At 37.3% G+C, this 72,089-nt stretch overlaps 3 protein-coding genes and 5 non-coding genes across 10 annotated transcripts; all 8 read right to left on the reverse strand.

Moving 5' to 3' along the window:
• Window positions 1-984: 984 nt before the first annotated feature.
• Trnal-uag (transfer RNA leucine (anticodon UAG)) lies at window positions 985-1,066 on the reverse strand. Its single transcript has one exon. It is a non-coding gene; the product is annotated as a tRNA-Leu (tRNA).
• A 4,011-nt stretch (window positions 1,067-5,077) lies between these two features.
• Window positions 5,078-8,465, reverse strand: LOC145480451 (uncharacterized). Its single transcript, XM_081458709.1, has 3 exons — window positions 8,384-8,465; window positions 7,847-7,987; window positions 5,078-6,767 (listed from the first exon to the last, which is right to left on the reverse strand). The coding sequence occupies exons 1-3, from the start codon at window positions 8,463-8,465 to the stop codon at window positions 5,149-5,151; spliced, it is 1,842 nt and encodes a 613-aa protein (XP_081314835.1). The 3' UTR covers window positions 5,078-5,148.
• Window positions 8,466-12,631: 4,166 nt separating this feature from the next.
• Window positions 12,632-12,713, reverse strand: Trnal-aag (transfer RNA leucine (anticodon AAG)). Its single transcript has one exon. It is a non-coding gene; the product is annotated as a tRNA-Leu (tRNA).
• Window positions 12,714-23,803: 11,090 nt separating this feature from the next.
• Window positions 23,804-23,885, reverse strand: Trnal-uag (transfer RNA leucine (anticodon UAG)). Its single transcript has one exon. It is a non-coding gene; the product is annotated as a tRNA-Leu (tRNA).
• A 2,111-nt stretch (window positions 23,886-25,996) lies between these two features.
• LOC145480452 (uncharacterized) lies at window positions 25,997-29,425 on the reverse strand. The gene is made up of 3 exons (XM_081458710.1): window positions 29,344-29,425; window positions 29,015-29,155; window positions 25,997-27,952 (listed from the first exon to the last, which is right to left on the reverse strand). Exons 1-3 carry the CDS (start codon window positions 29,423-29,425, stop codon window positions 26,493-26,495), a joined length of 1,683 nt encoding a protein of 560 aa, XP_081314836.1. The 3' UTR covers window positions 25,997-26,492.
• A 15,408-nt stretch (window positions 29,426-44,833) lies between these two features.
• LOC145482897 (uncharacterized) lies at window positions 44,834-47,612 on the reverse strand. Of its 3 annotated transcripts, XM_081461543.1 has the most exons (4): window positions 46,714-47,612; window positions 46,562-46,683; window positions 45,268-45,393; window positions 44,834-44,944 (listed from the first exon to the last, which is right to left on the reverse strand). In XM_081461543.1, exons 2-4 carry the CDS (start codon window positions 46,633-46,635, stop codon window positions 44,839-44,841), a joined length of 306 nt encoding a protein of 101 aa, XP_081317669.1. In that variant the 5' UTR covers window positions 46,636-46,683; window positions 46,714-47,612; the 3' UTR covers window positions 44,834-44,838. The 3 variants fall into 3 exon arrangements, with proteins under 3 accessions (XP_081317669.1, XP_081317667.1, XP_081317668.1); XM_081461541.1 differs by having other exon boundaries at window positions 46,562-47,607; XM_081461542.1 differs by lacking the exons at window positions 46,562-46,683; window positions 46,714-47,612 and adding an exon at window positions 45,976-46,082.
• Window positions 47,613-55,974: 8,362 nt separating this feature from the next.
• Window positions 55,975-56,056, reverse strand: Trnal-uag (transfer RNA leucine (anticodon UAG)). Its single transcript has one exon. It is a non-coding gene; the product is annotated as a tRNA-Leu (tRNA).
• A 7,264-nt stretch (window positions 56,057-63,320) lies between these two features.
• On the reverse strand, window positions 63,321-63,402 carry Trnal-aag (transfer RNA leucine (anticodon AAG)). Its single transcript has one exon. It is a non-coding gene; the product is annotated as a tRNA-Leu (tRNA).
• Window positions 63,403-72,089: the final 8,687 nt, after the last annotated feature.

A 72,089-nucleotide genomic window follows, 5' to 3' on the forward strand; every position in this document is an offset into this window, starting at 1 on the left:
AAATCTTAAAGTTCTCTCTGCCTCTGGTACTACCCTACTCTGTCGTTCCATCTTTAGGTTGTAAATTTGGGAGGTAAGTCTTTATGAGTTACACGTGTTTTGTATTATTTCAAAATGACTTGAAAGTCTCGGAATGGTTGTAAAAAAGGGTGTCATTTTATTCACTTCATGTACTGGACCTAACGTACATGTAGCCTAAATAACTAATTTATTTTTAAGGCTCCTATTATCATGTAATATTTAGTTTTTCAATTTCTTTTTTAAGTAGTTTGGGAATATACTTCACCAGCAAAGCGTAGAAGCTGTTTATATCGTTGTGGTGTTTATCTCAAATGTTTTCTCTTGTTACGTTTTCGTAAAGAAATTGCATGTAAAACAAAGTTAAACTAAGAGGTGTAACCTTAAAAGAGTATGATAACATTTGTGGGTGTTGAAGAATATGAAAGGATGTTTAAGGGAATTCTTTAATTACTGAAATCAAACTTGATTTCAAGGCAAGTATTGAGAGCTTATGCCCACGACCTTTTTCGCAAGTTTTACGTCATGTTTTTAGACGGTCGCGAGCTAATGCATCGCATCCTGATTTATATATTTAACATACCATACATCTCATCTAGGGGTGGCCATCTTCTGATCCTTAGGTGAGAGTACTTAGAAAATTGAACTGATTTATCTGGGAAACAAACTTGTCAATAAGAATCACATATAAACCCATATCATGATTTAGACATAATGCAACTACCACGACGCACAAAACAGGGAAATATAAATATCGATCCAGAGCATTAGTGGGTACGAAAGCTCAAGAGCAAAGGGTCACCGAGCTTGTTTTATTCTTTTTAAATCTGCTTGCCAATTTTTGTAAGCTGAATCGTACCGGAAAAATTTAATGAAAATTAACAAATGAAATTCGCTAGTGGATATGGTGTCTGTTTCTTCATCAAACGACATAACGAATCACATATATAAGGTAAAATAACAAAGTGGCAGCGGTGGGATTCGAACCCACGCCTCCGAAGAGACTGGTGCCTAAAACCAGCGCCTTAGACCACTCGGCCACGCTACCAAGCACCTGACGGTGGAGGTATTTTCTTTGTGAACTTTAATTGTAGATCTGGAATCCGAACGTACACTGATATGGTTTTACTTGAGAAATGCAAACCGAGCCAAGAATTGATTAAAAATTGCCAGAGCTATAACTGAGGAATTTGTATGACTGAGAACATTGCTTCACTGTGATTGGCTGAGAGCAGGCCAATGTACCGTTAATTTTTAAATTGTACTGCAGTGCAAATAGACCAATTTCGATATATTAAAATTCAGACTAAAATAAGAGACCTCAGCGTGAGGCTCTGGGGAACAACTACAGAGTTTGTGGGGTTTATTCCCCCAAAGCCTCGTGCTGAGGTCTACTGTGTTAGGCTGAATTTTAATATATCGAAATTGGTCTGTTAATGCGCGCGCTTTCGTGATTTTCTCAGTCATATAATAAATGAGTAATCTTATAAAGGCTCGGGCAGTTAAGGATTTACACTACTCGTTATATTTGAAAAAACCTTTCAAATTGCACTCGCCTAAAGGCTCTTTCAATTTTGAGAGAATTTTCAAATATCACTCTTAGTATAAATATGTATTTTCCGCTGGTATGTAAGCAATTCTTTGCAGGAGTATCTAAGGCACCTTTTGATTGGCTATAGAATACCATATATTCATTAGCACGAGGTGCTTCTTTCTCTCTCTCGCGTTCTAGTTTCCGAACGGTTTGCCGTTCGTTTCAGTCGCTGTGATGTCCGACTCGGAATCTATTGTTGAGACAACGAAAGAGAAAGAAAGTCCAGAGAACCCTAAACCTCAGAGTTTAAAGTTGGTGGACGAAGTTTTTTTTTCCTCATTTAAGGGATATCTTAATACTCAACTGGAAACCAAGGGAAAGCGGATAGAAGATCAGTTGAAAATAGAGAGGTCCGCCTCGGAATTCAAATTCAAGGGTAACAGAAAGCAGTTTGAGGTGAACATCGAACTAAAAACCCTCCTTTCCCGAATGAAAACCATGCGGTACTGACGACTCCGGTCAAGTATATAGTTTGGCGCAGGAAGCACAACAAATCATTCGCAAGAGGTAGAAGTTAATAAAAATTGCTGACTGCAGCTAAGAAGGCTGGCTAGTGGTTCAGGAATATGAGTCGGATAGATGACCTCGTCTGAAACTCCGAAGACGAAACATGCCTCAGGAAGGCGAAGAATGCTGCGGACAAAAACTGTGGAAGGATTCCGACAAGTCGAAGCCGGGCTGTTCTAAGCGCTTTAAGTCTGACGGTGATAATCAGCTTTTTCGCGGTAATACTTTTTTCCTTTCTGTTTCACTTTTTTATTTCGCATAAGGTTGGAATGCCTGAGCATCCAACCATCAAACAGTGTTGTCTGTTTTGAATGTATTACATTTAAGAGGAAAATAATTTCCGTTAGTTTGAGCAGAGTGAATTGGAACGTAACTTTATTTGCACTCGCTTGCATTCGTATGAAATTAATTTTTTACAAAAACTGCAGAAATTCTTACTCCCTCACTGGCTAATTTTCATTGTAAGTAAGCGGACAGAGACATGAATTTATAATTTATGAGATAATTTATTGTAAAAAAACAAATTGACGTTAGTCTTTCATGTGTCTGTCCTGCTATTGACAATGAATTTCGTCATTGTCAGAGTAGTCTTCGGCACCGTTATGATGAAATTTATGATCCATAACAGGGCAGACCATGGAAAACTGACATCAATTTTTCGATAAGAACTACGCCTTACAAATGCCCCGCTCATACAATCACCTCGTTGTTAACTCCATGGTAAAGGTCATTTTTGGTCCTTAGTTATAACAGCAAATAATTACTTCGGGAGGAGTTCACCATCGATAATATCGGACCTCGCTTCCGAACATAGACTGTCTTGCCTTCGCTGATCTCGCCTGTTTTAAATTGGGTCAAACGACTTTTCTTCAATCTCTGATGTTTCTTTTAGTTAAATCCGCCCTCATCGGCAAGGCGCGAAATGTTTACCAGGCCTTTTAAAATTGAGAGAATTCCTTGTTTTTGGAAACGAATGTATCTTAGGCCAAATCAAGCAAATAAATATCATTTTCAATGTTTTTAATCGACATTCACTGGCATGACAAGTTAAAAAACTAGTAAAACAATTATTTATCACGATAATTAATGTCCTTTATAATAAAAATAATAACGCTGTATTTATTCTCAGTTAAGATTAAACTGAAGCTAGGAGCTTGGGGGACCGTCAGTACAATTAAACAAATCAATGTTTAAAATAAAAAAAATTCTTTCTAATCAACGTCTCGTGTATAATTTTTCTGAAATAATGGCGTATTCTGCTCACTAACCAATTTAAGCTATTGAAAATGTTCAAAGTTGTTTATTGAACACGACAAACGACTTATTTGCTACATGTTAAGTCTGTGTAATTTAAGTCACTTTGTTTGACTTCATTCAACATGTGCTCACAAGAAAACGTCATCCTAATAAAGATCATTCCAATCAGCATGTGACTCGAAGGCGTAAATATGGGGCCTAAGCTAAGATTTCACAAACCCACCCTCTATTCCTCTAAAAGAAGGACTAAGCAAATACCAAAAAGCCTACTTTCTTAAGTCTCTTTAAATATTAAATATATATCAAATACGTCTTCTTGCTCAAAAAAGCTAAATCCAAGGCTCAAATGGACACAAGTAAGCCATCTAAAGTAATACAATAACGTCACTGACCTAATGGAAAACGACTAGTAAGAGAGTTATTATAACGTTAAGCCATACACTAGCAAACGTTGCAATATATGTATAACCTCGATATATAAGGAAATCGACTCTTTGGGCACTTTGTATTTTACCGTGTTTATAGCTCTGTTAGTCTTCTTTCCTGTCTCGGTTCTCGCCTTCGTTTTCGTCAAGTAGGTAATGAATGTCGCTTTCATCATTTCCATCGTTGTCATCATCGTCATCATCGTTGTCATCATCACTGTCATCATCGTCATTATTGTCATCATCAACATCGTCGTCATCATCATCATCATCATCGCCCTCGTCATCATCATCGTCATCATTATCATCGCCGTCATCATCATCATCGTTGTCATCATCGTCGTTATCATCATCGTCGACGTCATTGCTGTGATCATCTTCGTAATCATCGTCGTCATCGTCCTCGTCATCATCTTCGTCAACATCATCATCGTCTTTGCCGCCACCTTTAACATTATCTTTGTCGTCATTTTTGCCGTCATCTTCGTCGTCATCTTTGTCATCATCTTCGTCTTCATCCTTGTTATCATCTTTGTCAAAATCTTGATCATCGTCTTTATCATCGTATTTGTCATCGTCTTCATCGTCATCATTGTTGTCATCTTTGCCGTCATCCTTGTCGTCATCTTTGTCTTCAACTTTGCCATCATTCTTGTCATCGTCTTTGTCGTCACCTTTGTCGTCATCTTTGTCATCATCTTTGTCGTCAGCCTTATGATCATCTTTGTCATTGTCTTTGTCGTTATCTTTGTCATCATCTTTGTCATCAACTTTGTTCTCGTCTTTTTCGTCACGCTTGTCATCATCTTTGTCATCATCTCTGTCATCATCTCTGTCATCATCTTTCTGATCATATTTTTCATCATCTTTGTCATCATCTTTGTTGCCATGTTTGTCATCATCTTTGTGATCATCTTTTCCATTATCTTTGTCATCATCTTTGTCGTCATCTTTGTCATCATGTTTGTTGTCATCTTTGTCATTGTCTTTGTTGTCATTTCTGTCGTCATCTTTGTCGTCATATTTGTCATCATCGTTGTCATCATCTTTGTCGTCATCTTTGTCGTTATCTTTGCCATCATTTTTGTCATCATCTTTGTCATTATCTTTGTTATCATCTATGTCATCATCTTTCTCGTCATGTTTGTCCTCATCTTTGTCGTAATGTTTGTCGTCATCTTTGTCATCGTCTTTGTCATCATCCGTGTGATCGTCTTTGCCGTCATCTATGTCGTCATCTTTGTCGTCGTTTTTGTCGTCATCTTTGTCGTCATCTTTGTAATCGTCTTAGTCGTCATCTTTGTCGTCATCATTGTCATCATCTTGGTCATCATATTTGTCATTATCTCAGTGTTCATCTTTGTCATCGTCTTTGTCATTATCTTTGTCATCATCTTTTGCCTCATCTTTGTCTTCATCTTTGTCATCATCTTTGTGGTCGTCTTTGTTATGATCTTTGTCATCATATTTGTCATCATCTTTGTCGTGATGTTTGTCGTCCTCTTTGTCATCATTTTTGCCATCATCTTTGTCATCATCCTTGTAATCGTCTTTGTCGTCAACTATGTCGTCGTCTTTGTCGCCGTTTTTGTCATCATCTTTGTCATCATCTTTGTAATTGTCTTTGTCATCGTCGTCATCATCGTTGTCATCATCATCGTCAGGATCATCATCGTCAGCATCATCATCGTCACCACCATCATCGTCATTATCATCATCATCGTCGTCATCATCATCGCCATCATCATCGTCATTATCATTGTCATCGTCGTCGTCATCATCGTCGTCATCATCATCGTCAGCATTATCATCGTTATCATTGTCATCATCGTCGTCATCGTCATCGTCAACATCATCATCGTCATCATCATTGTCATCATCGTCGTCATCATCGTTGTCATCATCATCGTCAGCATCATCATCGTCATTATCATCATCATCGTCGTCATCATCGCCATCATCATCGTCATTATCATCATCATCGTCGTCATCATCATCGCCATCATCATCGTCATTATCATTGTCATCGTCGTCGTCATCATCGTCGTCATCATCATCGTCAGCATTATCATCGTTATCATTGTCATCATCGTCGTCATCATCGTCGTCATCGTCATCGTCAACATCATCATCGTCATCATCATCGTCATCATCGTCGTCATCATCGTTGTCATCATCATCGTCAGCATCATCATCGTCATTATCATCATCATCGTCGTCATCATCGCCATCATCATCGTCATTATCATTGTCATCGTCGTCGTCATCATCGTCAGCATTATCATCGTTATCATTGTCATCATCGTCGTCATCATCATCGTCAACATCATCATCGTCATCATCATTGTCATCATCGTCGTCATCACTGTTGTCATCATCGTCAGCATCAGGATCATCATCGTCATCATCATTATCATCATCGTCGTCATCATCGTTGTCATCATCATCGTCAGTATCATCATCTTCATCATCGTTGTCATCATCGTCGTCATCATCGTTCTCATCATCGTCGTCGTCATCATCATCGGCAGCATCATCATCGTCATCATCATTGTCATCATCGTCGTCATCATCGTCGTTATCATCGTCGTCATCATCATCGTCAGCATCATCATCTTTATTATCATTGTCATCATCGTCGTCATGATCGTTGCTATCATCATCGTCAGCATCATCATCGTCATCATCATTGTCATCATCGTCGTCATCATCGTCAGCATCATCATCGTCATTGGCATCGTCATCATCATCGTCATTATTATCGAAATCATTATCGCCATCATTATTGCCGTCATCATCGCCATGATCATTGTCATGATCATTATTTCCACCATCTTTATCATCGTCTTTGGCATCATTGTTATCGTAATCGATCTGGTCGTTCTTGTCTTTATCATCAGGTTGGTCACCGTCTTTGTCATCGTCCTTGTCCTTACCGTCATGTTTGTCAGCCTCTTTACCATTATCTTTAAGACATGAATTAAAGTAAAAAAATGATATTAACTACTTGTTTAAAATTATATCCATTGAATAGTTTTAAAATTGCAGATTCTGTTAATTGTATTAGCTTAAAATTACCTTACCTTATTATTACCTTATTACCTTATTACATGAAATTTTCGCGACAAGTTAATTTCGCGAATTTCGCGACTTAAAAGAATCGCAAAATGAAAGTGACGCGGACAATAAGTGTCGCGAACATAAACTGACGCGAAAATTAAGTGATTTGCACTATGTTACTGTTGAAATATTGTCGCGCTGTTGTGCTTTGTTAACTTTTACGTTATAGTACCTTCGATAAAGTCGGTTTACTTAATTCAAGGACATGTTAAAGTAACATTTCCAAGGAAATAAATTGTGTGTTACTCAGAAACGCGAAGTGGAATTTAAGTGTCGCGAAATAAGCGCACCTCAAAATCGCGAAATAAACGTGTCCCAAAAATTTCATGTAATAAGATAATTACATTAATATTTTGTAAGCTGCTGAATTGAGCACGCAAGATCAACATTTGAAAGACTCGATAACACAGTACCACATACTGTGTAACGAATTGGACGAGAAAGTCTGCAAAAGGGATCTTCATTTCAATTTTTGTATCTTTAATTTAGCTATATGTATATCTCTACTCATTTCAATCTCAATAAATTGTAGCGAGTACTTTAGTCTGGGATTCTAACGATCACTTACAGGGAAAGTGAGTATAGGCAATGCATAGCCTCTGATGGGATAAGAATGCCATACTACTAAGCATTTTATGGCTTAGACTAGCTACACTCAAATTTGTGAGGTGCAAGAAACCGCTAAGCTCGAAAGGCTTTTCTTAAGAGTTACAGCCTAAGCTCAAGGGTTTCTTCAAAAGGAGTATTAATGGCATGATAAACAGAATAAGGCATTAACAAAATTGACTGACAAATAAATACACTTGCAAGGCCAAACTGTACATTTTCTGTACCAAAAAGAATTGACTAGAGTTCAAAAAAGTTCAGCTTTGTCACCACATAACTATCAAGCAACGGAAATACGTCAGTGCAAATCATCTCTTACCATTTTTCTCCTCGTCATCTTTTTGTCCCGGATCGTTCAAGTCACCCTCTTTAATAAAGTCGCCACTAGTCTTTTTGTTGTCTTTGAGTCCAATTTTAATTGACATGCCATCGGAGGGACTTTCAACGCCCTTGTGTATCCCTGTGAAAGACAATATTTTAATATACTATATAAATTCTGTACGAGTTTGGTCTGTCCTTTATCAGTCAGGCAAAGCTGAAGCTTAATTTTTTTTTTATTTAACGAATCAGCAACATTTGTTTGAACCAGCTATTTTTCTGTTTGGCAAATAGTATTTTTTTCAATTTGAGGTATATATCATAAAAATAACACCATAAAGAATATTATTGTAATAATTAAAAAGTTGAAAGAATGAAATTGCAAAGGAATTAGGCTTTTCGACGATAAATTCACTTCGCAGCCGCTAAGAGACTACTCGCGTTGACCATTTATGAGTCTCAATCAAACACAACGTCGGTAGGGTATGTACATGAACGAAAACATCAGGAAATCATTTCAGTTATAATGTAGCCTTACCTCCTGGTTTCGTTAAGGGAAAACTCCAAAGCGGTATCAACATCACCACAAGACAGAGTAGAAGCAAAGCGTTTGCCTGCATTTTTTGAACTTGGCAATCTTTGTATAATTCTTAAAATGCTGGACTAGGATTATGAAGTTTTGAATCTTTACCTGGCAATTTATATGGTTTTCTGGGGTAGGCGTCATTAATTATAGAAACACAGTAATTAAAGATATTGCCGAGTTTGTTCTGAGTGCCCGGGCAAATCTAATCTTTAAGTGTTCCGTTTTAAAATCAGACGAGAAGTTGCTATATCATGAAAGTAAATCACTAATGCATTATAATTTTAGAAACATGCATGGCCACCATTAGCTGAATACTTCATATCATCATATGACAATTTTAAAATTTCCACTCTTTTCAACAAGCAAATGGAGAATGTCTGACTGATAAGACTGACCGACTGATTAATAAGTTTTTTTTTTGAATATTTTAAACCATCTGTTTTCCTGTTTCTAACACGTTTCCAGGGAAACTACATAAACATCTCAGTAGGGGAGAAAACAAATTACTCTGTAACCAGGAAAACAATAGACCTTTCCTGCATTCCACTTTAGTGCGCTCGAGCAATAGTACCAGAGCGAGGTTGGGGTGGACATTTTCTTATATTTGCTATATTTTTGTGCACCCTGACCTCGACTCGTCGCTATTGTTTGTTGGAATGCGGGAAAGGTCTATTTGCTGAACCTTTAGCTTCTTTCGTTACCTCGTTGTAAAACAATAAGGAGTGGGGATGTTACAGTAAGCATGTTTCTGTAACTAACAACTAAAAGTGATGGCATTTTGGATATTCATCAGCATTTTCTGTTGAGTTTTTGAACTTGAAATTGCGAAATTAACCATGGGCTATAAGATAAACAGCCTTCAGGAAGCTGCAACTGTCAAAATAAAAAAAAGGAAATCGTCCAAAAAGATGTCAATTACGCAATTAAAATCTGAAGTATGTTTGGTTTTAATCAGTGAATAACGTAACTTACAAATATTCGACCACTTAAATTCTCAAAATGAGTTCATATGTGTCTATTTCAAAAGTTGTGGTTAGGAAGCTCGGGAGAAACAGAAACAGAAATAAGTTAAATATTCGAGTGTTTTTCAGGGAAAATGTAAATATACGATCATCGCACAGAATGATTAAATTTTGCAATATCGTGGAAGTGATCATCGCTTGAACCCAGCTATGATACTAAGGGAAATGATTGGGAAAGACGGTCTCGCTATGGCTTTGTTAGGTTTCAGTTTCTTTTAAACATTCTACAGTATAACTGAGTCTTAACTGACACAAATTGGCTGTTTTCATGTCAAAGCGACGAAGACTCTTAAATTTTAGTTAAATAGAAGCCAGGATCTTTTTTTATCTTATATTTCCTGTTGTAAAAGTACGGAGCGAATAAGGATTCCAAAAACAGAGCTCGACTCGAAAGAAAGGAAAATACACTATATAGCCATTAATTAAAGAAGCGGCGTCATGATAATTTAAATCATTTGTCTGAAGTACGAAACCTAAGTTTGGAAGGTAAAAATATATAATACTAATTTAAAAAAAAGTAAAGACCGAAAATAGACAAGGAAGGTACAACTAAGGAAGTGCAGATCAAAATTACAGACGAAAAATTTTAAAAAACGTCAGTCATTTATTCAAAATGGGCCGTCTTTGACATGACCTCTATTAAGATGACCGTGTCATTCTAAAATCATTTCTGACAGTTTCTTGTTCCTGAGCGACAGGCAGTTTATGTTTTGAAACACTAGCTCATTCCTACTCGTTTCTAAATATCAATTTTAATACAAAACCTTGTCGGAAGCTCGCATATGTATAAAAAACATAAATATATAATCTATAATATATAATCTATGTTATTTTAATCTGTGTTGCAGTATATATGAAAATACATGGAGCAAGGATATTAGCAATATCATCACCCTGAACGTTGACCATCAGGAAGAGCTAAACTACCGTAATGTGAAATGTAATTATTATTATGTGGACAGATTGGGTGAAAATAACTGAGCCCTAGAAAGAAAAAAACAGAATCGAAACATCTCTATGTTCTGCTTCAGCCCTTAAACATTTTACATTTTGTGGAAACTGAGGTGGAAATACTACTACTTTAAGTTGGGTTGGAAATGTTAATAGTATAGTATCTTCACGTGCAATATTTGCTTACCGGGTAAGAGCAAATGTAACATCATTTTAATTTTGATTTCTCATATTTGTGTTCTTCGGTATTTACCAAAAATCTATATTATCTGAGCATTCAGAGAAACCAAAATTTGCGCTAAAGACTTGAGATGAAGCTGAAGTACTTCAAAGGGAAAACTTCTTAGTTCGGTGTTTTGCCTCAGGATAGTCATGATACAGAGTTTGTTACCAACAGTTAGTTCGGATCCGTTCAGTTTATATTTGAATATTTGACTCTTAAAGAAAGCAACTTGATATTATTTTTCTCAAACTAAATACAAGGCAATCCTGATTTAAAGAACTTTGCTCTTCGCTAAAAATCTTGCACGTGATATTCCATGTTCTTTGTGAGTTGTTCTTTGTGAAACCAAAATTTGCGCTTAAGATTCAAGTAAATAGTTAGGTTTTTTAAATATATTTTATATGTTTTGTATTTTTTCAAATTTAGAAGCCAAGTACTTTAAAGGGAAAACTTCTTAGTTCGTAGTTTTGCCCTAGGGTAGTAATGATACACAGTTTGTTACCAAGAGTTAGTTCGGATCCGTTCATCTTTTATTTGAATATTTGCCTCTTGAAGAAAGCAACTGGGATATTATTTTTCTCAAACTAAATACAAGGCAATCCTGATTTAAAGAACTTTGCTCTGCGCTAGAAATCTTGCACGTGATATTCGATGTTTTTGTGAGTTGTCAAACTTCTGCCAACTGATGTGTTTTCCTTCACATACGTTTACTAATGTAGATTAACAGTCGCTTGCTGTTTCCCAAAGGGTAATATGTACTAAAAAACACCGTAGTTGAGAATTGCATAAATCCTGTTGGTCTGATTGAACAGTTACTGAAGACCCCAATAGAGCAGATAGTCAACGAAATAAGAAATGAGTTTTATTGATAACAAAATCTTAGACATTTTTGCAGTGGAAATGTAAATCACTTTATTTACGAGTCTTCTTTTGAAATCAGACAAAGAACTTCGACATACGACTGAAATTTTAGAAACACTGTTTTTTTAAAGTAAAAACATGTTTTTTTTAACGTAATCATTAGAAAACAGGAAAACTATACTTCTAAAATAAATCTTCCGTCAAAATCAATCAAATTATCTCAAGCATTTTGGTATCTCAACATGGTTAACTTTGCTGAAAAAAGTTCTGTCAGACTATAGTGATTATTTTTCTTTACAAATTTAAAGGCTTTATCCACTGACTTGAACTATGATTTTGGGACAGCTAAGTTATTGACATCAAATAAACAGCAAGCTTTATGTTACAATATAATTAGTTCATCGAAAAGGAAATACGTAATAGTTTGCGTCTGTATCCAGAAATATAAAATGGTTGAGCCATTTATAAAACCGTGCTTTGATTCCAATTCTAACTACATTAAGTATACTCATTTTCCGCGAAATATCGTATGTCGTCTGAAATACTTTTATTAGAGCTTAAGCAAATCACAATGACAACGGCAACGAGAACACTACCAATCAAAAAGTTTAATGAGTACAACATTTCTCGGCTTTGCCGTCCTCTGCGCAACAACAACGAGAAATGACCAAATTCTGCATATTTTGGAGAACGCGAAGGACGGTGGCTTATTTTTCGTATATTTATTTGGAATTGGACGCTGGCACTACACTTGAGCCAAGTTCTGAGACCAATGGACGCTCTGAACAGATTTAGACAATTTGGAAATTCGAACTAAGGTAAAATTTAAATTCATTTTACTAAGCGTTGTCCTCGGGGTCGCGCTCGTCATTGTTTAAGTTCTCTGTTATGATTTTAGACCCAGTATAAATTGCCAGTTTAATCAATAATCTTACAGTAGAACTTCGATCAGTAGCCGTTCTTCTCTCTTTTCTCTTTAACCGAACAAAGTCTGTAGATTTTGATCATTGAATTTACTTCCTTTAAACCAATCCTAATGTTCCTTGCAATTGGGTAATTAAAAGATTATTACTCTATAAAAATGAAAATCGTCCTTCTAAAAAGCTTATTACCATAGCCAACAAAACATTGGTCTAAAAGAAGTGGCAGCGGTGGGATTCGAACCCACGCCCCCGAAGAGACTGATGCCTTAAACCAGTGCCTTAGACCACTCGGCCACGCTACCAGATGACAACTGACACAGACATCATCTACAATAATCTGTATCAGAAAGCCTCTTTTTTTATATTTATTTACTTATTTTTTTTTACATTACATTACTGTTTTAGTTACGCTACAACAACTACATAAATCTACTTATAGAGCTTGTACTTACACTACTATTACACCACAAATAACAAAAATTACTCAGTCTGTTTACAGAACTATTAGCTACGCATGCCACCATAGTGCTTACAAAGTATAGCTAGTACACGATAAATTAGTAAAAAGTAATTTATTTTCTTATGATTTTCCATTTATTTTCATGAAAATTAATCCTACATCTCCTCTTAGCGATATAATGTTCAATGCGTTCTTCTTCTTAGTCTTTCAAACCTGTGTACAACTGTATATGTTGCATTTTCCTTGGCATATTTAACTTCCAGAAGTACTTTTCAAAATCAGTTACACGATTTTGTAAACACAGAAGTTGTAGCAATTAGGAATATCCTTGTTAATAAAACAACTGAGATACTAAGTACGCTCTGATTGGTCAATAGAGTTGCTAAACCTATGTTCTATTTTACCGGTAAACCACGGTTCCCGATCTATGGCAGATCTACGCGGGAACTAGAGAACTCGACACTCTAGCGATAACAATCGTAATAAACAGCTTTGCCGTTCACTGGCTGAATATCGAGGGACTGGGCTCGAGCCGTGAAACATGGCGGACACGACACGAAAGAGCTCCTAGAATCTTTTAACCTTGTAGCCACAGTAATGGTTGTTATATCTTAAATGTGACAAAATGCCTAACGATCAAGCTAATAGAAATGACGTGAAGGAGACAGGGAGGAAAAGAACTCGAGAAGGAGGCTCCCAAACTGACGAAGAAGACTGCAGGCAGCCATGTGGACTATGCAGCGATGCAACGAACTCAAGTCTCAGCAGCATTGAAGAGAAGCTCAACTTAAGTGTCCTTCCAGAGTTGGAAAATTATAAGTCCAGAATCAATCAACTCGAAGAAGAAAATAAATCCCTACAAACAAGCCTGCAATATGCTCAAGCAGAAATCGAAGATCTAAAAACCAAGGCAAATGACGCAGAGTCTCAGCAACAAAAGATCAACGCCGATCAAGAGCTAATAAATAAAGAACTCAAGGAATTACAAAGACGGCATATCAAACTGGAATGCCGTAGTCGCAGAGGCAACTTAAAATTCTTTGGAGTGAAGGAGGGAGAATGTGAATCTAACGGCGATACCGAGACTGCTTTACGGGAATTTATGCGCACGAAGCTGAAAATTCCACCCAACGATGTAAAGGAAATACACTTTGACAGAGTTCATAGGATTTCTACGCATACACGCGACGGCCGAAACTCCGGATCCCGTCCAATTATAGTCAAACTCTCCGCTCATCAAGACAAGAACTTCATAAAGCCGTTCATCAAAAACCTTCCTAAGGGCACCAACATTGGAATATCCGACGACTTTCCAAAAGAAGTGGATGAGATAAGAAGGAAGTTATACCCCGTTCTCAAGGCTGCCAAACGTGAAAAGAAAGAAGCGTACTTTAAGGTAGAAAAACTTTTTATCAACGGCTCACTCTACCGAGGACCGGAAACAGCTCTTTTCCCTCTGTACGGATGTTTAATGAATGGTTAGTTTTAAATATGTTTAACTGACTTTCTTGCTCCGCCGAACAACTCAACCATTGCCGTGCTGCCGCTAGTACCCCAATTTTGACCCAGTCAGTAAACGCCGCACAAAAGCATAGGTAAGTCTGAAGTAGTGAGTAGCTTGTGTTGTGTGTGTTGTTGTATTTCTGTTGTAAGTATGTTCAAATGTATTTATCTATCTAACTTCAACTCGTTCAACAAAAGAAAATTAATACTAAGTTAGGATATTTCGCCGCACAGTGAGAACTATAGTATAAACACGTGCATAATTTTTTCTCTGGAATATTGTGACTTCGCCTTCTGCAGAAAATCTAAACGTATAAAATTATATCGCTAAATGTAAGAGGGTTAAACGGTTCGAGAAAGCGAAGACAGGTTTTTCGCTGGCTACATCAACAAAAAGCAGATATAATTTTTTTGCAAGAAACTTATTCCTCGCTCGATACTATCGGAAGATGGGAGACGGAATGGGGAGGCAAAATCGTATCTAGCCATGGGTCGTCTCATAGCAGAGGAGTTATGATTCTTTTTAAACCACGGCTTGACGTAAACATTGAAAAAATTGTCTCAGATGATCACGGGAGATATATTTTAGCGGAGACTGTTATTGATAATACAAAAGTTGTCCTGCTTAATGTTTATGCACCAAACGATCCAAACCAACAGGTTGTATTCCTAAGGGGGCTTTCAAATAATATCCTCGGCAAACATGGAAATGAAAATCTTGTGTTGGGGGGCGATTTTAATTGCGTAATCGGCACTTTAGACAAAAGAGATGGCAAACCTGTTGACACTAGAAAAGCATCGACTATTGAACTCAAGGCTTTGATTAAAACACATAATCTGCTCGATACCTGGCGCTACAAAAACCCGGACTCATTTGGCCCTACGTGGGCGAACCCCTCAATGAAAATACAATGTAGACTAGATCACCTCTTCGTTTCAAATCAATTGAGTAATCGAATTTGCGAGAGCAAAATAATTCCAAATATTTATTCTGACCACTCTGCAGTCGTGCTCTCTATATCTTACACCGAACACGAACCCCCTCGTGGGCTGGGCTTCTGGAAATTTAACAACTCGTTGTTGTCGGACACGAAATATGTAGAATTATTGAATTTCTTAATTCCAGAGTTCGCCAAAAAGCATCAGGGAACTGAGGACAAGGGTTTGTTCTGGGAAATGATTAAAGTGGAAATCAGAATATTTACAATAAAATTTTCGAAAAAAAAAAAAGCAAAAAGTAAGCGTGGCGAAGAGTCTGCCCTTTTGTCGGAGATGATCAAGTTGCAGTGCAAGCTCCAGACAGCGTACAGCGATTCCCTAAGGAGTGAAATAGAAAGAATAAAAACCAAGCTTTCAAAAATAGCAAGCGTTAAGACGCGTGCCACGATTATAAGAAGCAGAGCGCGCTGGTATGAACATGGCGAGAAAAACAGTAAGTATTTCTACAATTAAGAAAAAACAAACCACAGGACAAAACATATAACGGCCTTAAAGGTTGATGATCACGCAAAATTAACCGACCCGAGAGAGATTCTTGAAGAGGAAGAGCGCTTTTTTTAAATATATATACATCAAAAAACGCGAATCCGAACGGCTCGGAGTTTATCGAATTCTTTAATACGGAAAATGTATTATCAGAAGAAACTGAAAAAATTTGCGAAGGTATTATGTCTATCGATGAATGTAAACGAGCGCTTATGACGATGGAAAGCAATAAAACACCAGGTACAGATGGCCTCACTTCAGAGTTCTATCGCGTTTTTTGGAATGCTGTTGGTAAATTCATGGTGGAAAGTTTTAATTATGCATTTCAACACGGATCACTTTCTATCTCTCAACGACAAGGTATTATTTCTATAATGCCAAAAAAGAATAAGAACGCGGAATATTTAACAAATTGGAGACCAGTTTCGCTACTTAATGTTGACTACAAAATTGCGACCAAAATTATTGCTCTTCGCTCGGAAAAGATCTTGCCAAGCGTAATACATCCTTGTCAGTCCGGCTACGTAAAGGGTAGATTCATTGGAGAAAGTATCAGACTAATAGCAGACACAATGGACTTCACTAAAATTAAAAATATACCAGGTATATCTGTTTTCTTAGATTTCGAGAGAGCTTTTGATTCAATTGAATGGGACTTTATCCAAAAGTGCCTTAAATCTTTCAACTTTGGACCAAATCCCCGGCAATGGATCAGCGTGTTCTATAAAGACATCTCTAGTTGCGTCATTAACAATGGCGTAGCCTCTAAATACTTCTACTTAGAACGCGGTGTCCGTCAGGGTTGTCCCCTTTCAGGCGTACTCTTTGTTATTGCTATGGAGTTTCTTGCCCAAAGTATAAAACGGTCAAAAGACATCAAGGGCATACATATCCAGGGAAATGAAGAGGTCAAGCTCACGCAGTATGCTGACGACACAACTGCCCTTCTTGCTGATGTCCAGTCAGTTTCTAATTTATTTGACTTACTCTCACTGTTTGAAAAGTGCTCTGGTCTAAAAATAAATCAGGCAAAATCAGCGGAAATGCTATGGCTTGGCTCCATGCGCCATAGGAAAGACGCAATTTGCAACCTCCAAATCAGCGATGATCCTGTTTACGCGCTCGGTGTGCATTTTACCTAGAATATTGAATTGTCTCATAAGAAAAATTTCTTTGAAAAATTAGGATCCCTAAAGAAAACCCTAAGCGTCTGGTCCCGAAGAGACTTATCTATATACGGTAGAATAAATATTGTTAAAACGTTAGCCCTCTCCAAACTTGTATTCATCTCCAGTGTTATGGGGACTCCAAAAAACTTTGCAACAGAGGTCAATAAAATGGTGTTCGATTTTATCTGGAAGCAAAAACCCGCCAAAATTAAAAAGGCAACCCTCATCAAGAAGAAATCGGATGGCGGTCTTGGCATGAAAGATTTTGTACTTTTCCATAAGGCTTTGAAACTAACTTGGGTAAAACGGCTAGGCTCAGACTCAGATGTACCGTGGAAGTATATTCCAAAATCGTTTCTCTCTACTGTCGGCGGTACTGAGATCTTTCAATGTAATTATGACTACAACTTTCTTGATCTTAATGGCCATCTTCCTGCATTTTATAAACAAATTATTCATCATTGGCAAGAAGTCGTGTCTACGACACCTCACAGCAAGACCGAGATTCTGTCTCAGACAATCTGGAACAACATTACGATTGACAAAGAAATGGTATATCTACCTCACTGGCACCGAGCAGGTATAGAGCAAATTTCAGACCTTTTTGACGAGCGTGAAAATTGCTTCCTGCCTTTCCTTTCCTTGCGCAATAAATACACGCTAAATTGCAACTTTTTACAATATTATAGTCTTTTATCTGCGATCCCTCAAGTTGGAAGAAGCTCCTAAACGTAAATTCTGGCGACTCTACTACACCCCCCGCCGCCAATCTGTACTATAACGTGCATGATGTTATACGACAAACTGTTAACCTTAGAAAATCTTCCTCCTCCCACTTCAGAAAAAAAAACTCTTATCATACGGCATCGCAAAAGAAAATCTAAATAAAATTTATCTTCTGCCGTTCACAGCCACAAAAGAAGTTAAATTGACGATGTTTCAGCACAAAATTGTACACAACATTTTAGCTATGAACAGTATATGAAACAAAATGAACAAGGTTGCCTCCCCATCCTGCCCTTTCTGTCCCTCTGATAGTCAAAACATACGTCATTTGTTTTATTAGCTGTCCGCAAGCGTCTTCCTTTTGGTATAAGTTCCAAAGTTGGTATTCTACCGTAAGTAACGCGAGTTTACTTCTCTCCTAGCCAGAGGTATTATTTGGAATTACTCGTCCTTGTACTCACCGTTTGACCCTCAACCACCTCATAATACTAGGCAAATACTTTCTTTATATCAACGCTCTAAATAATACTATGTTCGTTTTCAGCGACTTCATCTCATTAGTGCAGGATAAAATCGAGATAGAAAAATATATTGCTGCCACGTTCAATGGCGAAAGGGAATTTCAACAGAAGTGGAAATTCCTTCTCACCATTTAAGGCGTTTCCCTTAATTAGTAATTAGTTGCGAGGTCTTTGTTTTTCTTTTTTTAGTTTGTTTGTTTGTTGTTGTTGTTGTTTTTTCTATAATTAAGTAATTACATTGTATTGTAACTCCTTAAGTAATGTAATGTGTAAGTCACAATAAGTAATTATTGCGTATTGTAAGTAACATAATGCCAAGTATTGTAAATAGGTGTTTTTTTTATGTATTGTAAGTGACGTTTGGAAGACAGTAAAAGCATTAGAAATAATAATAATAGTAATAACAACAACAACAACAACAACAATAATAATAATAATAATAATAATGATAACAATAGTGTAGTGTATTGTAAGTAGGTTAGTTATTGTTGTAAGTAGAGTAAGGCAATGTAAGTAATTATGTGTTTAGCAATTGAAAAAAAAAAAAAATAATAACACGAATATCTCTTCATTCGACATATACATGGAAATTTGCAAAGAAAAAAAGGTTCAGAAGTTGGTCGTTATATTTGTAGTGTTTTCGTGGACGATTTGTTTATTTGAGATTTGATTATTTGTCAGTGAGAATAATGGCGACTGGAAACCAGTTTCTGTTGAATTTTATTTGTTGAATGCTCATCGGCCTAAGTCTAGTCAGTATTAAAAAGTGTAGTAGTATGTCAGCAATAAATAGACATCACTGTTTAGTCTGCATAATTACTACTATCATCTCTTATATCTGTGTATATTATTGCACATTAATTCGCATACATAGACTATTGAAACTTTGAAAACAAATTGACACATAGATGAAAATCATAAAGGATAAACGAATCTTTTAAAACAAACTTTATAATCTGTTTAGTAGCAAATGATCAATTACCTGAAGCTGTATGTCATCACCTGAACTTCAATTTGACGTATTTTATTAAGTGCCCTTGATCTCAAGGACTGATTACAACAATGCTTGCATGATATCATATGTGCCATGAGGTCCAACATCGTGTTTTCTCATGTTGTTAAGGTAAACAAAGTTTTGATGATTCTTTTTTTGTTACGAGTAATGTTCCATTATAAAAATATGAAGGTTTAGTACTAGATGAAAATAGGTCTACCTAGGTACCGAAACTTGGTTTTAGTCAGCATAAGACTTCAAATCTGTCGTGCTGTCTCCAAATAAAACTAAAGTTTGGTTGTAACCCAATATGGACTGAGTGAAAGCAAGAAAAAGATTTTGTCCCTCCAGACGAGTAGTTGATAACGTTTGCTGTAAATATATCAATATTTCATGTTCAAATTTCAGGGCCGTAACCAGTAACGGAGGCAAACTGAGGCACTCGCCGCAGTCATTTTTTTCGTTTCTGTTGATCTTTTATTTTAAGAGAGAAAGTAAAACACAGCTAAATACCTAGAAAGAGAATTTACCGTGGACATTGCCTCAGTGGTATTTTTTGGCTACGATCCTGAATTTATGATCTGGTGCTGGGAAAAACTGTGACAGGTTTAATTTTAGATGTTTTAGTCTCTAAATTTTGAAAACTCTTAGATACTACTACTAGTCTAAGCCACAATTCCTTATTGTCAAGTAGTAAGCGTATGCTATTGAAACAATACAGACTTGATAATACAAGTTAACATAGATAGTAGGATTACGTATTCATATAAACCGACTGATTCTTTCGTTTCTAGGTTATACAATTTTAATTAATATGTCATATCTTCACTACGTCTTCTTTAATAAGTTCATAGCATATTAGGGGATAAAACCAAGGTACGGATATTAAAAGATGTTTGATTAAAGGCTAAATTACTCGTTGAAAATGAATGAACTTTGGCCAGGATATGACATCCTACGGCTAATATATTGCACCCGATCACAGGGTAGAAAATATATAGAACACTATGGTGTTGATTTACTTTCCAAATTTAAATAATTGACAACTTTGGTTGTAAACTAGACGCTTTGCTGCATGTATCCAGGCAGTCGTTATACTGAGAAGCACTAGCTATATTGCAATTGAACTAAATGTTCTGCATTTGAAGCCGTACGAAATTCAATCGAATCGATGTGCTTAAGCTATTCTGCTTTTGATTGCATTTCTTGGAATCAATTAATAGCTTATTACTCGTTTGCAGGTCTTCAGGGCGTGGAATGAGTCAAGGTCTTTATATTAGCCTATAAACGTTTCAGACTATTTTCCTTAGCCTTTGTCGTTGTTTAATTTGCGTTTCTCAAGCAAGCGAGACCTTTTGAATTTCAGATTTATGGCGGTGCGTCACATAGACCTACGAACGCGTTTGTGGAAAAACATGTACTTATATCGTGATTTTCAGCCCATTCAGGAGATGAAGTATTAGGAAAAGTGCTTATGTAAATGCTTCTTTGTTCAGTACAGATAATCAGTCGCCTAGATAGCCAAAGTAAGTTCCAGTTGTTTACACTATTTTCCGGCCGCAATGTTGGCGTACCGCGGAGGTACACCAACATGGTCTCTGTAAATTTGTGCAAAATATTTCGACGAATATCTGAGCTTGGGAAAGCGCACAGACTTAAAAATTAGAGAACTGCCATCTTTATTAATCTCCTTATAACATTACAATTTCTTGATTTTATCCACTAAATGGTTCTTGAATAATTTTTTTTATAGTGACAGTGCAAGCCAAGAATTGTTTTGCTGGGGTCAACATACATTAGTTTCTTTCAGCTTAAATGTACAATAATTCGCTGTATGGGTTTCACTCTTGTAAAATAAAATAACTCTGTTACAAGAAAATAACGAGAGAATATCCTTTAGTTCGAGATTTTAACTTAATTATACTTAACGAAGTTTCTCAGAGCATTTTACTGAGGTGTACTCGATCAGATACATTCGTAAACAAATTCTCCAGCCTTTCTGCTCTTGTTGCTCAGACGTTCTTGAGTTCGTGCTGGAATTCTACTTGGTTCACGATCACGTCTAAAAATACGATGACGCTTCTGAAGACGCTTTTTATCAAGTTGAAGAGTTGCCTTTTTATCCGGTTGATGGCTCCTTTGGTATAACATAATTCTTGATAAATTCACTCAAAATGTTCGCTGGTAAATTGATCTCTCGTAAGGCTTGCAGACCGACCTGTTCCGAAAACGCTTGACGTCCTTTAGTGTTGGTCTACCTCGAACGGTGTGTTCGTTTGTATGTGATTTCATCGGCCTAGAAATCATGGAATCCGTGCTAACTTTTCGCGACGACAACTTCTGTAAATTCTACGTGCTGTACGCATGCACAAGTAACGTATGCGCTTTAGAGACCAGACGGCGATTTGTGACTGAACGCAATCTCTTTCCCAGAGTCTTGGTTCCCCTTGATCAGCGGTCGGAAAACTAGAGCTCTGGGAGCAAACATTTTGAAATAACCGAATTCTGGTGATTCTGCCCATCCGGTTTCACTACGCAGTCTGCATCTATGGCGCATGCCTGAAATGGTTGCTCCCAGGGCTCTCGTTTTCCGACTGCTGGTCAAGGGGAACTAAGACTCTGGGAACGAGACTGGACTGAACGAGGAAAACAAAAAGAAAAAAAACGGAGCCGAAATTTAAACCCAGGCCTCACTGCCTGGGTAATGAGTTTTAACAGTTATATTTCGAAATTTATGATTTGTTGCTAGGATAAAGAGACAGACAGGTAATTATTGTTGAGTTTTCCGTTTCCCCTTTTCTCTCTCAAATCTCTGATATATTGCAAGTCTAGACGTTTATTTACTATTGTAACTGTGTACTATTGAAACAATATAGAAGTCATAATGTCCATTTTTCTTAAAGCATCACGTTGTACTGGGGTTACCCTTTCTTAGTGATAAATTAAATTAAACTGAGCGATTTCTTACGACCTTGATTTGTTGTTTTTACACTAACGTAAGCAGGATGTTTGTGAACAGGGTGAATGGCAGTTATAATGTTCTAAAGGATTTTATTCACTGTAGGTACAAATTCCGTTTCTTCGCTATTTTTGGTCAACAAGTATATTGGCATAATATCATAATAACAGTCGGACACACACGGAAAGGAATTCAGTTTTCTGAAAAAAAAGACACTTTCTTAACCTTATTACCAATTGCTATTATTAGCAGGGATTTCAGAGATCTAGAAGAGTAGTACACTGAAGTTAAATCGCTTAGGTGAAATTAGATTCCACATAAAATAAGCCTGGGAAATTTCCTGACTGTGGCAGGATAAATATATTGTTAAGCTGAATTTTTCCGAGTTTCTATGGATATTTGAAATAAGCACTCTTTTCTTGCACTTTTTGAAATCGTTTATAACAGGTTTAAAAGTACCACTTAATATTAGCGTGCAAGCATCAGCACTTCACAAGAGTGTCGATATCTCGAGTTTCAGCCCTTTCATAAATATTATGAATTAAAGGGTTGAACTTACATACCGAAATCATTAAGAGAAGTAACCTTGTAAATAAAGCATCCGGAAAAACATAAATCTTAAAGTTCTCTCTGCCTCTGGTACGACCCGACTCTGTCGTTCCGTCTGGTTTGTAAATTGGGTAGGTAAGTCTATATGAGTTATACATGTTTTGTGTTTTTTCAAAATGACTTTGAAAGTCTCGGCATGGTTTTAAAAAAAGGGGTGTCATTTTATTTCACTTCGTGTACTGAAGCTAACGTACATCTAGCCGAAACAATTTATTTCTAAGGTTTCTATTATCATCTAATATTACTTTTTTTTAAAATGTAGTTTGGGAATATACTTCACCAGCAAATTGTAGAAGCTGTTCATATTGTTGTGGTGTTTAACTCAAATGTTTCCTCTTCTTACGTTTTCGTAGAGAAATTGAAAAAGGTTAAACTAAGAGGTTTAACCTTAAAAAAGTAAAATAAAATTTGTGTGTGTTAAAAAATATAAAAGGATATTTAAGGTGATTGTTTAGTTACTCAAATCAAACTTTATTTGAAGGCGAGTTTTTAAAGCTTCTGCTCAGAACTTTTTCCGCAAGATATACTTCACTTTTTTAAACGGTCGAGAGCTAAGGCATTGTATCCTGATTTATTTATTTTACATACCATACATCTCACCTAGGGGTGGCCATCTTCTGATCCTTAGGTGAAAGTACCTAGAAAATTGAACTGATTTATCTGGGAAACAAACTTGTCGATAAGAATCACATATAAACCCATGTTTAGACATAATGCAACTACAAAGACGCACAAAACAGGGAAATATAAATATCGATCGAGTATTAGCAGGTACGAAAGCCCAAGAGCAAAGGGTCACGGAGTTTGTTTTATTCCTTTTAAATCTGATTGCCAATGTTTGTAAGCTGAATTGTACCGGAAAAAAAAGTCAATGAAAATTAACAAATGAAATTTGCTAGTGGATATGGTGTCTGTTTCCTCATCAAACGACATAACAAAACATATATATATGATAAAATAACAATGTGGCAGCGGTGGGATTCGAACCCACGCCCCCGAAGAGACTGGTGCCTAAAACCAGCGCCATAGACCACTCGGCTACGCTACCAAGCACCTGACGGAGGAGGTATTTTCTTCGTGAACTTTAATTGTAGATCTGGAATCTGAACGTACACTGATATAGTTTTACTTGAGAGATGTAAACCGAGCCAAAAATTGATTAAAAATTGCCAGAGCAATAACTGAGCAATTTATATGACCGAGAACATTGCTTCACTGTGATTGGCTGAGAGCAGGCCAATGTATCGTTAAGTTTTAATTTGTACTGCAGTGCACATTAATGCGAGCGCTTTCGTGATTTTCTCAGTCATATAATGAACGAGTAATCGTATAAAGACTTGGGAAATTAAGGATTTACACTACTCGTGATATTTGAAGAAACCTATCAAATTGCACTCGCCTAAAGGCTCTTTCAATTTTGAGAGAATTTTCAAATATCACTCTTAGTGTAAATATGTATTTTCCGCTGGTATGTAAGCATCTCTTTGTAGGAGTATCTAGGGCACCTTTTGATTGGCTATTGGATACCATATAATCATTAGCACGAGGTGCTTCTTTCTCTTTCTCGCGTTCTAGTTTCCGACGTGTTTGTGGTTCGTTTCAGTCGCTGTGATGTCCAACTCGGAATCTATTGTTAACAGAACGAAAGAGAGAGAAAGTCCAGGGAATCCTAAACCTTAGAGTTCAGAGTTGATGGACGAAGTTTTTTCCTGATTTAAGGGATGTCTTAATACTCAACTGGAAACCAATTGCAAGGCAAAGCGGATAGAAGATCAGTTGAAAATAGAGAGGTCCGCCTCGGAATTCAAATTCAAGGGTAACAGAAAGCAGTTTGAGGTGAACGTCGAACTAAAAAGCCCCCTTTCCCGAATAAAACCCAGTACTGACGACTCCAGTCAATTATATAGTTTGGTGCAGGAAGCACAACAAATCATTCGCAAGAGGCAGAAGTTAATAAAGATTACTGAGAGACGGCTGGCTGGTGGTTCAAGAATATGAGTCGGATAGATGACCTCGTCTGAAACTCCGAAGACGAAAAATGACTCAGGAAAGCGAAGAATGCTGCGGACTAAAACTGTGGAAGGATTCCGACAAGTCTAAGCTGGGCAGTTCTAAACGTTTTAAGTCTGACGGTGCTAAACAACTTTTTCGCGGTAATAATTTTTCCTTTCTCTGTTTCACTCTGTTATTTCTCATGAGGTTGGAATGCCTTAGCATCCAACCATCAAACAGTGTTGTTTGTTTTGAATGTATTACATTTAAGAGGAAAATAATTTCCGTTAGCTTGAGCAGAGTGAATTGTAACGTAACCTTAATTCTCTTAATTCTGGTAACCTTAATTCATTACTCGCTTACATTCAGATAAAATTATTTTTTACAAAAACTGCAGAAATTCTTGCTCCCTTACTGGCTAATTTTCATTGTCAATAAACGGACAGAGAGATGAATTTATAATTTATGAGATAATTTATTGTAAAAAGCAAGTTGACGTTAGCCTTTTATGTGTCTGTCCTGCTATTGACAATAAATTTCATCATTGTCAAAGTAGTCTTCGGCACCGTTATGATAAAATTTATGATCAATAACAGGACAGAACATGGAAAACTGACGTCAATTTTTTGATAAGAACTACGCCTTACAAATGCCCCGCTCATACAGTGACCTCGTTGTTAAATCCATACTTTCTTATAAAAAAAACTCCCATTTACCGGACCACGGCAAAGTCATTTTTGTTCCTTAATGATAAGAGCAAATAATTACCTCGGGAGGAGTTTACCATCGATAATATCGGAGCTCGCTTCCGAACATAAACTGTCTTGCCCTCGCTGATCTCGCCTGTTTCAAATTGGGTCAAAGGACTTTTCTTCAATCTCTGATGTTTCTTTTCGTTAAATCCGCCCTTATCGAAAAGCGCGAGATGTTTACCAAGCCTTTCAAAATTGATAGAATTCCCTGTTTTTGGAAGCGAATGTATCCTAGGCCAAATCAAGCAAATAAATATAATTTTCAATGTTTTTAATCGACATTCACTGGCATGACAAGTTAAACAACTAGTAAAAAAATTATTAATGACGATAATTAATGTCCTTTTTAATAAAAACAGTAACGCTGTATCTATTTTCAGTTAAGATTAAACTGAAGCTAGGAGCTTGTGGGACCGTCAGTACAACTAAATAAATCAATGATTAAGATAAAAAAAAAAATTCTTCCTAATCAACGTCATGTGTACAATTTTTCTGAAATAATGGCATAATCTGCTTACTAACTAATTTAAACTATTAAGAATGTTCAAAGTTGTCCATTGCAACACGGTGAACAACGTTAACTAATTTGCTTCATGTTAAGTCTCTGTAAATTTAAAGCACTTTCTTTTACTTCACTCAACATGTGCGCACCAAAAAACGTCATCCCAATAGAGATCATTCCAATCAGTAGGTGACCTGAAGGCGTAAATATGGCGCCTTCGTTAAGATTTCACAAATCCACTCTCTACTCCTCTAAAATGAGGACTAAGCAAATAAAAAAGAACTTACATCCTTAGGTCTCTTTAAATATTAAATATATATCAAATACGTCTTCTTGCTCAAAAAAGCTAAATCCAAGTCTCAAATGGACACAAGTCAGCCATCTAAAGTAATACAATAATGTCACTGACCTAAGAGAAAAAGACTGGTAAGAGAGTTATCATAACGCTAAGCCATACACTAGCAAACGCATTAATGTATGTGTAACCTCCAGATGTGAGGAATTCGCCTCTTTGGGCGCTTTGTATTTTACCGTTTTTATAACTCTGTTGGTTTCCTCTCCTGTCTCCGTTCCCGACTTCGTTTTCGTCAAGTTGGTAATGAATAGCGCTATCATTATTCTCATCATCATCATCATCATCCTGGTCATCATCGTCATCATCATCATCCTGGTCATCATCGTCATCATCATCATCCTGGTCATCATCGTCATCATCATCATCCTGGTCATCATCGTCATCATCATCATCCTGGTCATCATCGTCATCATCATCATCCTGGTCATCATCGTCATCATCATCATCCTGGTCATCATCGTCCTCATCATCATCGTTCTCATCATTGTCGCGATCGTCTTTGTCATCGTCGTCATCATCAACTTTGTGATCATCTTTGTCGTCATCTTTGTCATCATCTTTGTCGTCATCTTTGTCGTCATCTTTGTCATGATCTTTGCCATGATCTTTGTCATGAACATCTTTGTCGTCATCCTTGTTGTTATCTTTGTCATCATCCTTGTCATCATCTTTGTGATCATCCTTGTCATCGTCTTTGTCATCATATTTCTTGTCATTATCTTTGTCATCGTCTTTGTCGTCATCCTTGTCATCAGTTTTGTCGTCATATTTGTCTTCATCTTTGTTATCATCCTTGTCATTGTCTTCATCATTATCTTTGTTATCATCTTTGTCGTCATCTTTGTCATGATCTTTGTCATCGTTATCTTTGTCGTCATCTTTGTTGTTATCTTTGTCATCGTCCTTGTCATCATCTTTGTCATCATCTTTGTCGTCATCATTGTCATCGTCTTTGTCATCATCTTTGCCATCATCCTTGTCATCGTCTTTGTCATCATCTTTGTCATCATCTTTGTCGTCATCTTTGTCATCGTCTTTGTCATCATCCTTGTCATCGTCCTTGTCATCATCTTTGTCATCATCTTTGTCGTCATCTTTGCCATCATCCTTGTCATCGTCTTTGTCATCATCTCTGTCATCATCTTTGTCGTCATCTTTGCCATCATCCTTGTCATCGTCTTTGTCATCATCTTTGTCATCATCTTTGTCGTCATCTTTGCCATCATCCTTGTCATCGTCTTTGTCATCATCCTTGTCATCGTCTTTGTCATCATCTCTGTCATCATCTTTGTCGTCATCTTTGCCATCATCCTTGTCATCGTCTTTATCATCATCTTTGTTATCATCTTTGTCGTCATCTTTGTCATCATCTTTGTCATCTTTCTTGTCATTGTCTTTGGCATCATCTTTGTCATCATCTTTGTCATCATCTTTGTCATCATCTTTGTCATCATTCTTGTCATCATCTTTGTCAGTATCTCTGTCATTATCTTTTTCATCGTCTTTACCATCATCTTTAAATACAAAATTGAAGTGAAACTTTGAGATTAACTACTTGTATAGATAATAGCTTTAAAATTTCAGATTCTGCTGATATTATTAGCTTAAAAAAGCTATCTTATTACAAGAAATTTTCGCGGCACATTAATTACGTGAATTTCGGATTTAAAAAGATTGCGAAATAAAAGTGACGCGGCAAATAAGTGTCGCGAACATAGCATGACGCGAAAATTAAGTGATTCACATTATGTTACGGTTGAAATATGGTCGCGCTGTTGCGCTTTTGTTGATTTTGACGTTATAGTACCTTCGTTAAGGTCGGTTTACTTGATTCAAGGACTTGTTAAGGTAACATTGCCAAGGAAATAAATTGTGTGTTACTCAAAAACGTGAAGTGAAAGTAATTGAAAATACAAAATTTTCGCAGAATCGCGGAATTTAAGTGTCGCGAAATAAACGTGTCGCGAAAATTTCATGTAATAAGGTAATTACATTAACAGTTTGTAAGCTGTTGAATTGAGCGCGCAAGATCAAGATTTTAAAGATTCGACAACATAGTACCACAAAGTGTGTAACGAATTGGACGAGTAAATTTTCAAAAGGGATCTTCATTTCAGTTTTTGTATCTTTAATTTAGCTTTATGTATACCTCTATTCATTTCAATCTAAATAAATTGAAGCGAGTACTTTATTCTGGGTTTCTAACGATCACTTATAGCGAAAGTGAGTACAAGCAATCCATAGCCTCTGATGAGACAAGAACGCCATACAACTAAGCATTTTATGATTTAGACTTGCTACACTCAAATTTGTGAGGTGCAAGAAACCGCTAAACTTAAAAGGTTTTCATTAAGAGGTACCGCCTAAGCTCGAGAGTTCCTTCAAAAGGAGCATTAATGGCACGCTAAATAGAATAAGGAGTTAAAAAAAAATTGACTGACAAATAAATGCACTTGCAAGGCCAAACTTTATATTTTCTGTACGGAAACGAATTGACTAGACTTCAAAAACAGTTCCACTTTTTAACCACATAACTATCAAGCAAGGAAAATAAGTCACTACAAATCATCTATTACCATATTTCTCCTCGTCATCTTTTTGTCCCGGATCGTTCAAGTCACCCTCTTTTATAAGGTCGCCACTAGTCTTTTTGTTGTCTTTAAATCCATTTTCAATTGACATGCCTTCGGAAGGACTTTCAACACCCTCGTGTGTCCCTGTGAAAGAAAATATTTTAATATGCTATGCAAAATTCGGTACGAGATTGTTCTGTACCTACTTAGTAGGCGCCAGGAGACTACTCACGTTGACCATTTACGAGTAAAAAAATTTCTCAAACACAACGTCGGCAGGGTATGTGCACGGACGAAAACAACAAGTCATTTCAGTTATAATGTAGCCTTACCTCCTGGTTTCGTTAAAGGAAAACTCCAAAGCGGTATCAACATCACCACAAGACAGAGTAGAAGCAAAGCGTTTGCCTGCATTTTTTGAACTTGGCAATCTTTGTATAATTCTTAAAATGCTGGACTAGGATTATGAAGTTTTGAATCTTTACCTGGCAATTTATATGGTTTTCTGGGGTAGGCGTCAATAATTATAGAAACAAAGTAGTTAAAGATATTTTCGAGTTTGTTCTGAGTGCCCGGGCAAATCTTATCTTTAAGTGTTCCGTTTTAAAATCAGACGAGAAGTTACTATATCATGAAGGGAAATCACTAATGCATTATAATTTTAGAAACATGCATGACCACCAGTAGCTGAATACTTCATATCGTCATGTGACAATTTTAAAATTTCCATTCTTTTCAACAAGCAAATCGAGAAAGTCTGACTGACAAGACTGACTGATTGACTGATAAGTGTTTTTTGACTATTTTAAACCATCTCTTTCCCGTTTCTAACACGTTTCCAGGGAAACTACATAAACATCTCGTTAAAGGAGAAAACAAATGGGCTGAACCTTTAGCTTCTTTTGTTACCTCGTTGTAAAACAATAAGGAGTGACGTTGTTACAGCAAACATGTTTCTGTAACTAACAACTAAAAGTGATGGCATTTTGGATATTCATCAGCATTTTTTGCTGAGTTTTTGAACTTGAAATTAAGAAATTAGCCATATCATGGACTATAAGGTAAACAGCCTAAAATCATCTGGCAACTTTCAAAATAAAAAAAAAGGAAATCGTCCAAAAAGATGGCAATTACGTAATTAAAATCTGAAATGTGTTCGCTTTTAATCAACGAATAACGTAACTTACAAATATTTGACCACTTAAAGTCTCAAAATGAGTTGCTATGTTTCTATTTCAAACGTCTTGGTTAGGGAAACTCGGAAGGAACAGGAACAGAAATAAGTTAAATATTGAAGTGTTTTTCAGGGAAAACGTAAATACTCGATCATCGCCTGGAATGATTAAATTTGCATTATCGTGGAAGTGACTATCCCTTGAACCCAGCTATGATACAAAGGGAAATGATTGGGAAAGACGGTTTCGCAATGGCGTTGCTAGGTGTCATTTTTTTTGTAAACATTCTACAGTGTAACTGAGTCTTAATTACGTCAAAGAGACCAATACTCTTAAATTTTAGTTAAATAAAACACGAGATGTTTCTTTATTTTATATTTTGTGGAGTAAAAGTACGGTTGCGAGGTGGGATTCCAAAAACAGAGAGCTCGACTCGAAAGAAAGAACGATGAACTATATAGCTATTGATTGTAGGAGGGGCGTCATGATAATTTAAATCATTTTTCTGAAGTACGAAACCTAATTTTGTAAGGTAAAAATATATAATAGTAATAAAAAAAATAAGTAAAGACCGAAAATAGACAAGAAAGGTACAACTAAGCAAGTGCAGATCAAAATTACAGACGAAAAATTTTAAAAAACGTCAGTCATTTATTCAAAATGGGCCGTCTTTGACACGACGTCTATTAAGATGACCGTGTTATTGTGAAATCCTTTCTGACAGTTTCTTGTTTCTAAGCGACAGGCAGGTTTTGTTTTGAAACACTAGCTCATTCCTACTCGTTTCTAAATATCACTTTTAATTCAAAACTTTGTCGGAAGCTCGCATTATGTATCAAAAGAAATAAATATATAATCTATGTTATTTTAATCTGTGTTGCAATATATATAATAATATATGAAACCAGATTTTGGCGATATCGTCACCATGAACGTTGACTATCAGGAAGAGCTATACTACCGTAATGTGAAATGTAATTATTATTATGTCGACAGATTGTGCGAAAACAACTGAGCCCTAAAAAGAAAAAAAAACAGACACATCTGTATGTTCTGCTTTAGCGCTCAGGCATTTTACATTTTGTGGAAACTGAGGTGGAAATACTGCAGTAGCATTCATACTTTAAGTTGGGTAGCAAATGCCAATAGTATAGTATCTTCACGTTCAATAGTTGCTTACCAGGTAAGAGCAAATGTAATATCATTTTTAATTTGATCTCTCATATTCGTCTTCCTCGGTATTTTCCGAAAGTCTATATTATCTAAGCATTCAGAGAAACCAAAATTTGCGCTTAAGATTCAAGTAAATAGTTAGGTTTTTTAAATATATTTTATATGTTTTGTATTTTTTCAAATTTAGAAGCCAAGTACTTTAAAGGGAAAACTTCTTAGTTCGTAGTTTTGCCCTAGGGTAGTAATGATACACAGTTTGTTACCAAGAGTTAGTTCGGATCCGTTCATCTTTTATTTGAATATTTGCCTCTTGAAGAAAGCAACTGGGATATTATTTTTCTCAAACTAAATACAAGGCAATCCTGATTTAAAGAACTTTGCTCTGCGCTAGAAATCTTGCACGTGATATTCGATGTTTTTGTGAGTTGTCAAACTTCTGCCAACTGATGTGTTTTCCTTTACATACGTTTACTAATGTAGATCAACAGTCGCTTGCTGTTTCCCAAAGGGTAAAATGTACTAAAAAATCACCGTAGTTGAGAATTGATAAATACTGTTGGTCTAATTAAGCAGTGACTAAAGAGCCCAATAAAACAGATAGTCAACGGAATAAGAAGTGTGTTTAATTGATTAAGAAAATCTGAGACATTGTTACATTGCAAATGGAAATAACTTAACTTTAAGTACGAGTCTTCTTTTGAAATCAGACAAGGAACTTCGACATATGACTGAAAGTTTAGAAACGCTGTTTTTGAAAGCAGCAACAATTTTAGAAACGTAAACGTAACCATTAGAAAACAGGAAAACTGTATGCCTAAAATAAATCTTCGGTCAAAATCAATCAAATTGCCACTTTCTAGATCTCCAGGGAAACCAAAAGCATTTTGATATCTCAACATGGTTAACATTGCTGAACCAAGTCTGTTAGACTATAGTGATTATTTTTCTTTACAAATTTAAAGGCTTTATACATTGACTTGAACTATGATTTTGGGTCAGCTAAGTTATTGACATCAAATAAACAGCAAGCCTTATGTTACAATATAATCAGTTCACCGGAAAGGAAATGCGTAATAGTTTGCGTCTGTATCCAAAAATATAAAATAGTTGAGCCATTTATAAGATCCTGCTTTGATTCCAATTCTAACTACATCAAGTATACTCATTTACCGCGCAGTATCGTACGTCGTCTGAAATACTTTTATTAGAGTATTTAGCCTAACGGCTCGTGATTTACAAGCTTTTCTCGTGTTCTCCCAACATCCCGCGTGGTTTATTGCGCCAGTCAACCCATAGAAATAGTGGTCTATTGCTTAAATAAATACTTAACACGTGATACGTCACTGATGCTGAAACTATACTTTGTTACTGCTTGGCTAAGTTTCAGCAGTCGTTCGTCCATGTATTGGATTACTGGTGGATACAGCGGTTTGCTGTTTCACAAAACATAACATGCGAACAATTATGGCCAAAATCTTAAACATAAACTTCTTGTGATAGGAAATACTCTTAAAGACTTAAAATTATAGGTAAGGGCTTGGAGAATTATGACACATTTAGAAAAGATCTTGTTCAGTTTCATCATGTCTGTCGACAAGAAATTCTGGACACCCTGTATTGTTTCGCTTTGATCTATATTTTACTCGAACTGTTGCCATGGTAAACAAAATTTTCGTGTGTCATAGAAGAGAAATACCCCCAAAAAATATAAGTAGGTTTGTGCGTAATATTTGCTCTTCTGTGTATCCTTATCGTAAATTTAATTTACTTAGAATTGTAAACTTATCGTAATCTACAGGAAATGTCATAAGATAACAATGTATGAATCTTATATGCAGAATAATTAAAAATACATAAATGTTGACATAGAAAGGAACTTCTCTTTAACTCTTAAGATCACTTATTGTCTAGTATTTCGTTTAATATCAGTACTTTATTCATATTACCTGCTCTCAGATATGAAGTAGCTTATTTCCAGTAAAATTAACACCTTTATTTACCTATATCTTAAGCAATTTCCTCGAGCTGATCTTGAACGGAAGGTCTAAACGTTTAGCAAATTCTTTTACGGATGTTGGTATTGATAAGACTTGACTTAGTTGTTTATTTTGCTTTATTAAATTCTCAGCCTCGGATAATGCAATTCTAGCTTTCTTATTGGTTCACTGGATCTCGGTTACCAGCCATTATACCTGCGTTTGACCTTATATGGAAATGAAAGCGGCAAATGTCGCTCGGCATGAGCTTTTTCGCGTGAAGCGAAGTTTCGTCGACAAAAAAAATGGATGAAAAAAAGCACATTCGGTGAGCTATCTACACAGGAAATACAGGAAATTATGGACAATGCCATCCCAGTAACAACAAAAAAGCCACAAAGCTCGAGATAAGATTATTTAACGGTACGTATACGTTAAGTTTCCCTTAAAGTTGCAAAATTAAAATATGACCGACGAGATTTTACGCATTCATGAAGATTATGTAACAAAAACAAATTTTACCTGAACAGAATGGCTTGCTAGTCCTGGTGGCACCAAATTTTCGAAACCGATATAAGAAATGTCAAAAGAAGAACTGAATGTTCAGTTGAAGTGTTTTTACTCGTCTGCGAGGAAGAAAGATGACACGCATTGCAAAAGTTCATTGATTAAATCCATTAAAGCCGCCAGTTGATCATTTCCTTCGCACGCCGCCGCACAACAAACCGTTTTCCATTATCTCTGACCAGGCAAATAAATTATTAGAGTTTATGCATTTGTAAGAGGCCGCAGGAAAACAGGCATAATTGCCGGCGTAGTCCATAAGAAACCAGTTTCCAATGAGCAGATGAGGAAACTGTTCGACTAAGCAAGCTCGGATCGGCCGAGAGCAAGAATCCCGCACAGCTACAGAGGACGACCTAGTTTCATCTCTGTCTCTTTTTTGGCCGACAACGACGAGAGAATCAACGACAGCTAGCGCCAACAATTCTGTCCTTGCGAAAAACACGTCAAGGAGTTGAGTGTTTTGAGCTGAACCGAAGTAAGCCCGGTTCTTTACCAGCCACGAAAAACCACCAGGGTGGCCTCGGAGATTCTGAAGATGAATCTGACGCTAAGATAGTTTCTGTCCTAGACTCTAAAACTGACCAACAATGAGCTCCACACATACAGCTCGAACTGCCAAGGCTTTCAAAGCAAGGGAATCCCGAGAGAGATCTTGTCGAGAATAATTTTGGCACAACGTCTGTCACATGGCGATCAAAGTTTTCCGCAGCATTATTACAATGGCAATGTGCAAATGCACAATTATTTGGCTCATCTCCATGACTCGAACTTGAACGCTTTTCAAACTTTCTGACCAAGGTTGTATCTCCTTCATTTGATAGACGTTTCTTGAATTCTACTTGATTGCAATTTCATTCAGCAAATTCGCTTGCTTCGCTCTCAAATTTTTCATTCAACTAATTTTACAAACGGCGCGCATGTCATGTGATTTCCCACTTGTTGTTGTTTTTGTTACATCGACTTCCGGTCGTTTTGTAAAATTAAAATCCAATAAAATTAAGCTATATTTCCAAGAATACAAACGCACCGAATTTAATAAAACAATTATTCCATTCGCGCTTGTTGGATATGAGATTGGTTATAGCCAACTCGGCCCTACGGGCCTCGTTGGCTATTTACCATCTCATATCCAACGCGCGCTCATGGAATAATTGTTAAGTAAACCTTAAAGGTCACCTGCCATTATTATCGCACCGTGTATATAAGAAAGCACGTACTGTACAACATTTGATTTACCACGATTTTACCACGATTTATCTTGATCTACCTTGACTTAACCTGAGTTACCTACGAGGTTTAATCTACAATAAAGAAGACAAGAGAGTTCCAGATCTTTGAGAGTCCTTGCCGATTTACTGTCCGGCTGACGAGAGACAACGACCCTGTACCTTTGGCATTGAGTAACAAATGCCGTGCAACGAGCCTGTGCTCTTCCGAGCTTTCCTCAAGTCAAGCCCGCCCGCCCGTTATCCGTGTATCCAACAGCATCTAAGCTGATAGTCCATCCGTCCCTAACCGCGCAGTTCCGCACGGAAGTCCTGTCGGTACACCTGCTTCCCTCAACGGCTAACCCAAACTTTATACTCTAATTATAAAGTTTTCATGCACGCCGTAAGTTTTTATTGCATCCAAGAATGAACTCTCAATGGACATTCGAAGGAAGACGTGATATTTACTTTCTAAAGGCATTTGAGGATATACCTGGGATCTTTTTGTTGCAAGTCGTTATTTTTACCAGTTTTGCAGCGCTAACCGTTAATGTTACTGTTAAGTGTATTAGTAGGGTTGAGAAAAAAAAGGCTATTGAACTCTCTGAAAAGTGTCCTTGAAAGTTGCACGATTGTCCAGACGATGAAGAGTAAACAAACCGAAATAGGTTATTTGCTTTAAAAAGCTGAAGTTGTCAAAACGTAATCAACTCTATAGTGGGTAGCCTCCTACGCAAAAGCTCTTTTTGGCTCGTGGGGGAGGAATATCGCGTCACGAGCCCAAAGAAGGTCTGTGTAGGAGTCTTTATAGTGGGTGCCGGGTCGTAAGTCGTATTTTCAGCTGTTGGTAAGAGACGATCAAGGTAAGAGAGTCAATCCTCCATATCAGACTTATACCCAAAGTATTCCCTCATTAGACATGGTACTCAGTTCTCGACGGTTGTTACTCGCGCATTGCGTCGATGTTTTCGTGGACGATTTGTTTATTTGAGATTTTATTATTTGTCAGCGAGAATAATGGTGAAGGGAAACCAGTTCCTATTGAATTTTATTTAATGAATGCTCATCGGCTAAAGCTTAGTCAGTCTTAAAAAGTGTAGTAGTATGTCAGCAATAAATAGACATCACTGTTTAATCTGCATAATTACTACTATCATCTCTTATATTTGTGTATATTACTGCATATTAATTCGCAAACATATATTATTGAAATTTTGAAAACAAATTGACACATTTTCAAACTTAAAATCAATTAACAATGGATGAAAATCAGGAAGGATAAATGAATCTTTTAAAACAAGCTTTATAATCTGTTTAGTGGGAAATGATCAATTACCTAAAGTTGTATTTCATCACCTGATCTTCAATTTGACGTATTTTATTTAGTGCTTCTGTTCTCAAGGATTGATAACAATTATGCTTGATGTCATATTTGCCATGAAGTTCAACATCGTGTTTTCTCATGTTGTTAAGGTAAACAAAGTTTTGATGATTCTTTTTTTGTTACGAGTAATATTCTCTTATAACAATTTAAAGGTTTACTAGCTGAAAATAGCTCTAGTTAGGAATCGAAACTTGTTTTTAGTCAGCATAAGACTTCAAATCTATGGTGTTGCGCCCAAATAAAAGTAAAGTTTGGTCAATATATCAATAATTCATTTTCAAATTTTAGGAACTTAACCAGGCACTTGCCTCAGTAATTTTTTTCATTTTTGTTGTTATTTTTTCTGAAGAGAGAGAGAGAGAGAGAGTAAAACACAACTAAATAACTAGGAGGAGAATTTACCTTGGACATTGCCTCAGTGGTATATTTTGGCTACGACCCTGAATTTATGAATTGGTTGTGGGGAAAAACTGCGACAGGTTTAATTTTAGACGTTTTAGTCTCTAAATTTTGAAAACTCTTAGATACTACTACTAGTCTACACCACAATTCCTTATTGTCAAGTTGTGTATGCCATCAAAACAGTACAGAATTAATAATACAAGTTTACATAGAAAGTAGGATTACTTTTTCATATAAACCGACTGATTCTTTCGTTTCTAGGTTATAGAATTTTAATTAACATGTCATATCTTCACTACGTCTTCTTTATTAATTAAGTTTATAAGGTAATAGATCCATCAGAATCTATTGATTTGCAAGGTCATAATCTGCTAATAGTCCCCATTTGTTCATCTAAAAGTTGCAGCCCACTGAAAACAGGTTATTAAAGCCACTTCTTGTTTTTTTGCAGGAAATGTCACTGGAAGGAACATATCATAATGCACAAGTTTCCTTCCAGAATGCCACACTGGGCAGCACTTAGGGATTCTGATGAACATTTTCCCTTTGAAGGCTAATGCCCCCCTCGCCTCCCCCCTCCCCAGATGATAAACTGGCATGGAGTTTTTAACTCACCTTAGTTTAGATTTTTAAAAGTTTCTTTATCACCTGTCAAGACATGCATATGAGAGCTACGATTTGTTAAGCGCTTTTCCACACCTCTAGTTAAACTCCCATTGGTTGACAGCCCAAGATATTTCCTTTAAAGGCACAGAGTCATGCAAAGGCTTACCACAGCTTGATTGTCAGTATAAATCAATTGACAAGTTCAATTTGGAATTAATTTGAGATCCCAAATTTACGATAGTTTCAATTAATTGGTGTGAAGTTAACAAAATGTGACTTTTCTTTTATATCAGATGTCACCAACCTTATTGACTTAAACACCATAATAAAGAAAAAGCTAGGGTGGTGAAAGTCGACCATTTTTACACAAGGGTAACTGAACACTGAGCTATGAAGACACAAAACAGAGCAAAAAAGGGGAAATTCTCTGGAGCTAACATCAAGGTTTTCAGCGCTGACTGCTATCACACTAACCACAAGCAAAAACAACTAACAATGGATCAGGCACAACATGTATGGCCGTATATGGTCAGAATGAGAGCATAGCTGCTAAGCACACTGGAGGAAAATGAAGCTTATGGGCCTCCGGAGTCTGAGGGAGAAATTGATTCAGTCAATCAGTCATTCCTCCATTTGGTAATGCAGGTTTAATGAAAAGTAGCCTTCATTCGGTGTCCATTCCATGGACATGATCCATTCCGAGAAGATAGGAACAGATAATGTCCAAGGACAAATGTGCAGGCGAAAATATTTGATGGATTAAATGGCACATAAAGTCATAATTGAAACTATAGGCTGATGTGGACTTGTGAAGAGCAGGAGATGATTACAAAAGCAGAATAAATAAAAAGAGCTAATAGGAATAAAACTTGTTAGAATTAAAAAAAAATTAATTAAATAGAATAAATGTCTGATTGTCTTTACAGCATTTCAGCATTCTAACACATTTTTTAGCATTTGCTGTCATTTATTTTGAGTGCTATGGTGTAATATCTATTTGGTGACATTTAGTGGAGGGTTGTTTTTTAGTTGGAATATGATGAAAAGACTACGATGCAGCCTTGAAATTCTTGGAGGCTTAAGAAATAGGAGCCATTACAAACATGGCGATGCTGGACAGTTGCAACATCATCAGCCTGTTCCAGGCTCTCGGTCTTTTTCTCTATCAGAACCCGCTCGGCCACTTTTTTCGATCATGCCCACTGACCGAGAACCGGGAACAGGCTATAGCATCATTCAAGATGTGGCATTGTTCAGGAATAAGCCAAGTTATCAGGTTATGACAAAAGATAAATAAATCATACAGCAAAATTGATTTCACCATAATCGTAATTATTTAAATACTTTATATGTTTACATCAAAATTGTACACCAAAATGTAAGTGGCAAAAAGAAAACCAAAAACAGCTTACTCAGGTTAACTCTAATTTGAACTTTGTTACGTTGTGAATATGAAATTACAACACTGAACACCGCAATTGCAGTGGACAGCAATAAGTCAACAGTTGCAACGAGACAGGAAAAAAAGCCAACAAACTTTCACAACAAAAGCCAACAAAGCTGCTGTACGATTAAAGCCAACAAATTTCACCATACAGCGGGCATAGGTAATGCACAAAAGGCAAACGAAGTTGAAACACAAAGAATTGCATTTAAAGACCTGATAACTACCACCAACAGTGCTCCAAAACAGACAAAAACCGATCACATCGCAGGCAAATTTTATTGGAAATCAAGAAATAAACAACATCTCAACACTCAAACGAATTGATGAGAGGAACGGCTGGTTCAATCGACACAGATACACGCGGATTAAACGTATACTATCGACGTATAAAACCTCCTATTGACAAGACTATTGGTAAGACATTTAAGAGAGAAAACGGGAACGTTTTACGTGGACTTTTCTCGTCCCGTTTTCAAGATGGCGGTCCCGCCACTTACTGTTGGATTAGTTGTTCATTACATCAGACGTCCGGTTTTCTAGCTATAAGACCCCGTTGCATCTTGGGTCCATGTGCTTTTCGTGATCCACCATCTTGTTCACTTCTTGAATTGTATGTCTTTTGTGCGGAATAAATCCTTGCTTTGAAGCCTAAATATTACATGGTGGCAGCGGTAGCTGAAGACAATCAACGCTAAACAATGCCAGGAGGCGACGAATCTAGTTCATCAGCGTCGGAGCCGATTAATCAGGCCCAAACGACCACACAAATTCCTCTCCCCGGAAAGTTCGAAGAGGCAAACAGCCCACAAGTAGCAGAAGCGTGGCCAAAGTGGCTTCGCCGATTCGACAGGTACAGAGTAGCGTCAGGGCTCAACAGTAAACCACAAACGGAGCAGGTCAGTACTCTCCTTTATGCAATGGGTGACAGTGCCGACGATATTCTTCAAACGCTTCAATTAGACGAAGGAACTGTCTCCTACGAGGAGATCAAGAAAATATTAAACGACCATTTCGCTGAACGGCGAAACGTAATCGTGGAGAGAGCGCGTTCTAACAAAAGGTCTCAAATAGCGGGAGAATCGGTCGACACATTCATCCAGGATCTATACAGATTAGCAGATAATTGTGACTATGGTGTGTTAAAGGATAGCTTAATTCGAGACCGAATTGTAGTGGGGGTACTTGATGATTCACTTTCCGATCGACTTCAATCAAAAGCTTCTCTTACACTCGCACAAGCCGTTCAAATGAGTCGTTAGGCAGAATCTAGAACACAAAACCGTGATTTTGTCCGTGGGGACAACAAAGCAGCTTTAGTTGAATTTGTTAACTCAGGGAAGTCTGGAAATAAAAAACTTCCGAACAAAGAAACTCCCAAACTTGCCCAAAGTTGTGGATGGTGTGGCCGCGAAAGACACCAGCGCCAAGTTTGCCAGGCTAAAGATGCTACCTGTAGCAAATGTAAAAAAAGGGGACTCTTTGAAAATGTTTGTCGCAGCCCTGCCTCCCCAACAAAGAAAGTATACGAGCTCGAAGATGATGACGAGCAGGAAGAGGGAGATGAGGTTCTATTTTTTGGAGAAGTTCAAACCACAGGGGGGGGGGGGGGGGTTGGACCGCCCAACTCGGGATTACTGGCCACAGTACTCGCTTCAAGCTGGATACCGGTGCCGCAGTCACAGTCATTGGTGCACATACCTCGTGGCTAAAAGATCAGAAGTTTGCCAAACCGAAACAAACCTTACGAGGCCCTGGAAATATTCAAATCCCAGTCATTGGCATGTTTCAAGCTAACATCTCATACCGCCAGAGAAAAGTTACTGAACCAGTCTATGTCATACCAGACCAGACATGTCCACTGCTAAGCAGAAAAGCCTGTGTTGCATTGGGGCTAATCACTCGTACAGATGACGAGATTGGTGAAGTCACTCCACAAAATGCTGATTTCAAAACCGAATTCCCCTCACTTTTCAGTGGCCTGGGAAAGGTGAAGACTGAAGTCCGCATAACGCTGCAACCTGACGCAAAGCCACATTGCGTTTACACGCCAAGGAAAATCCCTTATCCGCTATTGCCAAAGGTCAAAAAAGAATTAGACTCTATGCTTCAACAGGGAGTCATCTCACCAGTAACAGTGCCAACTACTTGGTGCTCTGGTCTCGTCCCAGTCCCCAAACTTAATGGCAACGTCCGACTCTGTGTAGATTTAACCCAGTTAAACAAGGCGGTCCAGCGAGAAATCGATCCAATGCCATCAGTCGATGAGAGTCTTGCCAAGCTGGGAAAAGGTCGCTTCTTCACCAAACCCCATGCAAATGGTGGGTTTTGGCAGCTTCCCCTTGATGAAGCGTCAAAACTGCTGACTACATTTGTAACACCATTTGGCCGCTACTGCTTCAACCGCCCTCCGTTCGGCATAAGCTCTGCGTCAGGGATTTTCCAGCGTACAATGTCCGAAATCCTTAAAGATGTAGAGTGCGTAATTTGCCGAATTGATGACATTCTAGTCCATGGAGCTGATCAAGAAGAACACGACAGACGTGTTAGAGCTACACTGCATTGTCTACAAGAGGCTGGCATAACCCTCAACATTCAGAAATGCCAGTTTTTCAAGACCTCTGTGAAATTCCTAGGCTCCATTATTGACGAACAGGGAATACATGCACACCCAATGAAGACGAAAGCCATATCAGAATTTCCACCTCCCCAAAATGTGAAGGACCTGCAACGCTTTATGGGGATGGTGAATCATTTGGGGAAATTCATTCCCCGACTAGCCGAGATGAGCGAACCCCTGCGTCAGTTGTTATGCAAAGACACCACATGGCTGTGGACAGACCCCCAGCAGCAGAGAGCCTTCGAACAGATTAAAACGGCCTTAACATCAGCTGAACTTTTAGCATGTTATGACCCAAGTCGACCAGCCATCATCGCAGCTGATGCCTCCTTATACGGCATTGATGCAGTCCTCCTCCAGGTACAACAGGACGGGAATCGTAGACCCATCAGCTATGCATCACGATCACTCAGTGATGCTGAGAAACGCTATGCTGTCACAGAGAAAGAAGCACTAGCAGGAGTTTGGGCATGTGAGAAGTTTAGTGAATAAGTTGTAGGCATGAATTTTGTCCTACAAACTGACCACAAGCCCCTTCAAACCCTCTTCAACACCACTGAGCTCTCCAAGACACCACCGCGTATCCAGCGGTTTCGCCTTAGGTTAACGAGGTTCAGCGTCACTGTCCATTATGTGCCTGGGAAACACCAGCTAACAGCTGACGCACTCTCCCGTGCACCTACAGCAAGTCCCAGAGAAAAGGACGAGCAGTTTGTAGACGAGTTAGAGAGCTTTGCAGCCCAGACAGTGTTCACACTCCCAGCGACTACACAGCGCCTGTCACAGATACGAGAGGCACAGAACGCTGACGATCTTTATGTACTGTACTGTTTATTTATATATTTATAATTACAATCTTGTAAATTCTTTTAGTTGTTTACAGTAGTAGAAATAAACTGTTGTTGTTGTTGTTGAAGAATGCGCTCAAATCAAGAACTATTGCAGTCAAGGATGGCCAGCATATATGCCTCACCAACCCTAACTACGGCCCTACTGGGAAAACAGGGCCCATTTCAGCATTGTCGATGACTTGCTTCTCTGCGACGAGCGCGTAGTGATTCCCAGGTCCATGAGACTGGAGATAATTGGCTGCATTCATGCTGGTCACCTTGGTATAACCAAGTGCCGAGTTAGAGCCCGAACTTCTGTATGGTGGCCAGGGCTCTCTACGCAGATTGAAAACATGGTGGCAAATTGTAGCACCTGTGCCAAAGATCGCCCTGAGCTCAAAGAACCACTCATGTCAACCTCCTTCCCTTCACGTCCATGGGAAAGGCTAGCTGCCGACCTCTTTGAACTCAAAGCAAAGGTCTACTTGATTGTCGTTGATTACTATTCAAGATGGTTTGAGATCAAGGAACTGAATGACCAATCATCTGCCAGAGTCATTTTAATCCTGAAAGAACTATTTTCCACACATGGCATACCTGACATCATTGTATCAGATAATGGCCCACAATTCAGCTCTGATGCCTTTTGGCTGTTTGCCACTGAGTACGATTTTGTTCATGTGACAAGCTCACCTAAATACCCAAGAGCCAATGGGGAAGTTGAAAGGGCAGTCCGTACGGTCAAAGCACTGCTCCGCAAGAATGAAGACCCGTATCCAGCCCTCCTTGCTTACCGATCTACACCTTTGCAAAATGGTTTTTCACCCAGCGAGTTACTAATGGGGCGCCGTCTGCGAGCCAAGGTTCCTGCCAGGCCCAGCGTCCTCAAACCAAATGTGCAAGATACCGACCGGCAAAGAGTGCAACTGAGAGAGGACGAATACAGGTCAAAGCAACAGATTTAATATATAGATTTAGCCAAGCCTAAAAGCGGAGCTCGTCAGTTATTTTTTGGAATGTTGTTACTGATGAAAATAATCCAACATGTACATGTATGTGAAGTAAACTGCGAGCGATTTTATACTTTCAGCCCGAACTAGGATCACATCAGCAGATCGAGGTGTAAGATGGTGTAATGATGAAAACAGAGCCATGATTTCAAGCATTTCAGGGGAGCCACCAATAATGTTGATCACATAACAGAACTGTCTTCTGTGCTTTTTGGTGACATTTCCTGTTCTTTCTTATTGAGAAAGACATGACATTGTTATTAATCATTATATTCTTTCTTAGTTAACAATTGGGACTCCTGCACAAAAGAAGTTTATTTACACATTTTTTGTTGTTGTGGGGTATGACTGAAATGTAGTGGCTACAATATATTCAGTCCCCAAATTTCTACCAAATGAAATCTCACAAAAATACCAAAGTAGTATACACATGTAAAAAGTTAAAAAGTTTTGTTTTCTAACTTGATCCCCAAAGACAGTTAGCTATCTTCGTTTTTGTATGGCATCTCCTCCTGCTAAAAGGGTTTGCACCATCTCTTAAAGTATAAGTATAAGCAAAATCACTCTGGCATGAACGATAAATATGATATTTTGTTGCTGATCATGAATACTTGCATAGGCTTCTGATAATAATTTTACTATTCAATTCCAATGTGATTTGTTCTTTTTCTCGACTGAGATTGTGGACTACAGGAGCTGTTATTGGGTTCCATTACTTAATTTTGCTCATAATGATTAAATTATACCAAGAATTATAAGTCCATGTAAGCTATAAGTAAGTTATATTATGTACGTGTATTTTGTCTGCACTACACAACCAAACGCACTCAAAGATTATCAGGCATAGGTACATTTGTCAGAAAAAGCCAGCATATCAAAGATATGTTTAGATTGACACATCAATTAAAGATAATTTATAGCAAAATGGATAAACAATACATCAATATCCTGCATGCACCAAAGCTGGAGATGGGGTTATAAGGCAATCATTTAAACAACTGATTGAAATAATTTATAAATTAGAGAACACTATTTGCACAACACTAGGGAACAAATTAACCTTATTGGACGCTGCGAATGGCAAGGCTGTCAGTAGAATGTCACAAATTTCTCAACTCTTTCTTTCTACAAAAATACTAATCCTGCAACTTTGCTTAAGACCCAGTTCTCCATTTCGTGTTGGCAAAATATTAATTTATGCCATGCCCAATGCCAGTTATCACAAAATTGATTTAAGAGCAACATAAACCAAGCACAATAAATATCATTTTTAAGCCAAAAAAGCAATTATTTGAATAAACCATGACATGATGAGTAAATTGTCTCCAAGAAAAACTGATTAATTTAACAGACACTTTAAATAATTAGTTAATACATGTATCATAGGTGTTTCTTAATAATGTAATACAGTTTATCTGTAACAATGTTGCAGCTACAGCTGTATGATATTACTACACACAGTATGGGTTGCAGAACTCAACTTCCAAGTCAGTTTGTTCAATGAACTTTGTGCAGAAATTATTATGGCATCAAGTTGTCTGTGAATATAGAGAAACCAAACAAAGCATTACAATCTTAAGTAATAAATTATTGAACTCTTTTACATGTATGTACAATGTATATTCCATTAATATTGGGGATCTCTCAGAAGCTGCATCTATGATGATTTAATTTGCTCCCAGTGCATTTTTTTATGGAACTTTTCACACATTAATATCTCTGTTATGACAGCAGTCTCTGTGTTCTATAACAATTAGTACACAAGAAAAATACACTCAGTAAAATATTGTTTACAATAAAAATCAATCCCTATAAGCAATCATAAGGACCTTCAATTTATATTTCTTTAGAAATATCTCACCTGGCCATGGTTGCTTTGAAAATCTTTGCTGTTTTAATCCAGGTTGCCCATGTGTACACTGTTCGTATATTGACTGACAGGAACAGGGATGTAATCATACTGTATATCGCTGCTACTTGAACACCACTGAACATACAAAGACATATCAATTATAATTTATAACCAACAGATGACATTCCTTTCATTGATATACAGTGTCCTTCATTGCTAGTTGTTTACTGAGTGTCTACAGTAGTGAATCAAATGTTAGGGGGATGGCACCAAAACTTTCACAGTGGCAGGCTCTGTCCTGAGATGCAAAGCAAACATATATAACTATTATGAACTTGGCGACTTGCTTTTGAGCGCACATGCAATTTGCTTTAAACAAGAAACTGGAACATTGCAGTACAACAATGTGCATGTAGTCCCAATCAAAGGGCCATCCAGGCTGTTTGGTTGTACATATAACTGAAAATCAGACTGAAATGTAGTGGCTACAATATATTCAGTCCCCAAATTTCTACCAAATGAAATCTCATAAAAATACCAAAGTAGTATACACATGTAAAAAGTTAAAAAGTTTTGTTTTCTAACTTGATCCCCAAAGACAGTTAGCTATCTTCATTTTTGTATGGCATCTCCTCCTGCTAAAATCAGACAGAAGATATTCACACGCAATGTCTGAGAAATCATTAATTACAAAATATGCTTTAAGAAATATCTTACCTGGTAAGGCCAACTTTCAGAAAGTTTTGTAATCTAGACTGGCTGGCCAGTTCATACATTTGACAAGTTGACACTGGGCATGTTTGTAAATTTGTGCGCTTCAACATCACATTACAATGTACATGTAGTAGCGTTGGTCAACTGAAAACAGCATAATTTGGTTAATTAATTTACACTGTACAATATTTGGTTATATATTGGTGTATATCGTTGCACACCAACAGATGACTATTAAAATTAATTTACAGAACATATTGGCAGCTAAATCATAACAAGTGAAAAATTGAGCATGAGCCATTTACATGTACATGTAACAGCCCTCACCTCAGAACTGTCATAGATATAATATATTTTCAAACTCGCTGAAATTTCAGATTATTCAATATTAACATGCAGGTACATCTTTAACAGTGTGTTTGCTTTACATTCACTTTACACAGAACCCGTATCCACCATAGGCAGACTTTTAAGTTTGCCTTTGAAAATAAATTGCATCATCTAATGCATCTTTCATTACCTATTCTTGTGACGAAATGACACAAAATCCAAGTACAAGAAGTCATAAGCATAAAACTAACTTAATTACCTGGTAATGCTTACAGCACCTCTTACTGTCTGCATATGCCGTCCATAAACTGGTACTGCCTGGACAATACTCATTATTTTTCTGATCACATCTTTTAAAATGTCACTGTTATATAATTTGTCCTGAAAAGGCAAATGCATGAAATGTTATGCCTTTGGCACTCACCACATACCTTTACATGATGTACAATGTACACCAAGTCATGATCGACATTCACAATTCTTTTTACTTTCATTGTAACTTTTTTGTAACTTTTTGCGGTGTCATTTTCCCACACTTGAAGAGAGGACTTCCACATTAGGTGGTAATTCTCTATGAATTCACAGGGAGTGATAACAATTAAATGGTGACTAACTTTAGCAAAGGAGGCATTCAAATGTCAGATTTTAACGTTAACTTTCCTCGACGAGCAAAAAAGTAAAGCACAACAAAGAAAACAGTCAGTGACATTCGGTTAATAAGTTAGTCAATCAAAAAATTAGTGTGAAAAAGAGAGCAGAGAGAGAGAGTGGAGCGAGGAATGCACTCTCACCAACTAAATTTTGAATGTACATAAGTAAAAGTTATTTTTATTACCGAGAAATGGTCAGGGCAAGGACTTCTATGCCCTAAATTTTTTCTACGTATGTAAATGTCATTTTCACTGTTCAAGTTACCGAGCACAGCTCTTAGCATTTTTTTAATTAGTACTATCTCACTGTTATGGAACATTTCCATAAGTGTAAATACCACACTAGGGAATAACATCTCATTAGGAAAATAGGGGCCATGTACCCCCAACCAAAAACAGTGGCACTAATAAAATGAAATAGCAAATCAAAATCGAAGTAGAGCTTTACTTGCCGACAGGGTTTACATGCATAATCGTCTCGACATTTCGACTACAAGCATTTCACCAAACCGAACTAACTGGACAACAACAAAATAAAACGAGGAAATCTACATTATAAACACAATATGCATATCATTACAACTGAGTATCAAACAGCAAATCCCTTCTCAATGAAGGATGACTGAACGAAAGAAAGGATGAAGAAAATTCGTTTAAGCTTGCAGTGTTAAATTTTAACAATTATTCACGCTTAAGCATAGATTTGAATATCACAGTGTGTATTTTTGCCGACGGCTTAATTTAGCTTTGCAGTCATTTTATCGGCGGTAGCTTTACCAGTCTTCAACCAAATTAACCTGGAAATTCCTCCCAAGCATTTCGTCAAACCGAATAAATTGAACTAACAAAACGAGGAAATACTTTGTAATCACAAGATGTAAATATTCACATAGGTACGTCAAAAGTAAATTTAGCAAATCCTGTTCGGGAGCTCCGCTATCATGACAAACGACACCAAGCCCGTGCCCTCCCTCCACTCACCACTGGCGAGCAAGTTTGGGTGCGCGACCAGAACCGGGAAGGTCAATATTTCTATTGCCGTTCCCTGGTTCAGGCATACTCTTATGGCTTTAGAGTACTTTTCCGAACAATTTCGACTGGATACAGATTGAATTTTTCATGAAGGAGGAGGGGGGGTGGGCGGTGGGGAGCATCTGTGTAAGAGCTAAGGCTAACTAATCTATTTGTCTCCACTGGAACTAATCAACAAATCCCAGGACAAATGTAGCTAATGAAATAAAGCTGTTCCCACAGTAAACACCCCCTAGCCAACGCGATTCAAAAGTTGTGTTCGTGAACATTAATTGTCCCAGTTATGTAGCAGGTCATCTGGCATCCCGGCGAAACAGGCCACGTGATTGTTGATTGCACGGTCCAGAATCACAACCAAAAACTAAACCACCTCGTGTGCACTTTTTTTTCGATTATGTCATTTGTTTTCGCCCCTGCTGCGAAAAACAAGCCTAACCTGCAAAATGTGTTTACTTCCAAGACCCTTTCAATGACCCCCCCCCCCTTGACTTTTGTTCTTTTGTTTTTTGCTGGGTTTTAGTATACGTTGTGAAACAACGGTTACACGGGATTTTGCCGAGGTAACAAAAATGGCACATGGAGGAAAAACATTTTTCCTTTTCGGTTACATATTAATGTCAAACAGAGAAACCTGATTTGCTCGTAATACCCTAGACATCAAAACACTAATGCAACTGACCACATTAAATGTCAAGGGCGCTGCATGTGATCTTTTTGATGTATCCATGGGTATTAACTACGGGAAATTTACCTCCTGAAATATTGGTCATACTCACTGGTAAAAGGGTCATTTACCACGGTAAAGAGTTCCGTGTAACTAATCGTTAAGGGAGCGAATTTCCTGGAAACTACAGTCCAAACATGTTTCTCCTGTAATCGTTTTTTCATCTGTAGCCTGGGATCTTATAATCAGGACTCTACGGTATCTTTACTCAACATTCATCACTACAACACGACAAAATGTATAAATATTCACTGTAAAGCTACAATTTCTCTGATTTATCCATAGAGCATCGACTTTTATTGGACTGAAATGCCACACAAATTCGCATAACGGACCTATTTTTTCAAAGTGTTTCTGACTTGAAGCCATGCTTGGAGACACTTTTTAATTAAATTACATGGTTTTAATTTCGCTCATCGCTAAATGATAATACTTGAGTCGCTTTGTGGAAGTTGTTGTAAGTTGCATATTGTAAACAAATAGTTTTCGCTAACCTCAAGTTTAAAAATAATCAAACTGTAAGCTTGTTTGCAAACACTGCAAGGCGAGTATGAATCTTTTTTTTCACAGGCGCTCGCTTCATAGACTGCTAAAATTTCTTCCTCTGTTGTTGGAAACCAACAAAGGTCAATAAACCATTTTAAGCCGAAGCCAACAAAATTTGCTTGTTTGTGGGAATCTGCAAATTGTGTTTATAAAGTGTGGAATTTCCTCGTTTTGTTAGTTCAATTTATTCGGTTTGGTGAAATGCTTGGGGGTTAAAGACTGGTAAAGCCACCGCCGATAAAATGACTGCAACGCCGTCGGCAAAAATAATATTCAAATCTGTGCTTAAGCTTATTAAACTTTAGCACTGCAAGTTTTTGAACTTCTGGAGTGTCCTTTTCAGGCTTGTAAATGCATTTCTCGGCTTTACTTTGAATTTGTATCCTTTCGTTGATAATTTCGGTCGTCCAGACTTCATTAAAACGGAATTAGCTGTTTGATACTCGGATGTAGTGATATATGCATATTGTGTCTATTTAGATTTTCTCTTGTCCAGTTAATTTAGTTTGGTGAAATGCTTAGTTGAAATGTCGAGATTATATATGTAAACCCTGTGTGCTCACGGAAGCTCCACTTTGATTTTGACTTTCTATTTGATTTGGTCGAGGGCACATGGCCCCTATTTTCCTTTTGAGAGGTTTTTGGGATTTACATGTCTGGCTTTGGTGCATGTACAGTGATGTCTTATGTGCAAAGGGCTATATTCAGTAATGAACAATGTAAATTAAAATATCATTTAATATATGCGTATAAAAACTTTAGGGTGAAGAAATCCTCACCCTGTCCATTTCTCTGTAATGAACATATCATTTACATTCATATAAAAAGTTTAGTTGGTGACAGCGTTCTCCTCTCTCTGCTTTCTCTCTCTCTCTCCCCCCTCTTCTTTGCTCTAGTAGTTTTATTAACTACTTATTTAACCGAGAATGATGTCTTTATAGGAAAATCTTAAACCGAGACCCTGCAGTATTGATCGAGCGACAGCAAGGTCAATATGGCAAGGCTGAGATTTGAGATTTTCACTTAAAGACCGAACGTTCGGGGTTAATAAGTAGTCAATTATATGGGCTAAAAAACAAAATCAAAAGAAGAAAGCCATCTGTGAATTGGAGCACTTATCTGGCCATGCATTCATCATTACCAACTGCACAAAACAGGTGAACTAATGCATATTAAAAGAATTCTACATTCTCCTTGTTTATCGACAACAAACAACGGACACTTGAAATGTTTTTCTCGTCATATTTTATGGGAGAATAATGCCCTAGAATTAGTCAATCAGAGCACGCGTTATACTGGCTACAAACACAAGCCATATAATAAATGTGTGTAAATGATATTTCTATTACAGAGAACTGTGCTGGGTGAGAACTTTTTCGCCCTAAATGTTTCATAAGTATGTAAATGATATTTTCTTTTACAGAGAACTGGGCAGGGCAAGGACTTCTTTTTATATGGATGTAAATAATATTTTTATTACAGTTTTATGTAAATGGTATTGTGTTTTAGAGAACTGGGCAGAGCAAGAACTTCTTCACCCCAAATGTTTTATTTGTATTTAAATGATAATTTTTTTTAAAGAAAACTGGATGGGGCGAGAACTTTGCCCTAAATTTTTTTATATGCATATATATTTTTATTACAGAGAACTGGGCCCCTCATCCTAAATTATTATATAAATAAAAATGCTATTTTTAATAAAAAAAAAAAGAAAAAAAAAAAAAAAGAGAAAAGATTTCTTTGCCCTAAATTTTTTATTAGTTATAATTTTTTTGGAAGAAATAACACAGAAAAGTTTCACACACAATTTTGCTTTTATATAAAGTTGAACCCTGCCATTTCGAACCCCCAGGAGAAACAAAAAATAGCTTGAAATAGCTGATAGTATTTGACTTGAGTGCAAGTCCATTAGGAATATGGTTTTGAGTTCGAAATAACGAGGAATTCAAAATGGCTGAGTTCGAATTAGTGGGATCAAACTGTTGTTCAGTATAATTTTTTTTTTATAAATTATATTAGTATATTACTAGGATATAATTATTGTTTATCCATTCTGCTGTAATGTTATTGATGTGTCAATTCAAACATATCTTGGCTTGGCTGATCTATGTACCAATGCCTTATAACCTTTCAGTAGGATACCCAAGTTGTATAGTGAATGTAAAATACTTATAGCTTCCTGATGTAATTTGCTTCCTTCCTTATAATTTAATTTTTGGCGTTATCTAAATAAAAAAATAATAATTCAAGGTAATCCAGTAACAGTTCCTGAGTAGTAGGGAATGAACCTCATTATAGCGGAGCTCCTGTGCGCGAGTGGAGCCCCATGCCTTCGAAAATTTTGTAACCCATCGATCTAAAAATTTTGATTGTCAAGTAACTGTCCGTGCGCCAAGCCGAATACCTTGAAAATTAAGATAGCACCATTAACATAAGAGCATTTTTGATATTGCTCATCCGTGTTATGGTTTATTGACAGCTGTCAAAACAAGGTTTCCACTGACGAGTATTATGTGACCATATCGCGTGCTCAGGTTTAGAACTTATTGACAGCTGACCCGGTACTAGTTTTTGGATCACAGGCTCAAGTCAGGTTATTACTCTGGAAAGAAAGAGGGGGTACATGCAAAGGCAAGCTTTTGGTGCAAGTTAACCTCTGGTGCATTGTGGACTTTCCTTCTGATATATTCCCTGTACAATTGTCCCTTGGTATGTCCCTGATGTTCTGTGTACGTAATTTTTACAATCTTTAAGTTACGCTTATAGTGGGTATAGTTTATTAAAATTTAACTGGAAAGAATATCAAACCCACACGTTGAACAATTACATGCTCATGATTGATTATATTTTGAGTTTCTGATCCAAGAAAAAATTTAAACAAATCCTTCTTTCCTTTATAATTAATTTTTAGAATCAGGAGCTACGATTTTAGGCTTGGCTAAATCTATACATTAAAAGATGTTTGATTAAACGCTAAATTATTCATTGACAATGAATGAACTTTGGCCAGGATATGGCATCCTATGGCTAAAATATCGCACGTGATCACAGGATAGAAAATATATTGGCATGGTGTTGATTTACTTTCCTACTTTAAATAATTGACAACTTTGGTTGTAAATAAGTTTTAGCACTTATATTTCGAAATGTATGATTTGTTGCCGGGAAAAAGGGACAGAGAGGTAATTATTGTTGAGTTTTCCGTTTCCCCTTTTCTTTTTCAAATCTCCGATATATTGCAAGTCTAGACGTTTATTTACTATTGTAACTGTGTACTATCGAAACAATACAGAAGTTAAAATGTCCATTTTACTTATTTAAAGCATCACGTTGTACTGGGGTTACTTTTTCTTAGTGGTAAATTAGATTAAAGTGAGCCATTTCTTACGATCTTGATTTGTTGATTTTACACTAACGTAAGTAGGGTGTTTGTGAACGAGGAGAAGGACAGTTATAACGTTTTAAAGGATTGTATTCACTGTAGCTTTAAATTCCTATTCTTCACTATCATAACAGCGTTCCGTTACACACGGAAAGGAATTCAGTTTACTGAAAAAAAAGACACTTTCTTAACCTTATTACCAACTGCTATTATTAGGAGGAATTTTAGAGATCTAAAAGAGTAATACACTGAAGTTAAATTGCTTAGGTGAAATTAGATTCCACACAAAAAAAAGCCTGGGAAATTTCCTGACTATGGCAGGATAAATACATTGTTAACTGCTGAATTTTTACGCGTTTCTATGGATAGTTAAAATAAGTACTCATTTCTTTCAGTATCAAATCGTTTATAAAAGCTTCAAAAGTACCACTTAATATTAGCGTGCATGCATTAGCACTTCACAAGAGTGTCAATATCTCGAGTTTCAGCCCTTTTATAAATATGATAAATTGAAGGATTGAACTTACATACGGACATCATTAAGAGAACTAACCTTGCAAATATAGCATCAGGAAACCCGATAAAAACATAAATCTTAAAGTTCTCTCTGCCTCTGGTACAACCCGACTCTGGCGTTCCATCTGGTTTGTAAATTTGGTAGGTAAATCTATATGAGTTATATGTGTTTTGTGTTATTTCAAAATGACTTAAAAGTCTCGGAATGGTTGTAAGAAAGGGTGTCATTCTATTTCACTTCGTGTACTGAAGCTAACGTACATCTGGCCGAAATAATTTATATCTAAGGTTTCTATTATCATCTAATATTAAGTTTAACATTTCTTTAATAAAAATGTGGGAATATACTTCACCAGCAAATAGTAGAAGCTGTTCATATTATTGTGGTGTTTATCTCAAATGTTTTCTCTTCTTACGTTTTCGTAGAGAAATTAAAAAAGTTAAACTAAGAGGTTCAACCTTAAAAGAGTATAATAAAATTTGTGCGTGTTAAAAAATACAGAAGGATATTTAAGGTGATTCTTTAGTTACTGAAATTAAACTTGATTTCAAGGCGAGTTTTTTAAAGCTTATGCTTACAACCTTTTTTGCAAGGTTTACTTAATTTTTTCAGACGATCGAGAGCTAAGGCATTGTATCCTGATTTATTTATTTTACATACCATCAGGAGCCATAATCGGGGACGGTGACCGTAAGTCTTGGGATCCGCGCGCACCTATGATATGAGACAGTTTTTCTATTTTTAGAACAAATTGCGCCATCCTGACGTCATATACCCGCGCGGATCCACGCACATGTCGGGGGCTCTCGCGTGGATATTGTCACGTTGCGTGATCAAATGGTGATAGTTGAGAGACCTTGAGATACTATCTTGCGTATTTTTCACAGCGATGGCAAGGAATAAGGCAGGGAATACGAACCAGGGCGCTTATATGTAGTTTTATGCTCTGAGCTAACGGAAAAGGTGGGTTTTTCAGGGTCAAAAACAAGACTTCAATCTCGCGCTGGGAATGAATAATAAGATCTGCTCGCGCTAGTTGTAAGCTTACGCGTATGTTTTTGCGTTTGTTCTGATTTATAAAGAATATAGCAAAAAAACCTCTCTACTCAGGTATCGAGTTAATTTGTGAGTTTCTCAGACAATGGTTAATCATAACCAAACCTATTTTGATGGTTTCTTATTGTTTCTGCTTGTTTGGTGAGTTTGCAAAAGTTTTGAAAGGAAAGTCTGACACGTACAATTAGCTCATTTGCATAGGGGAGCTCGTGCACTTTCAAGTCCGAGTCGGTGTTTTCAATTGTCAACAAATCTTGACAAAGATTTCTTTCGTTATCTTTTGTGCTGAGATGCTGCAACAAATTTCACGAACGCAAAAAGGGCTACTAACATCATGTGTGTTTCTTCAACATAAGCATATTGAAGTTTTACACTGCGAAAATGAAAATAGACAAGGAGTTTTGACAAGTCGATCAACAAAATCGAAACCGTTATTCGAAGTTGATTAAAGAAAGCGTCATCGTAACTTTGCTGATTATTTCTGCTTTATTCACATATTTTCAGCTTAGCTTTTGATTAATATGTTCTCAAACATTTATCAATCGTAAACAGATCTAAAAACTATAGAGTTATTGTTTGAGTTCGATGTACGCTTTCACACGAAAGTGCGGCGGAAGTACAATTTGTCATGTTTACTGACTGTACAAAACACGCATCGGCGTGCGCTCTCATTCATCGACAACAGAGAATTTACTGGATTTTTACACGAATAAAACTGAGCAGTATCTACGGACGTAAAGTTATTGGGCCTTGATGAAACATCAAGCCTTGCTTACAATTCAGGCGAAACTCAGGCTGACCAAAATAGCAATTGTTTTGTTTTACTTTTCAGTCGCGATAGACTGGCAAATTCCTCGCAAGCGTGTGGCAAGAAGAGCTAGGAAACTTTGAATTCCTGAAGCTCTGCTATATCTAAATATATCCAGCTAGTTTTTTTGCTGTGTAATGGAAAAGCTGTTAATCTTCAACATATGTTAAATTTAAAGTGGAGTAATGTACAGCTCATGTAAAAGAAGCATCCGTCGGAACACAACTTGGTCAGCGCGATATATATAAGCTTAAAGCGGAAAATACCTAAATTCGACACTGTCTTACTTCACTCAAACTGGCGCAGCTTACGACGAAAATACTGAAGAAAAATTCCAACAGACCTAAACGCGTTGAGTTGTGGGCCAAAAACATGAAAAATTTCGGAAATTTCGGGCGCCATTTCCCCCGCGCGACCTCCGCAAAAATCCTCGCAGCATGTACGCGCGTGCACCGCAGGCGATGGCGCAATTTTTTCAAAAAATAGAATTATTGTCCCATATCATGGGGGCAACCCCAATACTAGAAATTGTACGCGCTTACGGTCTCCGTCCCCGATTATGACTCCTGATACCATACATCTCACCTAGGGGTGGCCATCTTCTGATCCTTAGGTGAAAGTACCTAGAAAATTGAACTGATTTATCTGGGAAACAAACTCGTCACATATAAAAACATATAAACTCATATTTAGATATAATGTAACTACCACGACGCACAAAACAGGGAAACATAAATATCGATCCAGAACATTAGCGGGTACGAAAGCCCAAGAGCAAAGGGTCACGGAGCTTGTTTTAGTCTTTTTAAATCTGATTGCCAATTTTTGTGAGCTGAATTTGACCAGAAAAAAGTCATTGAAAATTAACAAATGAAATTTGCCAGTGGATATGGTGTCTGTTTCTTCATCAAACGACATAACGAAACAAATATATCATGATAAGGTAAAATAACAAAGTGGCAGCGGTGGGATTCGAACCCACGCCCCCGAAGAGACTGGTGCCTAAAACCAGCGCCTTAGACCACTCGGCCACGCTACCAAGCATCTGACGGAGGAGGTATTTTCTTCGTGAACTTTAATTGTAGATCTGGAATCCGAACGTACACTGATATGGTTTTACTTGAGAAATTTAAACCGAGCCAAAAAATTTATTAAAAATTGCCAGAGCAATGACTGAGCAATTTATATGACTGAGAACATTGCTTCACTGTGATTGGCTGAGGGCAGGCCAATGTACTGTAGTGCAAATTAATGCGAGCGCTTTCGTGATTTTCTCAGTCATATAATAAATGACTAATCGTATAATGGCTTGGGCAATTAAGGATTTACACTACTCGTGATATTTGAAAAAAACCTTTCAAATTGTACTCGCCTAAAGGCTCTTTCAATATTGAGAGAATTCTCAAATATCACTCTTAGTGTAAATATGTATTTTCCGCTGGTATGTAAGCAATTCTTTGCGGGAGTATCTGTGGCACCTTTTGATTGGCTATTGGATACCATATATTCATTAGCACGAGGTACTTCTTTCTCTCTCTCGCGTTCTAGTTTCCGAAGTGTTTGCCGTTCGTTTCAGTCGCTGTGATATCCGACTCGGAATCTATTGTTGAGAGAACGAAAGAGAAAGAAAGTCCAGAGAATCCTAAACCTTAGAGTTCAGAGTTGGTGGACGGAGTCTTTTTTCTCCCTGATTTAAGGGATATCTTAATACTCAACTGGAAACCAAGAAGAAAGCAGATAGAAGATCAGTTGAAAATAGAGAGGTCCGCCTCGGAATTCAAATTCAAGGGTAACAATAAGCAGTTTGAGGTGAACGTCGAACTAGAAAGCGTCCTTTCCCGAATAAAAACCAGTACTGACGACTCCAGTCAAGTATATAGTTTGGGGCAGGAAGCACAACAAATCATTCGCAATAGGCAGAAGTTAATAAGATTGCTGACCGCAGCAAAGACGGCTGGCTAGTGGTTCAAGAATATGAGTCGGATAAATGACCTGGTCTGAAACTCCGAAGACGAAAAATGCCTCAGGGAGGCGAAGAATGCTGCGGACAAAAACTGAGGAAAGATTCCGACAAGTCTAAGCCGGGCTGTTCTAAGCGCTTTAAGTCTGATGGTGATAATCAGCTTTTTCGCAGTAATATTTTTTCCTTTCTCTTTTTCACTTTGTTATTTCTCATGCGGTTGGAATGCCTTAGCATCCAACCATCAAACAGTGTTGTTTGTTTTGAATGTATTACATTTAAGAGTAAAATAATTTCCGTTAGTTTGAGCAGAGTGAATTGAAACGTAACCTTAATTGCAACCGCTTACATTCATATGAAATTATTTTTTACAAAAACTGCAGAAATTCTTGCTCCCTCACTGGTTAATTTTCATTTTCAATAAGCGGACAGAGATATGAATGTATGATTTATGACATAATTTATTGAAAACGATTGACGTCAGTCTTTCATGTGTCTGTCCTGCTATTGACAATGAATTTTGTCATTGTCAAAGTAGTCTTCGGCACCGTTATGATGAAATTTATGATCAATAACAGGACAAACGCATGGAAAACTGACGTCAATTTTTTGATAAGAACTACGCCTTACAAATGTCCCGCTCATACAATCATCTCGTTGTTAAATCCATAGTCTCTTATAAAAAACTCCCATTTACCCGACCACGGTAACGTCATTATTGGTCCTTACTAATAACAGGATATAATTACTTCGGGAGGAGTTTACCATCGATAATATCGGACCTCGCTTCCGCTTCCGCTTGCCTTCGCTAATCTCGCCTGTTTCAAATTGGGTCAAAGGACCTTTCTTCAATCTCTGATGTTTCTTTTCGTTAAATCCGCCCTTATCGAAAAGCGCGAGATGTTTACCAAGCCTTTCAAAATTGATAGAATTCCCTGTTTTTGGAAACGAATGTATCTTAGGCCAAATCAAGCAAATAAATATAATTTTCAATGTTTTTAATCCACATTCACTGGTATTACAAGTTAAACAATTTGTAAAACAATTGTTAATCACGATAACTAATGTCCTTTATAATGAAAATAATAATGATGTATTTATACTCAGTTAAGATTAAACTGAAGCTAGGTGCTTGTGGGACCGTCAGTACAACTAAATAAATCAACGTTTATAATAAAAAGACATTCCTTCTAATCAACGTCAAGTGTACAATTTCTCTGAAATAATGGCATAATCTGCTTACTAACCAATTTAAACTATTAAAAAAATGTTCAAAGTGTTTTTTTGAAACACGACAAATAAACAAGTAATTTGCTTCATGTTAAGTCTGTGTAAATTTAAGTCACTTTGTTTGATTTCACTCAACATGTGCGCACAAAAAAACGTAATCCCAATAAAGATCATTCCAATCAGTAGGTGACCTGAAGGTGTAAATATGGCGCCTTCGTTAAGATTTCGCAAATCCACCCTGTATTCCTCTAAAATATGGACTAAGCAAATATCAAACAACTTACACCTTTAAATATTAAATATATATCAAATACGTCTTTTTCTTGCTCAAAAAGCTAAATCCAAGGCTCAAATGGACACAAGTCAGCCATCTAAAGTAAAACAATAATGTCAGTGACAAAATAGAGAAAGACTGGTAAGAGAGTTATCATAACGCTAAGCCATACACTAGCAAACGCATTAATGTATGTGTAACCTCCAGATGTGAGGAAGTCGCCTCTTTGGGCACGTTGTATTTTACCGTTTTTATAACTCTGTTGGTTTCCTTTCCTGTCTCGGTTCCCGACTTCGTTTTCGTCAAGGTGGTAATGAATAGCGCTATTATCATTCCCATTATCATCATCGTCATCATTGTCGTCATTATCGTCGTCATCATCATCGTCAACATCATCGTCATCATCATCATCCTCATCATGATCGCCGTCATCATCATCGTCATCATCGTTATTATTGTCATCATCGTCATCATCCTCCTGGACATCATCGTTTTCATCATCATCGTCCTCATCATTGTCGTGATAATCTTCGTCATCGTCGCCTTTATCATCGACTTTTTCATCATCTACGTCGTCATCTTTGGCATCATCTTTATCATCGTATTCGTCATCGTCTTTATCGTCATCTTTGTCCTCATCTTTGCTGTCATCTTTATCATCATTTTTGTCATCGTCTTTTTCATCATCTTGGTCGTCATCTTTGTTATCATTTTTGTCCTCGTCTTTATCGTCATCTTCGTCGTCATCTTTGTCATGATCTTTGTCATGATCTTTCTCGTCATCTTTGTCATGATCTTTGTCAACATCTTTTTCGTCATCTTTCTCGTCATCTTCGTCATCATCTTTGTCATCATCGTTGTCGTCATCTTCGTTGCCATCTTTGTCATCATCTTTGTCGTCATCTTGGTCGTCATGTTTGTCATCATCTTTGTCATCATCTTTGTCTTCATCTTTGTCGTCATTTTTGTCATCAACTTTGTCGTCGTCTGTTTCATCATCCTTTTCATCGTGTTTATCATCATGTTTGTTATCATGTTTGTCGTCATCATTGTCATCATCCTTGTCATCATCTTTGTCATCATATTTGTCATCATCTTTGTCATTATCTTTGTTATCATCTTGGTCATCGTTTTTATCATCATATTTAAATACAAAATTGAAGTGAAACTTTGATATTAACTACTTGTTTAAAATTATCCATCGAATAGTTTTAGAATTTCAGATTCTGCTAATATTATTACATGAAATTTTCGCGGCACGTTAATTTCGTGAATTTCGGATTTAAAAAGATCGCGAAATGAAAATGAGGCGGAAAATAAGTGTCGCGAACATAGCCTGACGCGAAAATTAAGTGACTCGCATTATGTTACTGTTGCGCTTTTGTTAATTTTGAATTTATAGTACCTTCGTTAAAGTCGGTTTATTTAATTCAAGGACATGTTAAAGTAACATTGCCAAGGAAATAAATTCTGTGTTACTCAAAAACGCGCAGTGAAAGTGATTAAAAATACAAAATTTTCGCAAAATCGCGGAATTTAAGTGTCGCGAAATAAGCCCACCTCAAAATTGCGAAATAAACGTGTTGCGAAAAGTAATTACATTAACAGTTTGTAAGCTGTTGAATTGAGCACGCAAGATCAAGATTTCGAAGATTCGACAACACAGTACCACAAACTGTGTAACGAATTGGACGCGACAATCTGCAAAAGTGATCTTCATTTCAATTTTTGTATCTTTAATTTAGCTTTATGTATATCACTATTCATTTGAATCTAAATAAATTGAAGCGAGTACTTTATTCTGGGATTCTAACGATCACTTGTAGCGAAAGTGAGTACAGACAATCCATAGCCTCTGATTAGAAAAGAACGCCATACAACTAAGCATTTTATGATTTAGACTTGCCACACTCAAATTTGTGAGGTGCAAGAAACCGCTAAGCTTAAAGGTTTTCATTAAGAGGTACCGCCTAAGCTCAAGAGTTTCTTCAAAAGGAGCATTAATGGCACGCTAAATAGAATAAGGAATGAAGCAAATTGACTGACAAATAAATACATTTGCAAGGCCAAACTGTATATTTTCTGTACGAAAAAAAAATTGACTGGACTTTTAAAACAGTTCAGCTTTGTAACCACATAACTATCAAGCAACGAAAATAAGTCAGTACAAATCATCTCTTACCATTTTTCTCTTCGTCATCTTTTTGTCCCGGATCGTTCAAGTCACCCTCTTTAATAAGGTCGCCACTAGTCTTTTTGTTGTCTTTAAATCCATTTTCAATTGAAGGACTTTCAACAGCCTTGTGTATCCCTCTGAAATACAATATTTTAATATGCTATGTAAAATTCTGTACGAGATTGTTCTGTCTTTTATCAGTCAGGCAGAGCTGAAGCTTATTTTTTTTATTCAACGAAACAGCAACATTTGTTTGAACCAGCTATTTTTCTGTTTGACAAATAGTATTTTTTCAATTTCGAGTATATGTCAGAAAACTAACAACGATAAAGAATTATCATTGTTGTAATTAAGAAATTGAAAGAGTGAAATTGCAAATGTCAATGCATTTAGGTTTTTCGACGCTAAATTCACTTAATAGGCGCTAGAAGGCTACTCACGTTGACCATTTATGAGTAAAAAATATCTCAAAGACAACGTCGGCAGGCTATGTGCACGGACGAAAATAATAGCAAATCATTTCAGTTATAATGTAGCCTTACCTCCTTGTTTCCTTAAAGGAAAACTGCAAAGCGGTATCAACATCACCACAAGACAGAGAAGAAGGAAAGCGTTTGCCTGCATTTTTTGAGCTTGGCAATCTTTGTATAATTCTTAAAATGCTGGACTAGGATTATGAAGTTTTGAATCTTTACCTGGCAATTGATATGGTTTTCTGGGGTAGGCGTCAATAATTACAGAGACACAGTAGTTAAAGATATTTGCGACTGTTTGTTGTGAGTGCCCGGGCGAATCTTATCTTTAAGTGTTCCGTTTTAAAACCACACGAGAAGTTGCTATATCATCAAAGGAAATCACTAGTGCATTATAATTTTAGAAACATGCATGGCCGCCATTAGCTGAATACTTCATATCGTCATGCTGTGGGCTAAAATCTTGGACGTGATATTCGATGTTCTTTGTGAGTTGTCAAACTTCTGCCAACTGATGTGTTTTCCTTTTCATACGGTTACTAATGTAGATCAACAGTCGCTTGCTGTTTCCCAAGGCGTACCATGCACTAAAAAACACCGTAGTTGAGAATTGCATAAATACTGTTGGTCTGATTGAGCAGTGACTAAAGAGCCCAATAAAACAGATAGTCAACGGAATAAGAAGTGTGTTTTATTGATTAAGAAAATCTGAGACATTGTTACATTGGAAATGGAAATAACTTTACTTTATGTACGAGTCTTCTTTTGAAATAGAGAACTGAGGACCTTCGACATATGACTGAAAAGCAACAGCAATTTTAGAAACACATTTTTTAACCGTAACCATTAGAAAACAGGAATACTATATGCCTAAAATAAATATTCCTTCAAAATCAATCAAATTACCACATTCTCCAAGGAAACCAAAAGCATTTTGGTATCTCAACATAGTTAACATTGCTGAAAAAAGCCTGTTAGACTATAGTGAATATTTTTCTTTACAAATTTAAAGGTTTTATCCATTGACTTGAACTATGATTTAGGGACAGCTAAGTTAATGACATAAAATAATAAATAGCAAGCCTTATGTTACAATATAATCAGTTCACCGGAAAGGAAATGCGTAATAGTTTGCGTCTGTATCAAAAAATATAAAATGGTTGAGCCATGTGATTCCAATTCTAACTACATCAAGTATACTCATTTACCGCGAAATATCGTACGTCGTCTGACGTACGATATTTGGCGGTAAATATCGATGTCCAGTCGCAAACGTGGCACCTCAGCCAGGTAATAGGTTCCATATAAGAATTTGAGATAATTCTCAACAGGTTGGGTTTGCCTCATGACCTTTCCCCTAAATAGCTCGAAGGACAATGGATCTGTGAGAAACATAGAAATCACTTTGGTAAAAACTGGCGCCCGCGACGCACATGCCAGTACCCTTTGCATTCTGGTCGGCAGAAGCAACTAAAAACAAGCAACGCAGTCAGCCCTGACACGTCAAGGGAAGTAACTGGTATTTATGGGAAGCATGTTCCAGCGGGATTCCGTAAGTCTGAAGAATTGTAGATATGGCATAAATCAACTGAAAGTGTCAGGACAAAAGGTTTAATGAGTAGAACAATGACTACGCACGTGCGCTGTAAATCTTTGTACATTTCTTTGCCGTCCTCTGCACAACAACAACGTGAAATGACTAAATTCTGCGCATTTTGGAGAACACGAACGACGGTGGCTTATTTTTCGTATATTTATTTGGAATTGGACGCTAGCACTACATATTTAGCTTGAGCAACTTCTGAGACCAATAGACGCTCTGAACAGATTTAGACAATTTGGAAATTTGAACTGAGGTAAAATTTAAATTCATTTTACTAAGCGTTGTCCTCGGGGTCGCGGTCGTCATTGTTCAAGTTCTCTGTTATGATTTTAGACCGGTGTTTAGATTCCCTCACTATAATTGCCAGTTCAATCAATAATCTTACAGTATAGCTTCCATCAGTAACCGTTCGTCTCTCTTTTCTGCCAGAACAAATTCTGTAGATTTTAATCAGTGAATTTACTTCCTTTCAACAATTCTAATGTTCCTTGCAATTGGGTAATTAAAATATTACTACTCTATAAAAAAGAAAATCGTCCTTCTAAAAAGCTTATTTTCATAGCCAACAAATATTGGTCTAAAAGAAGTGGCAGCGGTGGGATTCGAACCCACGCCCCCGAAGAGACTGGTGCCTTAAACCAGCGCCTTAGACCACTCGGCCACGCTACCAGATGACAACTGACACGGACATGACAAGAAGCGCTAACAGCTATATCCTGCCACATCATCTAGAATAAACATTATCTTTAAAAATCTTTATAGACAGCTTCTTCTTAGTCTTTCAAACCTATGTAAACTGTGGCATGTTCCTTCGCATATTTCCAGTAGTACTTTTCGAAATCAGTTACATGATTTTGTAAACGGAGAAGTTGTAGTAATTAGGAATATCCTTGTTTATGAAATAACTGAGACGGTACGCACGCTCTGATTGGTCAATAGAGTTGCTAAACCTATGTTTACGATCTATGGCAGCTCTACGCGGGAACTAGAGAACTCGGAACTCTAGCGATAACAATTGTAATAAACAGTTTTGCCTTTCACTGGGTGAGATATCAATAACACGAATATCTCTTCATTCGACATATACATGGAAACTTGCAAGGAAAAAAATGACCAGAAGCTGGTCGTCATATTAAGCTTCATTTTTTTTTTTTTTCGTGGCAAAAATTTTACGCCAACTCCAGTTACGTTTGAGATTAAAATTAATCGCGCTTCGCTTCGCGCTAGGGCCATAAATCCGAGCGGAAAAAACGAGGATCCGTAATTTACAGTACGGTCCGAGAAAACGAGGTTAGTAAGATATTTATTATATCTCTGGGTTCAAAGAGATGGGGAAGATTTCAATCAAGCAGAACGACCATTGATGATTGACGCACGTCAAATCCTAAACGTGAGGACAATTTATTGGTTTCCACAAAAAGCGACTTGAGTTGTCAAAACGTTCGTTTAAATTTCAAACTCATAAGTCCAAGATAATGCAAAATTACAACAGTTCAAGTTTACAAAGATTTTCTGTAACGAATAGTGATAAAACGTTTTGCAAGTAACTCCCGTTGTCGACAATAGTATTTTCAAATGCCCGAACTATGAAGGGCAAAACGTAGAAAGTGCAAACTTTGTTCAATGTCAGCGTCAAATGAATGAATGAATTTTATCAGTGCGAACGAAAGCAATTTGAGGAAAATTTTCTTTCAATGATTACAATCCAGTTTTTTTGTGTTTTGCGGCGTTTTCATGTAAGCTGCCAGATGTATCACTCGGTGCAGGCTGAACAAGATTAAAGTTGGAAATTGAACCGATGTTTGCTGATGCGAAGAGAGAAGGATGTGGCATCGCTTGGAAGCTGAAGCTTCTTTGTTGGGCAAATGAAGATTGCTGCGAGCTTGTTCCATCAACAGAGACAAAGTTTGGTGCATTTGAACTTAAACCCGGTGGAGAAGCTTTCTGTTGTTAGATGTCTGATATTTTTCGCCGGTGTGTTATAGAAGCAGACTTGTATGAGCTCAAACTTTGTAAATCTTTATGCCCGCTTAACTGTGCTACGAAATTTTCTGGAGTTCTACCATCAAGTAACCGTGAGATGCTTGTTTTCCGAACCGAATGGTTAGCAATATTCTTTCCACAAGCCTGTAGACCGGCCTTTTGCGCTGCTTTAGGCAAAAATTTACCGATCTGGTTTTACCGAGTGGTGACAGCTTATACCAGCCATTTGGTTTCTCAAGCCAAACTTTGTGATTTATGGCAAGGAAAAACGGATAACTTGGAGCCTTTGCCTTTTCCGGACGATGGCTTTCAAAAAGCTTAAAGAAGCGGACCGGGCATCTTTCTGTTCCCGATGCGAATATTTTTGGGTTGAACTGTCGCTGGGGAGCACCTTCCATGCCTTTTCTGGTCTTGCTCCCTTTTTCTGCTATCCAAACCAAAACTTCTTTGCCTGTTTCTGGATCATTTTGAAGCTCCAAGTCGCCCCAGCACAGTTTCCTGCTCTCATCCGTAGCCCGGAAACGAAAGGGAAGGGAAAAGAACCACCACAATGTACACTGAAGTGCTTCAGGGTAGTGGCAACCAAATTCGCCGCTCTGAAATAACTTTTCCCCTTCTTCCGTTGTTAATTCACGGCACGCATTTGGCTTGTTTCCTCGTCCTTGATTCACGAGAGTTGTTCGCTTGGCTGCCAACACTTCCCTGGAACGACGAAAATCTTCATCTTGGAGGATAATGAGGGGCAGCTTTAACTCTTTTAATGGCGGTGTATGCTTTTTGGAAAGCTTGAAATACCGTCTGGTTCGTATTCGCCGCCATTTTGCTTGCGCGCGTCTTTAAAGAACTTACCAAGGAGCTTGTCGAGAGTAGCAGCAGGTATGTTCATTACAGTAGAATTTCCATTGACCTGCTGTTCGCAAAACACTTGAAATTTTTTCCACTCGTACGTCGTCTTTTTCACTGTGTTTGACGACCTTTCGGCTGCGATGAAGTTATCTAGTTCTTGACTCGAGTCATCTTCTTCGTGCTCGTCTTTCTGTGAAAACTCTAAGAAACCGACTCGAACGTTTTGGGTTATCTGTTTCTGTGTTTTGTCCTTTTTCTTCGTTCGCGTACTTTTCCTTTAAATATGTTTCAAAGTTTTCTTCAAGAGACATTCTGCATGGCGACTAAAACAAACTTTTGCATTTAGCGGGCCGTACCGTAAAGTACGGCCCGCTACTGAATTGACCAATCACAGCGCCCGTACTAACTGAGAGATATAATAATATCATGTAACGTGTAGGTTTACACTTTTTTTTAGTGTAGTTCGCTTCACCGACAATGAGTAGAAGCTGTTCATATCGTAGTGGTGTTTATCTTAAAATGTTTTCTCTTCTTACGTTTTCGTAAAGAAATTAAAAAAAGTTAAGGGGTTTGACCTTAAAAGAGTATAATAAAATTTGTGGGTGTTAAAGAATATTAAACAATTATTGGATGAGGCTTTTTGTGATATCCAGAATAATAATGATTAACCGTGACGTTGAGTGTCCTTGACCTGATTATTGTATAATCTGCAGTTATGACGTCACAGGCGCTGATTTCGAAAATTCGCTGTACGCTTTCGGCCAATCAGAAAAGAGATAGTGAGTTCAATGTATAATAAATATATGTTATTGGCCGGCTGGGAGGTCCGTACTGTGAAAAACTGTGACCGAGGTCTTGAAAATGCTGACCGAGGCCGCAGGCCGTGGGCAGCATTTTTAAGCCCGAGGTCACAGTTTTTCACTATACGGACCACCCCTTAGCCGGACAATAACATGTTTATCGTTTTTTCTTGGGGGAAATTGGCTTACAAGTCGGTTTGTTTACGCAGCTTTGTCATTAAATTAGCTTACGCGCCGTCTACAAACCATTCGTGAAAAAATCTAACGAGCGAACGAGCAAGTAACTCAGATACTAGACAACGAAGGATGAATTAAAGAACGGATATATTTCGAACTACTTTATGTTAGTTGCATTTAGTTCTCCAGTTAAGTTCTCCGAAAGTGTTTTTCCGGTGTGAAATTTCGAGCAAAGATTGAAGTCAGTTGTATTACAAAAACAATTTCTATCAACCGTTGCGAACTACTCGAAATCAGTGTTTTCTACCGTAAATTGAGTAGCAGATAGCGAGGAAAATTCGTTAAGTATATTCCACAGAAATTCTCTCACATAAAGCAACGGTCAGAGAGTTAAACTCGACTGAAATTGACTCATTTTTTACTTAAAATTGTTCAGAGACACACACACAAAGGATTGCGCGCCATTACAGCGCCGAGCTACAAACAGCCAAACAAACTTTCACAACTTCAAAAAACTCAATTGAATTTACTTACAGTGCCTTTCTTTGCCATTTAAAGGTGAATAGAGATAAATTTGCCTTGAATAATCGTCGATCTAGCGATGGAAGAGTCAAAAGGGCGAAAGATTGACGATTACCGCTCGTTCCGTTCACGAAAATAGATAAACTCGACGGATTCCACCCTCTGTGGCGGTTCGGATGAGAAAATTCCGCCCGCTTCAGGAACCAATCAGATTGCAGGATTTGTTGAATTCCGCCCGCTCACGAGCTGAGAAAAAGATCAAAAAGGATATTTAAGGTAATTCTTTAGTTAATGAAATCAAACTTGATTTCAAGGCGAGGTTTGAAAGCTTATGTTCACGACCTTTTTTCGCAAGATTTACGTCATGTTTTTAGACGGTCGCGAGGTAATGCATTGTATCCTGATTGATTGATTGATTGATTTATTTATCAACTAGGGGTGTCCATCTTCTGATCCTTAAGTGAATGTACTTAGAAAATCGAACTGATTTATCTGGGAAACAAACTTGTCAAGAAGAGTTTCATACAAACTCATAGTAATGCAACCAACAAAACGTTAGAATATAAATGTCGATCCAGGGCATTAGCGGGTAGGAAAGCCCAAGAGCAAAGGGTAACGGAGCTTGTTCTATTCTGTTTAAATCTGATTGTTAATTTTTGTAAGCTGAATTGTACCGGAAAAAAGTCAAATAAAACTAGCAAATGAAATTTGCTCGTGGACATGGCCCTCTGAGTTTTTTTCTCTGTTTCTGTTTCTTCGTCAAACGAAACGAACAATGATATGAGTTTACTTGAGAAACGGTAAAGGCAGCAAAAACTTTGTGAAAAAATTGCCATAGCAGTAATCAAGCAATTTATATGACTAAGAAAATTACTTTTTTTTTGATTGGCTGAGAGCAGTCCAATTTATCGTTAAGATTCAACTTTTATTGTAGTGCAAATTAATGCGCGCGCTTTCGTGATTTTCTCAGTCTTTTAATAAATGAGTAATCGTATGAAGGTTCGAGCAATTAAATATTTACACTGATCGCGATATCTGAAAATTCTTGCAAATTGCAGTCGCCTAAAGTTGAGAGAATTTTCAAATATCACTAGTAGGTAAATCCTTAATTGCACTCATATTCGTACGAAAACAGTTTTTACTAAAACTGCAGAAATTCTCGCTCGCGCTCAGGCTAATTTTCACTTGAAATAAGGGGACAGACACATGAATTATTGTAAAAAAAACAAAAAAACAAATTGACCTCAGTTTTGCATGGTTCTGTCTTGTTATTGTCAATGAATTTCGTCGTAAGATTGTCAAAGTAGTCTGCAGCAAACTTATATGATGAAATTCATGATCAATAACAGGACAAACGCATTTAAAACTGACGTCAATTTGTTAATAAGAACTACGCCTTACAAATGCCCCGCTCTACAATCACCTCGCTGTTAACTCCACGTTCTCTTATCAAAAACTCCCATTTACCCGACAACGGCAACGGCATTTTTGGTCCTTACTGATAACAGCAAATAAGTACCTCGGGAGAAGTTCTCCATCGCTAATATGATATCGAACCTCGCTTCCGAACATAAACTGTCTTGCCTTCGCTGCTCTCGCCTGTTTTAAATTGTGTCAAAGGAATTTTCTGCAATCTCGGATATTTCTTTTTGTTAAATCCGCCCTTATCGAAAAGCGCGAGATGTTTACCAAGCCTTTCAAAATAGATAGAATTCCCTGGTTTTGGAAACGGATGGATCTTTGGCAAAATCAAGCAATGAAATATCATTTTCAATGTTTTTAATCCACATTCACTGGTACGACAAGTTAAAAAAAACTAGTAAAACAATTATTAATCACGATAGTTAATGTCCTTTATGATAAAAAATAATTACGCTTCATTTATAATTATCTATGTCATCATCTATGTCATCATCTTTTTGATCGTCTTAGTCGTCATTTTTGTCATCAACTTTGTCGTCATCTTTGTCGTCATCTTTGTCATCACTTTTGTTATTATCTTGTCACCGTCTTTATTATCAACTTTGTCGTCACCTTTGCAGTTATCTTTGTCGTCATTTTTGTCGTCATCTTTGTCATCATCTTTGTCGTCACCCTTGCAGTCATCTTTGTCGTCATCGTTGTCATCATGTTTGTCGTCATGTTTGTCATCATGTTTGTCGTCATGTTTGTCATCATGTTTGTCGTCATCCTTGTTGTCATGTTTGTCATCATCTTTGTCGTCACCCTTGCAGTCATCTTTGCCGTCATCTTTGTCGTCATCGTTGTCATCATCTTTGTCGTCATGTTTGTCATCATGTTTGTCGTCATCTTTGTCATCATCTTTGTCGGCATCTTTGCAGTCATCTTTGTCGTCATCGTTGTCATCATCTTTGTCGTCATCTTTGTCATCATCTTTGTCATCATCTTTGTCATCATCCTTGTCATCATCTTTGTCATTATCCTTGTCGTCATCTCTGTCGTCTTTGTCATCATCTTTGTCATTATCTTTATCGTCATCTTTGTCATCGTCTTTGTCATCATCTTTGTCATCTTCTTTGTCGGCATCTTTGCAGTCATCTTTGTCGTCATTTCTGTCCCCATCTTTGTCGTCATCTCTGTCGTCATCTTTGTCATCATCTTTGTCGTAATCTTTGTCAACATTTCTGTCATCATCTTTGTCATCATCTTTCTCATCATCTTTATCATTATCTTTGTCATCGTGTTTGTCATCATTTATGTCATCGTCTTTTTCATCACCTTTGTCATCGTGTTTGTCATCATTTTTGTCATCGTCTTTGTTATCATCTTTATGGTCATTTTTGTCCTCATCTTTGTCATGAACTTTGTCATGATCTTTGTCATGATCCTTTTCGTCATCTTTGTCGTCGTCTTTGTCATCACTTTTGTCATCATCTTTGTCATCATTTATGTCATCGTCTCTTTCATCACCTTTGTCATCATCTTTGTCATCATCTTTGTCATCATCTTTGTCATCTTTTTTGTCAGCATGTTTGCAGTCATCTTTGTCGTCATCTTTGTCCCCATCTTTGTCGTCATCGTTGTCATCATCTTTGTCGTCATGTTTGTCATCATGTTTGTCGTCATCTTTGTGATCATCTTTGTCGGCATCTTTGCAGTCATCTTTGTCGTCATCTTTGTCATCATCTTTGTCGTCATCTTTGTCATCATCTTTGTCATCATCTTTGTCATCATCCTTGTCATCATCTTTGTCATTATCCTTGTCGTCATCTCTGTCGTCTTTGTCATCATCTTTGTCATCACTTTTGTCATCATCTTTGTCATCATTTATGTCATCGTCTCTTTCATCACCTTTGTCATCACCTTTGTCATCATCGTTGTCATCTTTTTTGTCAGCATGTTTGCAGTCATCTTTGTCGTCATCTTTGCTCCCATCTTTGTCGTCATCGTTGTCATCATCTTTGTCGTCATGTTTGTCATCATGTTTGTCGTCATCTTTGTCATCATCTTTGTCGACATCTTTGCAGTCATCTTTGTCGTCATTTCTGTCCCCATCTTTATCGTCATCTCTGTCGTCATCTTTGTCATCATCTTTGTCGTAATCTTTGTCAACATTTCTGTCATCGTCTTTGTCATCATCGTTGTCATCATCTTTCTCATCATCTTTATCATTATCTTTGTCATCGTGTTTGTCATCATTTATGTCATCGTCTTTTTCATCACCTTTGTCATCGTGTTTGTCATCATTTTTGTCATCGTCTTTGTTATCACCTTTATGGTCATTTTTGTCCTCAACTTTGTCATGAACTTTGTCATGATCTTTGTCATGATCTTTTTCGTCATCTTTGTCATCATCTTTGTCATGATCTTTGTCATGATCTTTGTCATGATCTTTGTCGTCGTCTTTGTCATCACTTTTGTCATCATCTTTGTCATCATTTATGTCATCGTCTCTTTCATCACCTTTGTCATCACCTTTGTCATCATCTTTGTCATCATCTTTGTCATCTTTTTTGTCAGCATGTTTGCAGTCATCTTTGTCGTCATCTTTGTCCCCATCTTTGTCGTCATCTTTGTCATCATCTTTGTTATCATCTTTGTCATCATCCTTGTCATCATCTTTGTCATTATCCTTGTCGTCATCTCTGTCGTCTTTGTCATCATCTTTGTCATTATCTTTATCGTCATCTTTGTCATCATCTTTGTCATCTTCTTTGTCGGCATCTTTGCAGTCATCTTTGTCGTCATTTCTGTCCCCATCTTTGTCGTCATCTCTGTCGTCATCTTTGTCATCATCTTTGTCGTAATCTTTGTCATCATTTCTCTCATCATCTTTGTCATCATCTTTGTCATCATCTTCATCATTATCTTTGTCATCATCTTTGTCATCATTTATGTCATCGTCTTTTTCATCACCTTTGTCATCGTGTTTGTCATCATTTTTGTCATCGTCTTTGTCATCGTCTTTATGGTCATTTTTGTCATCATCTTTGTCATGAACTTTGTCATGATCTTTGTCATGATCTTTGTCAGGATCTTTGTCATCACTTTTGTCATCATCTTTGTCATCATTTTGTTGGTCATCGTGGTTGTCATTATCTTTTTTGTCATCTCTGTCATCATCTTTGTCATTATCTTTGTCATCATCTTTGTCATCATTTATGTCATCGTCTCTTTCATCACCTTTGTCATCATCTTTGTCATCATCTTTGTCATCTTTTTTGTCAGCATGTTTGCAGTCATCTTTGTCGTCATCTTTGTCATCATCTTTGTCATCATCTTTGTCGTCATCTTTGTCGTCATCTTTGTTATCATCTTTGTCATCATCCTTGTCATCATCTTTGTCATTATCCTTCTCGTCATCTCTGTCGTCTTTGTCATCATCTTTGTCAACATCTTTATCGTCATCTTTGTCATCATCTTTGTCATCTTCTTTGTCGGCTTCTTTGCAGTCATCTTTGTCGTCATCTTTGTCCCCATCTTTGTCATCATCTTTGTCGTCATCTTTGTCATCATCTTTGTCGTAATCTTTGTCAACATTTCTGTCATCATCTTTGTCATCATCTT

The sequence above is a fragment of the Orbicella franksi genome, chromosome 3 (assembly GCF_964199315.1).
Source record: "Orbicella franksi chromosome 3, jaOrbFran1.1, whole genome shotgun sequence".
NCBI lineage: Eukaryota > Metazoa > Cnidaria > Anthozoa > Scleractinia > Merulinidae > Orbicella > Orbicella franksi.

Bases quoted from the DNA above. Each gene is read 5' to 3' on its own strand.
- LOC145482897 (XM_081461541.1), bottom strand. From the start codon at position 46,701: ATGCATTTGCCTTTTCAGGACAAATTATATAACAGTGACATTTTAAAA. The intron at 45,394-46,561 runs GTAATTAAGTTA...TTGTATGTTCAG, and splicing joins GGTGCTGTAAGCATTACCAG to TGGTGTTCAAGTAGCAGCGA. The intron at 44,945-45,267 runs GTGAGATATTTC...CTATATTCACAG, and splicing joins TTCAAAGCAACCATGGCCAG to ACAACTTGATGCCATAATAA.
- LOC145480451 (XM_081458709.1), bottom strand. From the start codon at position 8,465: ATGCAGGCAAACGCTTTGCTTCTACTCTGTCTTGTGGTGATGTTGATA. The intron at 7,988-8,383 runs GTAAGGCTACAT...TGTCTTTCACAG, and splicing joins TCCCTTAACGAAACCAGGAG to GGATACACAAGGGCGTTGAA. The intron at 6,768-7,846 runs GTAAGAGATGAT...CATGTCTTAAAG, and splicing joins AGATGACGAGGAGAAAAATG to ATAATGGTAAAGAGGCTGAC.
- LOC145480452 (XM_081458710.1), bottom strand. From the start codon at position 29,425: ATGCAGGCAAACGCTTTGCTTCTACTCTGTCTTGTGGTGATGTTGATA. The intron at 29,156-29,343 runs GTAAGGCTACAT...TTTCTTTCACAG, and splicing joins TCCTTTAACGAAACCAGGAG to GGACACACGAGGGTGTTGAA. The intron at 27,953-29,014 runs GTAATAGATGAT...TTGTATTTAAAG, and splicing joins AGATGACGAGGAGAAATATG to ATGATGGTAAAGACGATGAA.